We start from the raw sequence: 72089 nt of genomic DNA, 5'->3' as shown, positions 1-72089 counted from the left end.
GCTATCATTGTTACAAAAGTTTAATCGATATTTTACATACGTACCTTTGTCAGTTACAATGTCAATTCTATTTATAGACATTATTTAAACATCTGACATGTCTCAATCTACATCTTAAGTTGTCAGATATGAGAAAGTTTTGTGAATTTGAAGGGTTCAAAAAAGTGATTAACTGTATCCATAAAATTAGACTTCGGTCGGATCCAGAACTTTTATTTAAAATAGAACCCGATCTACTTAAAATTAGCATCCAGTCGGATTCGGACCTAAAAATTCATTATTCGGCTGGACCCGGTGAATCACTAATTCGAAACGCTACGGCCCGCAAAAGACTAATTTTTTCCGGATCCGGCCCGTTGATTTAAAAACGTTGCCCACCCCTACTTTAGATCATATTTTAACTTATACTAAATGCTTATATTCAATAATACTTAGGGCTTTTCTATTAAAAACTAGACATGACATGAGTTAACATGTTTTATATAAAGAACAATTGCAAACACTTATAAAAATATAATCAACATCATACTTTAGAAACTACTTTAAGTGTAGTCAAAACTTTACACACGATTCAATCTAACAGGAATACACTTTAACAATGTATAAAACAAAATAAGATCTAACTACTTAGAATGTAAGTTAGAAATACATAAAAAAATAACACTAATAAAAAAACACTTTATAAAACACAAGAAAACAATATAATAACTATTCTTTATTATCACGTTTACTGCAACAGGCTGTGGCTAGAATCCCCACCCTGCTTTCTTTGGCTGATTCATATAGCAACGTTCTTAACTTATTGCAACATTACATCAGTAATTTCTGGTCTGCACTTTATTTTCTCATTTCTTAAGTGTATTAAACTTGCATCAGTATAAAACTTGACCTAGCGAGCTTTCTCTTAACTGCTTGTATGAAATATAAATTAAATTACAAACAAGATTCATTCAAATTGCTTTAAGCACGTTTTTTGATAAAAATATACTAATCATTATTAATATAAAATTTTATTTCTACCTCAAATTAAACAAACTTCGGTGTGCTCCATAATCGAGTATCACAAAAAATATTTGAAATATAAATTAAATTAAAAACGAAATTCATTCAAATTGCTTTGAGCACATTTTCTTGATAAAAAAATGCTATTCATTATAAATATAAAATTTAATTTCTACCTCAACGTAAACGAATTACGACATGCTCCATAATCGAGTATCACAAAAAATACTTGAAATATAAATCTAATTACAAACGAGATTCATTCAAATTGGTTTAAGCACGTTTTTTGATAAAAATATACTAATCATTATAAATATAAAGTTTAATTCAAACCTCAAGTTAAACAAAATATGAGATACTTCATTATCAAGTATCACGAAAAAAAAAACTTTAAATTTAAATCAAATAACAAACGAGATTCATTAAAATTGGTTTAAGCACGTTTTTTGATAAAAATATACTAATCATTATAAATATAAAGTTTAATTTAGACCTCAAGTTAAACAAAATATGAGATACTTCATTATCAAGTATCACGAAAAAAAAATACTTTAAATTTAAATCAAATAACAAACGAGATTCATTAAAATTGGTTTGAGCACATTTTCTTGATAAAAATATACTAATCATTATTAATATAAAGTTTCATTTAGCTCAAATTAAACGAATTACGACATGCTCAGATAATCGAGTATCACAAAAAATACTTGAAATTTAAATCAAAATACAAACGAGATTCATTCAAATTGCTTTGAGCACATTTTCTTGATAAAAAAATGCTATTCATTATAAATATAAAATTTAATTTCTATCTCAACGTAAACGAATTACGACATGCTCCATAATCGAGTATCACAAAAAATACTTGAAATTTAAATCAAATAACAAACGAGACTCATTCAAATTGGTTTGAGCACATTTTTTTGATAAAAATATAATAACAATTATGAATATAAAGTTTCATTTAAACCTCAAATTAAACAAAATATGAGATACTTCATTATGAAGTATCACGAAAAAAAAAACTTAAAATTTAAATCAAATTACAAACGAGATTCATTCAAATTGTTTTGAGCACATTTTCTTGATAAAAAATATACTAATCATTATTAATATAAAATTTAATCTATACCTCAAATTAAACAAACTACGGGATGCTCCATAATCGAGTATCACAAAAAATATTTGAAATATAAATTAAATTACAAACGAGATTCATTCAAATTGCTTTAATCCCGTTTTTTGATAAAAATATACAAATCGTTATGAATATAAAGTTTAATTTAAACCTAAACGTAAACGAATTACGAGATGCTCAACAATCGAGTATCACAAAATATACCTGAAATTTTAAATTTAATTACAAACGAGATTCATTCAAATTGTTTTGAGCACATGTTTTTGTTAAAAGTATACTATTTATTATAAATATAAAGTTTAATTCAAACCTCAAGTTAAACGAATTACTAGATGCTCAACAATCAAGTATCACAAAAAATACTTGAAATATAAATCAAATTACAAACGAGATTCATTCAAATTGTTTTGAGCACATTTTTTTGATAAAAATATACTAATCATTATTAATATAAAATTTAATCTATACCTCAAATTAAACAAACTACGGGATGCTCCATAATCGAGTATCACAAAAATTATTTGAGATATAAATTAAATTACAAACGAGTTTCATTCAAATTGCTTTGAGCACATTTTCTTGATAAAAAAATGCTATTCATTATATTTATAAAATTTAATTTCTATCTCAACGTAAACGAATTACGACATGCTCCATAATCGAGTATCACAAAAAATATTTGAAATATAAATTAAATTACAAACGAGATTCATTCAAATTGCTTTGAGCACATTTTCTTGATAAAAAAATGCTATTCATTATAAATAAAAAGTTTAATTTATACCTCAACGTAAACGAATTACGACATGCTCCATAATCGAGTATCACAAAAAATACTTGAAATATAAATCAAATTACAAACGAGATTCATTAAAATTGCTTTAAGCACGTTTTTTGATAAAAATATACTAATCATTATAAATAAAAAGTTTAATTTAGACCTCAAGTTAAACAAAATATGAGATACTTCATTATCAAGTATCACGAAAAAAAAAAATAAGTAGTTTTTACTTAAAATTGTTTATAATTAAGAAGTTTGAATTTTTTAAACTAGTTTTTTTATAATCTTGGTTTCTTATAAATGTTTTAAAAAATAAGTTGAAATTTTGATTACCTCAAAAAAGAGTGTAGAAATAAAAATGCTGTTTTGCAATATTTCAAAATAAATGTTTAATTATGTAGTTCCATTCTTTTATTAAATATTTTCAGAGTAAACAGTTATATAAAGATTTGAAAAATATTGATAGAATGTTTTCTTCTAACATGCATTAATTGTTTTGTAAAAAAATATTTTTTTCAGAATATATAATTAAAAGTTTAGTAAAATAAAATTATGGTAGAAAGATTTAAAAAAACAATAATAAAACCTAGTTTTTAATTCATATAATCAGACCAAACTATATTTATGAATTAACCTTTTTTTTACAAGTTTTTGTTATTTGAAAAACATTTTAGTACTTATTCAAAAATAAACTGAATAGAAATTTGAAAAAAAGATATATTTATTGTAGTATGTTATGTCTTAGAATAAGTTGGTTTTAGTCTAACAAAAAAATATTTATTGAACAAAAAGTAAATCTTATATTGACTTAAATGTTACTGTGTGGTAACAAGGTAACCCTATAAAATATATATAATAAATTCATAAAACTTATGAAAAGTATATTGCATATGGAAATTTAAGTCAAAGTACAACAGTTAAAATATTTTTGATACCTGGTAAACCTTATGAGCACGCCTGGATCTGTTTCAACTGTTTGCTGTAGTCTAAAACAGGAAGATTAAAAATAAGAGGCTAAAATTATTAATTTCAATCACAACTTTTGCATATCTGATTAGTTTTGGTTATTGAATTTGTAAACTGGCATCAATATATTTGCTTGCTTATATAGTAGAGTTAATTAAAAGTTTTTTTTAGAAATACCAGGCTACAGTTTTACCACATTAAATTTAATAAATTGAATAGTTTCTTATTTTTAATATTCTTAAACCATTTAAAGACTTTAAAAGAATTATTAAACTGTTGCAGAACTGTTTTAGGTCTTATTACAGGCAGAGTATTGTCCAATTTCATTTAATCATTATTCCTAAACTAGATTTGCAAATCTGCATAATTTTTGTGAAGAAAGTTCTCTTTGTGGTTCTTCAATGTGATAAATGCATAGGTGCTATGTCTTTTTGGGGTAAATGTCTAAACTGCACGAGTGCACAAAATTGCTTGAAGATACTTTTGCACGAGGGGATAAAATTGCACAAAAATACTTTTGCACGAAGGGTCAGTTTTGCACGAAGACACTTTTGCACGAGCAGAAAATTTTGCATCGAGGAAATTTTGCACGAGTTAAATTTTTTTAATTATTTTTATTAATTCAATTATTATTTTTTATTATTTTTACTACCACTATAACTCCTAACCCTTACCCTTAATTACCTTTTTTTTTATTAGATAAATTTTTTTTTCTATATTTTTTTACTTTCGTGCAAAATTGACCCTTGGTATCGTTTTCGTTCAATTTTGTAACCTCGCGCAATTTTGTGCCCTTCAGCAAATTTGGCTTTGTGTAAGTTTGGCTTCTTCCAATTAGTACACTCATTTAATTTTGTTTTCGTACAGTTTAGTCCCCTTGTGCAATTTAGTAACCTCGTGGAATTTTGTCTTCGTGCCATTTAGTCTCGTTCCCGTCCTTTTGATATCAATTTTTATGTTATTTATACAGAATACAAGTTCTGCATCGGCGTTTATTGACAATTTCGGTTTTGACCTTTTTCTATTTTGAAATTAATTTATATAGTCATCAACGTTCATTGTATACAGGTTATCTGTTTTATCGGCTTTTAATATGACTGTTCCTTAAGCTTGATACCTTTTATGGATTTTTTAAAGTTACTTTGAAAAAATGAAATATGGATTTTTAATTTTACGTTTTTTCACAATTAAAACATGCCAATTTCAAAATTGGATATTTTATCAGTCAATGGTTTAGATCTTTTCGTTGGAAAAGTATTTTTAAATTTGTTTAAGTTGTTTTTTTGAAGTTTTTACACCATATTCATTTTCTTCGGTCATCTTTTTATACCAATAATATAATAAATAGATAAAGATTACATATACTTCTATTAAACTTTCATAATGGCTACTTCAAAAGTTTTACATTATTATTTTAATGGCTAAAGCAGATTAACTTTTATCTTCATGTAGAGTTTCAAATCTTGCTCTATAGTTTTATTTCATTTCGATATATCTATGAAACAACTAAAACAACAAAATATTACTGACCAGGAACTTAACTATGATTAAACGCAAGAAGCCTGAGTCTGACCTGACTCATCAAGATAGAAATTTACTTGCTAAAGTAAAAGTAGTAGAAAGTCAGAAGCAAATAAACAAAAGTGTGTCAAACATCAGTGAGGTACGAAGAATAATGACTGTTGGAAGTAATTGTTTTATACAAACCTGCAAAAATAATATACAAGTTAAAGTGAAATCTTTTCAACAAGGTTGGTTTATCTAATATAGTTTTTATTAATATTTACTCGTTTTGAACTATATTATTAAATGTTTTGCTGTCGCAGTTTTTTATTAATTTATTTATATTTAACCCTTTAGCAAAGCAGTTTCAAGAAAGTAAATAATAACTTTTTCAATATAAGTTACTTAAGAGTTTTAAGATTTGTTGTTGTTCTTAACATCTAATACCAATTGTTTAAAAGTCCTCTTACTATTTAACTACTATTAGATATTAGAATTTTCATTTTTAAATAAAAGCTCCAAAATTAGTAGATATTAATTAAAAGTGTAAATGATTTAATTAGTTAAATTAATTTTTGTTGTAATGGTCAAAGTTAATGGTCAGAATACTACTAATCAATGTTAAAAGTAGGGTAAAAGTGTTGTATAATTTTTTTTTTATGTAAACTAGTAAAGATTTTAAATTTCATACATCAATTTATCTAATTTACGACATAGGCAACTTTTTTTCTAAACAAAAAATTAGTTTATTTTTACTTATAATTTTTTGTTGAAATACAGAAAATTAAAATTATTAGTTTAGAATATATTTCAATAGTTTTTTATATATTTTTGACTTGCTTATGGTTTTTAAAATAGTTTAATTAATATTTTTTCACTGTTTTTAGTTTTATTTTTTAGTAAAGTATCTATAAAATATATTTACAATTTTTTTCTTCACATTGTAGTTTTTAATTATTAATTTAAGTTAGCAGTCTTCAATGTTTCATTTCAAAAATTGTATTTAAAGTTTTATATAATTGAAAGAAGGTTAAGAATCAGTCTGATTAAAAACATATAAGTTTTAATTGTTTCCAGTAGTAATAAATATAACCATCAACCTATTAATTACAGGTTCGACCGTTTGGAAAATGGAAGGTTTCATATCTAAAATGAAATCAAACAAACTTTTGCTAAACGAAGGTGGAACTAACAACACTTCTACAATCATTGAAAATAAAACTAATGCCCACAATTCTGCTTTACTTTATAACTTATCACAAATATTTTATCTTAAGAGTCTGTCAAAAGTTTCAATTTTGTGCATAGAACGTTGCTTCCAAAACATTGCTGAAACTAACAACTTTCAAGAGTTAGACTTCTTGTCTGTTAAGAAAATACTTTTGAGCGATTATTTGAATATCGATTCAGAACTTGAAGTGTTTTATGCCGCAAATTTATGGATTAGTTTCAATTTAAAAGATCGTAGCAAACATGCAAAAGATCTTTTATTGAAGGTTCGTTTTGCTTTGTTAACAAAACCAGTTTTAAACAAAATTTTGAAAGAAAATTCCTGTTTTTTCTCTAGTAATGCATGTGTTGATATTATTAGGAATTTCTTGGAAAAAAAGAATCATCATCTTTTAAACAACTTTAGCACAAAGATCAGACATTGTAAAGAAACTAATCGTAAAATATTTTTTTTTGAACAAGGAGGTCAAAATGCAGGTGATTTTATAGACTGTGTCGATACTAACAAACTTAATAAGAGAACGTTTTCATTTTCTTTGAAGAATAAAAAACTATGCTCGAGAATTCTATGTGTGAAAGGTGATTTTTACTTATTATGTGTTCATAGAAATAGGAACAAAGGTACGACTATTTATAATTATTCACGAACAACAAATTGTTGGGAAAGCATTTCTCGGTTGCTTAAGAGTCCTATTTGTTTCAGTGAATGTTCTTTTTTAAATATGATTTACATTATAGGAGGTGAATTTAAAAAAGAAACAAACTTATGTATTATTTTCAATACAAAAGATAGAAAAGGGAAAAAAATTACTGGAATGAATGAAGCAAGAGCGTTTCATGCAAGCTCGGTTTTTCAGGGACAAATTGTTGTTTCTGGAGGTAAGGGCGATGGAAGATTGAACACTGTTGAGACATATGATCATGTAGCTGATACATGGACGTACTTGCCAAGCATGATTGAACCAAGATTGTCCCACAAGTCTGTGGCTATCAAAAACAAATTGTTTGTGATTGGTGGTATTCAAAAAGGTTACGAAATTTATAATTCTACTTGTAGCAAGTTTGTTTTACTGAAACCTTCAAAGAGAATTCAAGTTTACATTCGTTTCCCGACTGAAGCTTTTTCAATTGGAACTAAAATTTTTGTTCTTCAAACTTTTGAAGCTGGAAAAAAACATTATTTGATTTATGATACGATTAAGGATAAATGGTTATGGTCATGGAAATTTCAGTATAATAATTCATGTTGTCATAAAATATAAGTTTTGTCCTAGGAGTTAAATACTTTTTTTATTTACAAAACCTTCAAACAGACCCAGAAGTTATAAAAATATAAGTTGTTTTTGTATAAATGCTTAAAGTTAACATGATAAGAATAGTTTCTTATTTATTTTTTAACTATATAAAATAAATGGAAAAGTTTACTTTTAATGTTTCTTTTTCTTGTCTTTAAACAATGATTTTAGAACTTAATTGCTATCCTAAAATATTTAATTTTTTCTCATGTAATAAGCTCATACTTTAATGTTTTTTATTTTGGATGAGTCATTTTACAGTGTCCGTGGTGTGGTAAGGTTTTTTCGTACATCTGGTCCGTAGACCAAAGTTGTTTTTTCTGTCGATTAATAAATCGTTTAAATTATTAAGTTTTGACTAAGTTCTGGGTTTTTATTTACCTAAATATTTTTCTCGTGTAATGTATTTTATTGATTGAACAGTAATCAGTAAAAACTAAGTTGAAATGTTTGAAGTTAGGGAAAAATAAATATAAGCACTTAAAGTGTATAAGTTTTATGAGAAGTAATAATATAAATGTTTAATTTTTAACTTTAGTATAAGTTTGCATTAAGATGTCCGTCAAAGTTATTTTATTTAAAATTAAACTCTTATCTACACAATAGGTTATATATCTAACATAAAAACAAGTGATCTACCAAATCAGAATATTTTTGATCCGGTCGGATCCTTCAAAATCTTATTTTTAATCCTTGATCCGGCTGCCTCCGACTCCTATTTTTAAATTTGGATCCGAATACTTACAAATTGGAATCTTCTAGGTTTAAGTTATTGTAATGTATATACAATACAAGTTTAAAAACAACAATTGTGTATATTGTTATTACTTATTTATTAAAAAAAATCAACACCTTTTTTTATGTTTATTGTATTAAAGATTTATTTTAACAGCGAATAAAAAAACGAACGTCCTGCTACAACGAACGAAAAATTCAAGCTACAAACACAAGAATTTCATAATAACACGATTTGGTGTATTGGCGGAATATTTGCTAACTAACTTCCAAAAAGATAATGTTTTGTAATAACATTCCAAAAAGCGGTAAAAAACGAAAAAAAGGTTAAGAACCGCTATCTAGAGTACATTTCTAAGGTAATATTTGACTCACTAAAAGTTGTCGTATCATCTGCAAATAATCTGATATCTATCATAATATCGATTTTTGAATTAATACCGTTTATGTTAGCTTAACAAATAAAGGGACCATTTACACCATCTTGTTGTACTCAACTGTATATTGTTAAAAGGTCTGATAGCTTATCATTGATGACCACTCTTTGTGATCTCCAATGTTGAACAATTAAAAATAATTGAACCACTTCACTAACGATTCATGCAGTCTATATTTACTCTATATTTTTAATAGTCGTTTGTGTGATACTGAATAAAAAACTTTTTCAGCATCAGGTTAAAAAGGTAAAAATAATAATAACAATTGTTTCAAGATTGAGTTGAGAAGTAAAAACTATATCTCTATATATTTATACACTAGATAAAAATTTTGGTATAAGTAACGTATTAAGCTTCTGCAAGCTTTTAAACTTTGGTGTAAATCTATTGTAGCATATCTGTAGAAAACAATTCAGCTGCAATTTTCCCGATCCCTAATCTACATAAAAAGCTATACTTAATATGAAAAATACTAAGATTTTATAATTATTCTTATAATTTTTAATATAATTCGGCCCGCGAAAAAATACGGACATATTTTTATACTAAGAACGTACTGTGACAAGACAAAAATAGAGTTTTTGGGGTAAAAACTTTTTATAAGGATGTTATTAAACAGTTACGAGTCGTTATTGCTTAGTTGTTTTTATTTTACACCATTATTGGTTTAAATTCGTATCATTTATTAACTCAACCATATAGTGTAAATGCGGCCCGCGGAAGGTTTTTCAAAAACAGTAAGGTTTTTTAGCCCAAATTGTTAAACTCCAGGTTTTCAGTGTTCCAGGTTTTGTGGAAAACTCATCAAAGAAATTTTTATGGAGGGACAAAATTAAAAAGTGAAAAGGATTATTTCATAAAACTATATGTTCTCTTATAATTCTTTACCAGTCTATAAGAACTTTTTTTAACTTAATCATCTCGACTGATTAAAAATAATTTCTATTGTAGATTTTTTTAGAGGAAAAATATTGTTTTACTTAAATAATTAAATAAAAACATTTATTAATCTCACTATAAAAATTTTCATTAATGCAAAGAACGTTTTCTGAAAATTTTAATTTTAAATGACTACACAATGAAGGAAAAGATAAATTTTTGATGAGCTTTTAACAGTTAAATGAAAGTTTTCAAACATACATTTCAATCCATAGGTTTGTATTGAAACCTTTACACAACTGTTGATAAGTAAATATATATATGATTTTTCATTCTTAGAAAATTATCTTACATTAAATAATTAAAGCTTTCAGTCCAGGGCTAACTTTAAATAAAAATGTTGTACCCCTTTCATGCCCATAATCAATTTTTGAAAAGAACTGAAAACCTTGTTTTGGCTAGGTTAATTTTTGTATTGTAAACTTAATTTGTTGATTACAAGTTTATGCAAAGTGTCCTCAATGGGTGTTAAAGTTTTCCCTCAAAAAATAATGTTGGAGTGGAAATAAGTTCTAATTTTTTTCATGTTTCCGAGTAAAATAGTCACCCTGATATTATGTGATTTTTTTAAGCTAGAATACTTCCTTAACAAAAAAAGTTTTAAGTTTCAAGATTGAAAATTAATAGCAAATAAAAGCCAACAAATATATTTTAAAAATTAGAATGTTATTTGCACATCTTATCAAAAAGAACAGGCACTAAATTTTATCACAACTTTTTTATGTTTAAAATGTGGCATAGGTGTCCTAATGGTGGTTTTGAAATTTCTTTGTTTTGTAAGATCAAAACCAATGGCCAACACATATCTAAAAAAACACCAGTCTAAATTTATCTCATTTTTATGCAATTTTTTGATAAAAAGATCTCGACGCTTTGACTGTAATAGTAATTGATAAAATAAAAAATATTGTAATAATATAAGTTCAATAAAAGTAATTAAAAATAACTAATATTCTGATACTTGAAATAAAAACTACACTAAACATTATGTCATTTTAAAAATTGTGATTTATGAGATTTAACTTTGCTGAATTTTTATTAGTCAAAAAAAAAGGCAGTTATTTGAAATGAAAAAAAGTACGAGCCATCTTTCAAACCTTAAGTTTTTAAACAAAATTTTTACATTTTCTTTTTGACAAAAATAGACATTTTACGGTCAAAGTTAAAGGACTAGTTATTTACATTCCCTTACGCCATACTCAAATTTTGGCGACAATTTTTTAAAAAGTTGTATATATATTTGTCAAAATAACAGCCACGATAGTCTTTACTCTTTACCGTATGATTTTATAAAAAAAAAATTAATAAACAACGGACAGTTGTTTAATTTTTTTAAGGGCTAAAAAGTTAAAAGTATAAAATTTTAACACTAACTGTATTGTTATAGAGTAGGGGTGGGCAACGTAAATATTTGACGGGCCGGATCCAGAAAAATATAGTCCTCAGCGGGCCAGATCATTTCAAGTTAGTGATCTTTTGGATTCAGCTGGATTGTTTTTTTAGATCCGGATCCCACTTTAAACATATTATCCGGCTCCGGCTAAATACTAATTTTAGACAAAGATCTAGATCCGAATGGAAGCTAATCTTAAAAAGATTTGGATCCGGTTAGATGCTTATTGATCGGGTATTTCAGAATTTTGAATCAATATATTAATTACCAAGGTTCTCAAGTATGAAATTTTATGTTAAATCTAGTTAAGTATTCATAATACTATATATATTATAACTCTGGACCGGATTAATACTAGTTAGTCCTAAAAAATTATAATTTGGTTACTAAAAGTAACTCAAGCCTAACATTTTAAGCTAAAACATAAAAAAATGCTAACTATTCGAAATTAATTAATTTTGGAAATCCTTATCTGGAGTTTATATTGATAGTATTTGTTCAAAAATTAACAAACAATACAATATTAAACTACTATTATTTAATTTGATTAAGCTAAAGAAGATTCATTACATTTTTTTGCATGTATAAAAGAAACAAAACAAAAAATAATTCTGATATAATAAACAGTTTTACCATAAAAAGTAAAAAAAAATAAATAAAAGATCTCCATGAAACACTTAAGGTTGATCATGTATTAGAGTTGTTTAAATCTAGTTGCATGACAGTTTTGGAAAATCTGCAAGTGCACTGAAACACCGATTAGGTTTGAAGTTAGCTTATCCTTGTTAATGTTTATGGTCGGAAATGTTTGTTTTCAAATGTATGAAGTATCGAACAACACAACTAGTTCCATGGTCATCTTTAGAAGTTGAGAAACTTTAGCTCGATCAATTATACATAAAATTTATCTAAAAATTTTATAAAAGCAATAAAAATTATTTGTTTGATTTCAAATTTTCTTATTAACTTATTTAAAAAACAGTTAAGCCTAGATAACAAATTACTTTGGCTTGAAATTTTAACACTTTTACTTTCAAAATATCAAATAGTTAAATTAACTTACGAAATTTAACCAAATTCTGTACTTTAAAAATATTATTATCAAACAGTGCACCTAAAATACTTTAATAAGTTTACTAACATAAAATAACGAAATATTTAAACAAAAAAGAAATTAATATGTATTTTTAGCATAACAAACCTTTAAGTTTAATAGACTTTAAGATTAAGATCAATTTCACTAGTGAAAATATTACTAACAAAAAACTAAAACATAAAACTGTCACATTATACTCTTAATGTCGTCAAGTTTAAAGAATTTAGCAAGAATAATTACGCTAAAAAGAAGTCAATGAGACATTTTTGGATCATTAAAGTTTTTAACAAGTTATTTAAAATCTAGAAGTTTATTTGAAGTAGATATTCTCAGTAATGACTGCAAATTGGTATCAGTAAGATTTGAACGCAGCTTACTTTTGTTTATATACATGGTTAAGAATGTTTGTTTGCAAAAATATGTAGACCAAAACAGAACAAATAACTTCATTGTCATCTTTTTTAAATTAACAAACTTCGACTTGTTAAGTAATTCATAAAATCTGTCAATTTTTCAGTTTTGAACTTTTCTTTTTGTGTACTGCCACATTAAAGTTCAACAGTTCTAACAATATTACTAAGTACATTTTCGGTGTCAAACGTCGACGGTGATGAAATAATGTCAAATTCTTCACTTAATTGTTAAAAGTCTGCAAAACGACGACCAAACTTATTATCAAGTGAAACTATTGTCATCAATTGGTCATCACTAAACTTAACCATATATTTAATCAAAAAGTCCTTAATGAAAAAACAATAGCAGAAAAAGTGCAAGTTTTAGTCTAAACTTAAAACATTTGAAAAAAATTTAAATTTGAGCAGTTTGACTTAGAAAATTTGTCGATGTTTAATAAGATATCTTTTTTTACTTTTAAACAACTCAATACTTATCTGGAAAAGACAACAACTTTTTACACGTCTATGTTTTATGAAATCATTATGGTAGGTAAGATCATCAAAGTTACTTTAGCAAACAATTGCTTTTGATAATTTGAGAAAGGATTACTTCAACTGACTTAAAACAGAACAAGATACTATAACAAAATAGTGTTTTATCACCACAAAATAATAAACCATTTTAACAAACGTTTTCAGGGTCAAAGTCTTACAGTTTTGTTTAATGAAATACTTCAAAAAAGGTTTTGTACAAGTTTTGTGATAATTAAATTGGCTGGCCGGATTTTATATAAATCTTGAAAATGCTTAGCGGGCCGGATCATCCACTTGCGGGCCGGATCAATGTTGTCCGCGGGCCGGATTCCATTTAAAATCAAAAAAGGTTTGGGGGCCGGTCATTTTCACTCTGCGGGCCGGATCCGGCCCGCGGGCCGTACGTTGCCCACCCCTATTATAGAGGGCTAATGGAAAAATTGAACTATGTACAAATACTCGATATGAACGATATTTATCAAAAACAAGTAAGCTTATACAAACTTAGTTAGTGCTTTATTTTTCATAAAATTTATGAAATCTTATTTTGTTATTCTTATAACCTTGAAGAAGCACAAGCAACAAATTTAAACTTATTATTTTTACTACTTGAATAATTAGAGAGCTACAAAAAAAGCTTGTTTTCCTTGATGATGACAAAGTTTCATAAATTTTCATAATAACATAAAGTATTAACCAACTTTATATAAGCTTACTTGTTTTTAATATGAATCGAATATATAAAATATTTATACATTGTTAAAACTTCCCCTTAATACTTTATAATATTACTTTAACTATAAAAATGTTATTCTTGTTACATATACATACGACCTCAAAAAAAGTAGAACAACTGTCCATTATTAGCATAATACTTTTTTTTTTAAGTCATACGGTAACGACTAGTGAGGCTGTTATTTTAACACCCACACACACACATATATATATCTAAATAATAGTTGCCAGAACTAGAGTATGGCGTAAAATTAGCGGTAGTAATATTTTATCATTTAATGTTGACTGTAAAGCGTCTGTTTTTGTCAAAAAAAAATCTGTTTTAGTATTTAAGGTTTAAACGATGACTTGTACTTTTTCTCATTTGAGAGATACTTATTTTCTTTTGACATAAAAAAATTCAGCAAAGTCAAAATCTTATAAATGCACATTGATTTCAAAAAACACCATAATGTTTAGTGCGGTTAAAATTCCAAATATCATCTTTTTGATTAACTGCTATTGTTCTCATATTACTACTAAACTTTTATTCTATTAAATACTATAACAGTCAAAGCATTGAGATCTTTTTATTAAAAGTATGCAGTAAGAAAGAGTTAGACTGGTGTTTTTTTGTATGGGTTGGCCATTGGTTTTGATCTTACAAAACAAAGAAATTTCAAAACCACCATTAGGTCACCTATGCCAAAAGGCCACTTTTTAATATAAAAAAAGTTGTGTTAAATTTTAGTGCCAGTTCTTTTTGATAAGATGAGCAAATAATAATCTGATTTTAGAAATATATTTGTTGGCTTTTATTTGCTAATCATTTAAACTTGTAACTTTAAAACAAAATTTCTTTCAGTCTTTAAGGAAGTTTTCTAGTTTAAAAAATTCCACAATATATTGGAGTGGCTATTTTACTTGGAAACATAAAATTTAATTCCATTCTAAAATTATTTTTAAGAGGATATTTTTAAAACCTATTTAGGACACTTTGCATAAATTTGTAACGAACAAATGAACTTAACAATACAAAAAGTAACTCTAACAAAAAAGCTTTTAGTTTATATCACAAACTATTTATAGGCAAAAGGGGGTAACCAATTTTTATTCATAAATTAACCCTAGAACTATATGAAAGCTTTAACTATATACTGTAAGATATTTTAATATTTGAGCTATCAACATTTGTGTAAAAGTTTTTAATGCAAACGTATGGAATAAAAAATATGTTTCCTAATTTACTTTTAACTTTTGAAAATTCAGCAAAAATTTATCTTCCCTACATTTTAGAGTCAATTAAACTAAAAACCTCAGAAAAAGTTCTTTGCTTTATCAAACAAAAATTTTATTGTGAAATTAATAATATTTTTTTTATTAATCATCTAATTAAAAAAAGAGTTCCTCAGAAAAAAAATTTAAACAGAAACCTTTATTATTTACTTAAGATGATTAGATTAAAAAAACCAGAGAGACTTCTAAAGAAGTGTAAAAGAAAATAAATAAATTTTAATGAAATAGTCGTTTATATTTTTTAATTTGGTTCTTCCATAAGAAACCTAATAAGAAGTTTTTCACAAAACCTGGAACATCAATAACCTGGAATTTGACAATTTAAACTAAAAAACCTGAAAATAAGTAAAATTTAAAAGTTTTGAGAAAAATTTGGGATTTTGATCAAAATCACTAACAAAAACTTAGAAATTTTAAACAAGTTTTACATTTTAAGTTATTAAACTTAATTGTCATCACCATTTTTTATCTAAAAACACATATAAACTAATCTTGCAGCATCTTTTAAATGTTGTTATGCTAATCAATTAACCTTTAACCCTAAATTTAACTTTCAACTATAAACAGACCAGATAACACTTTCAGAAACTTTGAAGAAATTTCTCAAATCCCAATCGCCTTCTTGTTATGAGCTGTCTGACTTTGTACCCTCATATTCTCTGATGACAGTAAAGTTTTTCAAACAAAAAAAAAAGCCCATCTACTACACTTAGAGGTTTAAAAATCCTACATGCACTATAAAAGACTCTAAAAACTATAAAGATACTTATACAAAGAGTTGTTTTTCGATAAATACCTAACAGTTTTCAAATTAATTGCAATCAGTTGTGAAATTTTTCCAGATGCTATTGATAACTTTTATTTCACTGTATCCCAAAATTCGAATAAATCAGTATAATATTTTAAATACCAATTAATTTTTTTCCCCCAATATTTAGATTTAGCCTAGAAACTTCCAAAGTTACAAACATGTTTATGATTAAGACTTGTATATTTAAGATTTTAAACCTTTATTATAAGTTCAAGCTAAGGACATATAGGGATTGGTATAATGCTGCTACGGCTAGTCTTGTAAAAATTATTAAAAAATTTGTTAGCTTTTGAGAACTGTTTATTCTGATCTATGTTATAATGTTTATTAAATCCATGTAAATTTAATTAATATATTTTTTTTGCTAATTGACACAACTTTTGTCCTAAAATAGCAATTAAAAATAAATTTATAGTTTAGATTAGACTTTAGATTCAAAATTAGTTTAAAATTTTATGAAAAGTACCCAGAGTACGAAAAGTAAAAAGTTTTAAGTGATAACTGAAAAAAAAGTTTGTCTTGATTTTAGACTTCATGATTAAATAGATGTATGACTATTACTATTTGTCATTTGAGCAAAAACTATTAAGCATAGTATCTTATAAATATTATGGTAATTAAGTATTCAGAACTCTTTTTTTCTGAACTCCTGATGATTGTGCTTTAAAACATCTTTAAAACTTAATTAAGCCCTGGTTGACAAAAACATAGCCTTAAAAAAAAACTGAATTTAAAACTGTAAAATGTATTTTAAGAGAAAATTTTGTGAAGTGTAAACTTTGATATTTAGTTTTATTAGATAAAAATAAGAATTAGTTTGAAATATTTCAACACTTAAAACTTAAATTTACGTATTTGTAAATTCATAGTTATTTTATATGTTGTATAGTTTTTAAGAATAAGTAAAGTTTCAAAGTAAAGTTTTCAAGTAAACTGGCAAAGTATTTACAGTTTTTACACTTTTCTTAACTTTAAAAAAGTTTATAGCTTTTGGTACTGGGTATTTCTATCAAACTTAATTTATTGATAAAAGTGTTAATTTATTTTATAAGTAGGTTGTCTAAAAATTATTTTACTACTTTTTTTTTCAAAATTTCTTAATATACAGTTATAAAATGATGAAAAGTTTTCAGTAATGGTGTTTAAAATTTTTAATTAACAATTAAGAACGTTTTTGACTTTTGTGAACCTTTAATTAAGAAATGTGGTCACAAGCTTTACTCACTTGAAAAAAAAAACTCAGAGTGAATACTATTTGATTTAATATAGTACAAGTGTTTTTCTTTATTCACTTACCCATGAAAATTAGCAACAAAACAACAATTATTTGTTTAATGAATAAGTTTTTATCAGGTAGATGAAAATACTAACTATATGTTATATTTGTTGTATTAAGTAAAAATACTGTTTCAGTTTTAATTTCAATGGTAGTAAGCAATTAAGTTTTTAATTGTAATATTTATTCATTTTAAAAAATGAATAAAAAAAGTTTTGTAGTAATGAAGCAAAAGTTTACACTTCAGAATTTTACCAGTTTTCTTTCTTATTAACTAAACTATCAAAATAAATATTATAAACAGTTATTATAAACTATTAAAGTTTATAGTTTGTATGTAATGAAAAAAAAAGAATTGACTAGTAAAAATTACTGTTAGTTTTTTACAAAAATTTTTTTTTTTTTGTAAACAAAGTTTGTGCTTTTTGGTAATTTATATTTAAGGTAGTGTTATTTTTTTAAATAATTTTTCTAAAAGATTTAAAAGGCTAGTTTTATTATATTTTTTAACCATTGCCAAGAATTAAAAAAATATTGTTATATTTTAAAGCTCAAAATATTAAGTACTAAAGTAGATTAAGTTTCAATTTTTGCTATTTTACAGAAAAGTTTCATAAAGAAATAAAGATAAAATGTATCTGTAAAAAAAAGTAATTAAAATCTTTTTTGATAAAAAAATGTTACAAGTTAATTGAATTACAAGTTATAGTTTTACTTATACTAAATTAACCTTTATATAAAGTATTGTTTAATTTACTTTAGTAATCATGTAGATTAAACTCTGGAGTCTGAATAAGCTAGCTAAAAAGTTTGTTTTAATTAAAAGGGAATTTTTGAAAATATGTTTTATTTTATATAATCAAAATCTTTTATACTGAAAGTAAAAAACTAAAATTTAAAAAATTGGTATAATGCATACCAGGGTTTCACAAACATTTTTCAAATGGGCCCCTTTAAACAAACTAAAAGAGCTCTTGCCCGCTTTCAATTAGATTACTCATAAAACTACCATTAAAAACAACTTAGACCTTTTTTTTGCTCTTAATCAACATCTCAGAGTATCTAGTGTAAATTTGAAATTATAACCTCATGGTACCTGTGGATTATTAATTGCACTTATGGCTCCTTTGCTGCTCATGGTACGCTGAGTATCTGTCATTGTCGCTCAAGGGGCCACTTAGCCCACTTTGGGAAACCCTGATGTATACTATAAAAATCAACATAGTTTAACTGTTTTAATTATTAAGTTAATTTAGAGTTGATTTTAAGTATTAAAATGTGGAATGCTAGAAAATAAGCCAACTATAAAGCAATGAGTGTCAAACATGATTCTAGTGCATTCAAGCATATTATTCAAGTAAAAATTTATAATCCAAATATTTTAGTATTTATTTTGTACTAGTAAGCTAAAGTAACCATTTTTAGAGTTTAGTGAAGTTTTATATATATAGTTAGATTTATATTTATAAGAATTTAATTTATTTTTTCATTGATTAATATAAAGATATGTAACTAAAATAATATTACTTTATTTGAGGTATAATGAAATAATATTCGAATAATTAAAATTCTTGTATTATCTTAAAATTTTAATATTATAAATCGAATTTTATTAACGTAACTTTACTTAAAGATTGAAAATGTGCTAAAATCTATCAAAATACTACAATTTAAGTAATGGGTAGTCTAAGAAATTTTTTTTCAAATATTCTTATACTCAAGTAAATTTTTGATGTACAACAATGTAAGTAGATGTATAATTCCAACATCTATTTGTTTTGATTTTTAAAACTAGGTTTAATAAAATATAAAAACATAGATACTATTCATAAAATAATGTTACGTAGTTATTCTACTAATACTTTCATAACTAATAACTTATGTCTATTTTTGAATTAATTAATTTTATTTCAGATTAGTAAAATAGAAATGAGTAAACTAAATTGTAAAGGGCACCAGCTTAAATCTGATGAAAATCATCTAGATGGCAATTTAAAAAACAAAAGAATGACAGATGAATATCAGCAGATGATAGGAAATGTGAGCTCAAATATCCCAGCTATTGGAAGTGATTGTTTTATCCAAAACTGCAAAAATAATACATCTGTTCGAGCAAAAATCTTTCCGCATGGTTAATTTTATTTAGTAGTAAAGTTTTTATTTATATGTTGTATAGAAAAAAAAAGTTTATTCTTTTCTTTTAATATTTGTAAACCCGTTTCATTAAATTTTATTGCCATGTACAGAAAATTTAAGTCATTTATTGAACCTCTTAAGTACGATATTTTTAAGTAGATTAAAAGCAAGAAATATATGCTTAAATACTGATAAATGACTTTTGTTAAAGAGTTTTAAGGTAAATTCATTGTTTTGTATACCTTTTAGTATATCTATCTATATATATATATATATATATATATATATACTTAATTATAAATATTCTTTGTCCATTAGTTTCAAGATAAATGGTATATGTTAAAGATCTCTATTAGATGTTAAATAAATTTTTTAATGTATGGATAAGTATTCCAGCTTTTTGAATTTATACTGATAATCAAAATTAAGGACTGACATTTTTTAATCTTAAAACGTACTAAAAACCAATCAGGTATATATAAATATATTAAAATAAAATTTGTGTGCAGATAGCATTGAAGATAACACTGTCATATCCTACATGAAGTCAATCAAAATTTTCTTGAAAGATTATTTAGAGAGTGAAGTATATGCATATGTAGAAGATAAATGCAATGTTAACAATGCAGTAATGATTTACTATTTATCGAACATTTTTAAACTTAAAAATTTCTCAAAGTTATCACTTAAATGTATAGAACGTTGTTTCCAAATCATTGCTGACACCAAAAACTTTCAAGAGTTAGACTTCTTGTCTGTTAAGAAAATACTTGCAAGTGATGGGTTGAATATTGATTCGGAACTTGAAGTATTTTCTGCAGTTGAATATTGGATGAGTTATCACATTAATGAACGTAGCAAACATGCTATGGATCTTTTATTGAAAATTCGTCTTCACTTATTATCAGATCATGCTGTTAGTAAAATAATGAGAGAAAATATTTATATTGATTATGAACCTGCTGATTATATAAAAAATACTTTAGAATGTAATTTTAAATCGAATACAAATCAGTTTAGTCCTAAAACTAGAAACTGCGCACAAAATAACTTTGACATAGTTGTTTGCGGATGTGTTTCTAAGGACAAGTTTTATAAAGGATTGTTCCGTATTGAAGGAAAAAGTATGGAAACAATAAAGATAATTTCTTCCGAAACAAAATATAAAAAGCCTGCTCAAAAAATATTTAACGTAAGAGGTGAAGTTTACAGTTTAAGTCGTTATTTTTCTAAAAACTGCACCAAACTTTATGTTGAAAAGTATTTACGAGCAGAAAATAAATGGGAAAAATTAACTGGTGTTGATCAAAATGGACCAAACTTTTACGCATGTTCTTTTATGAACGACATCTATGTGTTTGGAGGAGAATTTAGAAATCCAACTAGTTCTTGCGTCAAGTTTAACACAAAAGATAACAATTTTGAAAATATTGCTAACTTGAACGAAGACAGAGTATTCGCTGCCTGTACAGTATATGAAGGTAGAGTTGTTGTTTCTGGTGGTTACAAATTTTATCAACCATTAAACACTGTTGAGGCATATGATCATGTAGCTGATACATGGACATCAATGCCAAGTATGATTGAAAGAAGAAGTAGTCACAAAACAGTTGCTTTTAAAAACAAACTGTTTGTAATAGGAGGCGGTCAAAGAACATGTGAGGTTTTGGACTCTTTGTGTAAAAAGTTTGTTTTGTTAAACCTGCCAAAAGCATCTTATGTAAATCATATACACCTGCCTGACGGGGCTTTTCTAATGGGAAACAAAATTATTATTCTTCGAGGTGGACAAGAAAATTATTTAATCTATGATATTGCTAAAGAGCATTGGACATTAGAAAATTGTCAAGAAACAAAAAATCTTGCCGTATTTTGTTGTGCTAAATTTCCCGAGCTATAAGTAAGTACAGACAAAAACACAGAAAAAAATTAACTGAAAAAGGTAGTAACCAAATAGTGACTTTCCTAATTTTTAAAGGGCTTTTCATTTTAATGTTATAATTCAAAACTAATATTTTCATAGTTGTCTAACCTAAGTTTGTGTTATCCATATCGACAAATAAAGCTATAAAATGATATACGTGAACTACAATTGATGCTTTAGATTAATAAAACATTTTAGTTTAATTTCAAAAAGTTATATTTGACATAAAATAGCTATTTTATTTAAATTTGACAAAAAATTAATTTTACTTGATTAATTCACTTATTTTAATAAAAGATATAAAATAGACTTTGAATAAGAATTTGATTTTGTATTTATAATCTTTGTAAAAAATAGATTTGATTTTTTTCTGGTTACAAAACTTTTGATGTCTTTAAATACAATTATTTTTTTTATTTAGGTTTCTCTAAAAACTGTTAATTTTGAATATTGTTGATTTTGTTTTCATATTTTCTTCAATAAACTTATTTTATGGTGCTTTTGTTTTTCTTATGAGTAGTTTTTAGAGATAAGCAAGCTAAAGTATTTGCTGCAGTTCAATACTCAAGTTGGCAAGAATTGTCTGATTTACAGACTAAGTCACCTAAATGTATTTATCTACTGTAATTATGAAAATATCATTTGTTATTTTTATTAAGAACAATTGATGAAAAACCAATACTAGGTTTATAGTTTACTTTATTAATAATTACTAAGAGTATTAAAATGTTTAAAAGTAAACAGTTGTTCATTATTTGATGTAAAAAAAACATCAAAATTTAACATTTCAGTAAGAAAATTGAACCTAAAAAGTTCTTGTTTTTGTAAAGTTTACAATGAAATTAAGTCGTGTACTCATCTACATGAATTGGTTGTAAATTAATATAAAATAGATGAACAATAACTAAATAGATAGTATAATTTTTTTTGTATAAACTATGTTCTAAATCTATTAAACAAAGCTAAATTTGTAATACTTTAATGTGTATCTTGTAACTAAGTTTATTGCAGTATGATAAGTGTTCAAAATATTTCACTTTTTAAAATTTTGTTTATAAGAAATTTAGACAAACTGTCTATCATTAAGTATAATTCTCGACTAAAACATACGATTAGGTTTTTATTTCGACAAAAATATTTTAGAATCTAAAAGTTGTAAGAACTTAAATGTAGCGTAAATTTAGCGGTTGTAAATAATTGATCTTTTAACTTTGTCTTTTTAAAAAGTATCCAAACTTTAGGTCCAATTATTTTCCCTATCTTTAGAGCTAACTAAAATTATTTTTATTCTAGAAAACGCTCCTTTGCCTCCAAAAAACATCCTTTTGATTGGGGTTTGAGTTTTTAAGTGGGTCCCTTAAATTTTTTTTTGAATTCTACTCCAACCGATGTTTTAGACATAAAGTTTTTTTTTTTTTCATTTTGCTGTGCTTTAAAGGATCGGTATTTTTTTCTATAAGTTTATAATATTTACATAATATATACAATTTCGCCGATTGTAAATTTCAAAGACCCTTTATTTTCCAACGGTCACTGTAGCAAATAATAAATTACTTTTTTTATACACTTAACTATGACTGTTCTAAATGGTCCACTTTTTTTATCGTAACTGTTTTTATGGAAGACATGACTTATGCACGTTTTACTAAATTATTACTATTTAAACATGAAACTCCTCATAAAAGAAATATTAGGGATTTCATGTTCAAATAATTGATAGTTTACTTGTCCGGAACCAAACTTTGTCAATATAGTTAGATAAATTTATATGCATTTTCTTCAATTTAAGACAACAAATGTAACTGTATCCGTGAAGTATGACTCAATAACCCAAAGGTTTTTTCGTAGGGGCTTTAGAAAATTCCTAATTCTAATCTTATTGAGATTATTTTTGTAGTTTAAAATACCTTATTAGATTAGAATTTTTGTTAAATTTTGACTTTTTGTTAACCTAGTTGATTTTAACATGTCTAACATTATATTGTTTAAATGCTAAAGATACAAATTATTTAACTTAAACATTTTAAGCTTGAATTTAAAAATAAAAGTATATCTAATTTATTTGTGCACAAGATACAAAACTAAAAGCAGTAAAAATATAAAGCTTTGGTAGACTTTTTGAATGTTTTGTAAATATATGAAGGGATAAGTTTACACAATAAATTTGCTAAGTTTTCCGATTTCTGATTCACATAGAAGCTATACTTAACTCAAAAAATATTTAATATGTAAAGTCATTATTATTATTTTTAATAAAATTCGGCCCCTGACAAATGCAAACCCAAATATTTTTTTTCTAAGAGCATATTGGACAGGAAAAAATAGAGTATTTGTGGTGAAATTATTGTAAGGTTCTTATTTTAAGAAATACCAGTTGTCAGTGCATAGTTATTGTTTACTTTACACCATCATTGGTTTATTAATTGTATCAATTTTTTAAGTAAATGCGGCCTGCTAAGGGCATTTAAAAACAGGATATATTTCTTTTTTAAACAAATTAGCCATTGACTTTAACCCTATCTAGACAAAAGTTTTTTAGAATTGTTAACACTTTGTAATGATTTTTAATAAAATGTTTAATAAACTGTACTGAAAGGCTATCTTGTTATTGTAAAAAACAAATACATGCATATACTGGGCGAGACGTTAAAAGATATACAAAAAGTGTGCGACTCCATAACCGAAAGGTTATTTTGTGCACCAGGTCCTAGGATCAAATATTTTAACGGACTGTAAATTACAAGACAAAGAATAAACTTTTTTTTTTGTGATTAAATGATTTTAAAAAGCATTAAACATTTTATGTTTGTTTAATTACTGTTAAAACTTATTGGTGCTGTTGTGTAAAAAAGGTTTTAATTTTCTGCAACTAATCAAGTAATATTGAACATTGGAAAATTAACTTGGTTTTATTCGTCCATTTTAAATGAGAACAGTTTATATTAGTTAAATAAAGAAAATAAAACTTGATAACTTTTTCTAAACTTTAAAACAGCATGATACAGTCTGAATTCAACGTTATGATCAATGTTGTTTTTAATTTAGTTATTTTTTTAACACTTTAAAGCATGGATACTTTTTAAATCAATTTGAGTTTTCTGTTAAGAATAAACTTTTTTTAATTTGATTAAATAACCAAAAATTCACTAGAAAAAATTAAAATCTTTACATTGAGTAATAAAGTATATGCATGAAAAACGTTTTTAAAATCGCTTCACTGTACTTAAATTTATACGGTTAGTAAAATATACATTAAGCTACATAAATAACTGTGTAATGATGGACTAAACTTTATTTTTAATTTTTAACTTGATTAACTATTCTTAGTGTTATATTTGCTAAATGAATTATTTTATTCGCTTTACTAATCCAAAAGTAGATTCTCAATTTTCCAATGTGCGCCAAGTTGTTTTAAGATGTTTGCTGTGCGAAAGTTTTGAAAGTTAAAAACAACCATTTTTGTACAGACTTATAACTAAAAAATGTGTGAAAAGGAGATTTTTTTCCTTTGTCACTCATTTTCTTTCAGTTGCAAAGTAAAGGGAATTTTTTTGGCTAAAGTTTAGATTTTGCTTATTTTAAGTTTTACTTTATTTTTGAGGAATTTGGTTAGTGGTAAAGGTTTGAATTTAAATTTTTAGTAAAAAGAACTAATAGGTAAGGTTTTAATTGTTGTTAATTAGTGCTGTATTATTAATACTTATTTGTATAATAACATGATTTAAAAAAAAACTTGAAAATCTTCTTATTGCAGACAAACTTGTTTACTTTCCTTGTGATAAGCCTACCTATTTTTATTTTATATTCACTTTGTAAACCAGAAATAACAAAACTATTTTATAAAAACGTTGCCGCTTAGAAATTATTTTAAACTTAATAATTAAGTTTTCACTAACATATGCAGCACCCCTAAGACAGATTTTCTGATATTATGTGGCCTGCATACTTAAAATTATTCCCCGCCCCTACTGTAACTTAACACCTTGGAGACCATGACTAATAAACTTTCAACTTTTTATCATCATCTACAGAGGTCACTCAACTTTGCAAGTCTTATCACTAAATAAACAAAAACAGCGACTGTTGTATTTTGTTTGTTTAAAACTTGATGCTGGCTGTCTGTTTAATTAATAATTTTATTTTTTTTATAAACAATATACAAAAAACCTCAGTGGAAAAATTCAGGTACATAACATCAGAATTTTTTTTTCATCAGTGGATACATAGCAACAGTTAAAAGATAAACTTAATATTGTAGTATTAGTAGCAATCATCAAAAGTGCTTGTTTTTACAGCTACTTTTGATTTTCAGCGAGGAAAAGTTTTGTGCTTTGGAAATAACATAAACACTCTCTGTACTAAACTGTCGCACAAACACACTGTGAACAATTTAGAGAAAGGATTATGGTGAAATATCTTGTTTTTAGGAAAAAAAACAGGAATTCAATAAAAATTACAAAAAGCGATAAAAATTACATAAATCAAAAAGTTCTAAAAACAAGGGGGAGTAGTTTAAAAATTAAATTCAATTGAAAAAAGAACATAAATCATATTTTTTTACCTTAACTATTCATATAAAGTTTATTTTTATTTTCACAAAATCAGACGCTTTACAGTCATCATTAAATGATGAATTTTTTATTACCGCTTATTTAACGCCATACTCTAGTTCTGACAACTATTGTCTGAAAAGTTATAAACACATTTTTTTAGAAATAACAGCCTCATGGTAGTATGTTTTAAAAAAGTAAGTTTTTTTATAAAATTAAAAAAAAATATTTTTGTTTAATAAAAAATTTAAACGGTAAAAAATCTAACACCTGTTTCATTGCTACAAAATTAACTTTAAGATAACCATAAAAATATTATTAAGTTAGCATAATTTAACTAAATGTATAATATAAACTTATATATAACTAAGTAATTATTTATTTGGTTATTATTTATCTTTCATATACTGATTCAAGACCAATGCATAGGATATTGTAAATAACTAGGCGGCTCAATATAATTGTTAACTGTACAAAAACAATAACTTTTTAAGCTCATAAATATCTTGGTTATAAATTTACTGCTGAAATTTTTATTTACATAAAAAAAAAGTGTTTACTTTACAACGGCTCAATACTCTTACTCTTTATAAAGGACTAAAAAACTTTTATTATTTTTTATCATTTTATTCTTAATATAAAATAAAAATTGTGTTCTTATAAATACAGTGTTTATAAATCATTTTTTAACTTTTAAAATAGTTCTTGTCGTTTTGAAAAATGACCTAAACTAAATGTATTAGCAGACTTATTTATAAAAACTAATAAATAGACAGAAAAACACCATGAAATTAATTTATTTAAGAAATTTTGAGAATACAAATCAAAATTATTTGAATTAAACAGTTTTTAAAGAAAAATTAATAAATACAAAATGCTATAAACAACATTTGTATTTAGGCACATCAAATATTTTATAAAAGGAAACTATAAGATATTTTTCTAAGGATTTAGAAATACAACATCAAATTCGTAATATAAAGATATTATATTTTTATTTAAAGTTAATTAACAAAAAATCTTTTATTGCCAGACCTGTATAAATAAGTTAAGCATTTATCATTTTGCAAACAATTTGTTATTTCTAAAAATAAACTGAAAAGTTTCAATATTCTAAATCACTAATTGTAGTTAATGTTTATATTTCAATAGCTTAAATTAATTTTACGCAAAATGCAAACTTAGGTTAGACAATTATTAAAGTAGTTACTTCGAATTAATTTGTAACAGTAAAGTATAATAAGAATTTTTAATAACTCTTAGCTTCTGAAACAACATTTTTTTTGCTTATGTCCGTATTTACTTACAACTGGGAAACTTAGCACAACAAAACACATCTAAAAGTTTTGCTTCTTGATAATGTTCTACTATCAAATGCTCTTTCTCAATATCATACACTAAAATTCCTTCACTTCCATGCTTAAGTACGACTATTTTGTTTCCAATTACAAAAGCCCCGGCAGACATAAATGAATGTATTACATAAGAACTTTTTGGCAGTTCTAACAAAACAAACTTTTTATAAACAGAATCCAAAACCTCAATTGATTTTTTTAAGCCTCCTATTACAAACAGTTTATTTTTAAAAGCAACTGTCCTGTGATACCTTCTTCTTTTAATCATACTAGGCATGTTTGTCCATGTATCAGCTACATGATCATATGACTCAACAGTGTTAAATAACTGATTAGGAATATTGTATCCACCAGATACAACAATTCTACCTTCATATACTGTACAGGCAGCTAGTTTTCTATTTGATGTCATGTTAGCAATTTCTGTCAAACTGTTATCTTTTGTGTTAAACTTGATACATGAATTAGTTGGGGTTCTAAATTCTCCTCCAAACACATAGATGTCATTCATAAAAGAACATGCGCAAAAGTTTTTTCGATTTTTGAAAACTTGCTGACCCAAGCCAAATAGTTTTTCCCACTTATTTTCCGTTTTTAAATATTTATCAAAATTAAGAATAAATTTGTCTTCATAAACATACCAACTTAAAGTGTAAATTTCACCTCTTATACAAAATAAGTTTGCAGCATAATTTTCGTACTTAGGTTGAGAAAAAATTGTGTTTGTTTCTTTCATACTTTTTCCATCAATACTGTATAATCCTTTTAAAGATTTGTCCGTGTTTATACCAACACTTCCACAAACAACTATCTTAAAACCGTTTTGTGTGCAGTGTCTAGTTTCAGCTTTAAACTTGTTTGATATTAGGTTAGAGTTATTTTCTAAAAACTTTTCGATATAATCAACAGATTCATTATTGAAATAAATATTTTCGTTCACTATTTTATTAATAGCATGATCTGATAATAAGTGAAGACGAACCTTAAATAAAAGTTCCTTTGCATGTTTGCTACGTTCATTAATGTTGTAACTAAGCCAAGATTCTACTGCATAAAATACTTCAAGTTCCGAATCAATATATAATTCATCGCTTAAAAGTATTTTCTTAACTGACAAAAAGTTTAACTCTTGACCAGACATGTTAAAAAGCTCTGCTTTGTTTACTCAAGCGTGAAAATATTAACTTAAAACAAACCAAAAATAAAACACTTCATTGCTGAATTACCATAGTAACTGTTAGCATTTTAACATCTCTGCTCTTGACAGTTGTTAGTGTCAGCAATCATTTGAAAACAACGTTCTATGAACTTGAGCGATGGTTTTGAAAAGCTTTCAAAATTAAAAATTTCTGATGAGTAATAAATTATCACTGCATTGTTTACATTGCATTTATTTTGTACATTTGTAGACACCTCATTCTCTAAATCATTATTTAAAAGATACTTGTTTGCTTTCATGAAGGATATGACGCTGTTTTCTTCAACGCTAACTGCACCTAAATTTAATTTATATACACTTAGGTATGTCAATTTAGGTTTCAGTACGTTTTAAGTTTGAAAATATCAGAACTTAATTTCAATTATGAGTATATTTAAACAAAACTAGAATAGTTTTTTAATCTTGTAGAATATAATTTAAAACAACATAGCATTTATTAAAACACGGATTTCCTAATTTTAGCTGAGTGGCCCTTTTTGGGCCATTGCACAACTTAAAGGGCCATGAGCAGCAAAGGGGCCACACATTGGCGATGAGGTCATTATTTAAAACTTATTCTAGACATTCTTGAGTTGGTGATTGAGACATAATAGGTTTAGTTGTGCTTTAAAGTTTAAAAGTGTCAGGCTTTGAATTAAATTATGTTTATAAATTAACAAATCTAAGATTCTTAGAATAAACTCTGATAATTATATTTTATTTCAAACGTTTCACAGGTTTTTATTATTTTACTATTCAAGTTTGTATCGTTTTAAAACTTTTGTGTTTATACTTTACCGTAATATCCTTTTACCAACTTAAATTTTCTATTTACTTACTAATGCTTAAAAGTGCAGTGTATTTAATTTTTACCAAAATATTATCTATACAGTATTTAACCTACATTTTTAATTAAACTCATTGTAACGTATATATTATCTAGCTTTTATACATGTTACTAATAACTTTATCGCTTAGTCAAACGCAAAAGTGTGTTGACAAAAATTTTCGACTTAATAAAAAAGTTCATTGTATTTTACGACGTTTTGATTTAATCTAGAATACTTTAAAAAATACGTAGAAATTAATGCAACACAGCATGTTATTTACTAAAATACTAGTATAAATATTTAAATTTAAGTTAATATAAACATCTAAAAGTTGTATAAAACATTTAACTTATCTTAAAACGTTTAAATAAAGGTGTTTTCTTAGTTTTTAAGCCTTTCTGTTTTTACTTTTAAATTTCGTAAGTTATAATATTTAAAAGATTTTATCAAATTGATTTGAAAATATTGATTAAATGTAGATAAACGGGTTTACAAATACCTTTTAATAAAAATAAATAAACTATTTTATAAAACATATAAATAAGTATCAAAGACCTCACGAGTAAATAAACTAACTAAGCTGAAAGTTCTTCTCTTCAACAGATGTATTATTTTTGCAGTTTTGAACAAAACTATTACTTTCAACAGCTATCATATTTGAGCCAATATTTACTTTCTTCTGCCGACATTCATCATTCATTTCTTTATTTTTTAAATTGCCATATTGATGATCAACATCAGATTTAAGCTTATTTGTTTTACCGTTTAGTGGACTCATAATTATTTTTCTAACTTGAAAAACATTGATGTAATTAACTTAGAGACAGTCTTAAGTTAAAAAATACGAAAGTTTTATATAATTTACTACTTATTGTTTTTTTTTTTTTGTAAAGATTATCTATACTATTTTATTCTTATTAAACATCCTTATAAATTCTAAACAAATAGATATCTGAATAAAACTTCAATTAATAACTTCTAAATTATAGTAAAATAATTTTAGTAATAATATTTATAAGGTCTCCTGTTTTTTTTCCAAGTTTTTTTGAAAAAATGTAAAATTAAAGTTAAAAACTCAATTCAACAGAATAAAATTACTAAAAAATACTGTAGTGCTACTTAAAATATGGTTTTTTTTTAATAAGTTTTATAATGTTAATGTAATTTTTGTTTTTATATATATACGTCTTGACTAACTAAAGTTTATATTTTTTTCATATAAAAAAATGTTGTCTAGGACTCTAGGTGGCTTCTACTAAGTATCATATTCTAGAATATACTATTTACCATAGTGTAGTTACAGTGTAATTAAATTGTCTTTTTATATGACAGGGTTGCGAAAAGTCTTTGAAAGAATTTTTCCAGGTGTTCTGAAATACTTATAGGTTAATCAAAGCAAACGTTTTAGCTCCATTTTTAGATTAAAGCCTGGTTTAAAAGTTGAAATATGTTTTAAGTAGTACAACCACAACGAAAAGATACAGCTAGGCTAATTTAAATGTGTTATTGAAAAGAAGTTATTGAAAAGAAGTTATTGAAAAGATGTAAAATTTTAATGATGACAGATTTTTTAAATGGTATACATATCGTATTAAATTAAAATTTTAGTCCTGTATGTGTAAATTTGTTTCAAAATCCAGACTATTCTAAATTTTTAAGTGATTTTTGTTCTAAACTCCAGGTTTTTTTTTACAATTGTAAAATTTCAGTTTTCAAGGGTTTTCTTTTTTTTTTTGCCTAAATTGTCAAATTCATGTTTTTTTCGGGAATCCAGGTCTTTTAGCAACTTTTCTTATGATTACTAAAGAGATTAACTTGAGCTTTAGTTTTGAAAAATAAAAGTTATCTTTTTAATGTATAAAAGTTTTTTAAACCAAATGGGCAATAACTTTGGCAGTTGTTGAGTATTTAGCTTAAAATTAAAAACTGACAATTTATTCGTATTGATAAATAATCATTTTGATAAAATTCTTGATGAATTTTAACTTTTGTTTCTATTTTAAATACTGGTCAGAACAACTTGAACTTTGCAAAATGTAAAATAAAGGTTATAAATAGTATCTATAACATGATTTCCCAAAGTGGGCCAAGTGGCACAATTGGAGACTACTAAAAATTTAGGGGGCCATAAGCAGCAAATGGGGAAGAGGCATGAGGTCACTTACACTAGATATTCTGGAGTTGATGAGTAAAACTAAATAATAAAAGGTCATAGGCATTTTGAATGGTAGTTTTTAAATTTAACTAGATATTATGAAAAATTATTAAGAATTTAGAGTTCATAGGCTGTAAAAAGGTCGTATTTTAAAATTTAAACTAGATATTCTGGAGTTGATGATTAAAATAAAAAAAAAGGTCTTGGCATTTTTGGTGGTATTTTTTGAGAAATATTGTTCGAAGGGGCAATAAGTTTTATAATTTTTATAAAAGAGGCCTTTTGAATAAGAAATTTAAAAACCTGATCTATAGTAATTTTGATAACAATATATGCACAGGGGGAACGGGTCTAAATTGCACGAGGTTACAAAGTTGCACGAGGTTACAAAATTGCACGAGGTTACAAAATTGCACGAGGGAATTAAATTCCACGGAGATGATTTAACACCAAAGGTAATTTTCGCACGAGAGTAAAAAATTACAGAAAAGAAATAAAAATAAAATATAGCAGAAAAAAATTATTAGAAAAAAAAAGTTACTAACCGAGGGTAAGGGTTATAGCAAACAGTGATAATAAAAATAAACAAACTAATAAAAATTCTAATGAAAAAAAAAATAGTAAAAAAAAATGCTACTGAGTTCTGGCCAAGGGTTAGGGGTTACAGTGATAGTAAAAGAAAAAATTAAAAGAAAAAGATTAATAAATTAAATAAAAAAAAGAAAAAAGAAAATTACTGACCAACGGTAAGGGTTTGGGGTAACAGTGATAGTAAAAAAAAAACTAAATTAGATACTAATAATAAATCGAACTAATAAATAAAAATAAAAAAATTAAAAACAAATTTAAAAAAAATTAACCTATCTCAAAGTCTGATAAATTTTTACCAAATAGTTATAATAATGATAAATTATTAATCTTATGATTGGTTCTCTCATTCTGAAGAAATCGAAAATATTTTATTCTTTTTTTTAACTTCATCATAAAAACCTTTAATTTATATTTTAGCCACAAACTAATACTATGTAGTTGTTTATTTAGAAAACTCAGGCTACTAATTTACAACTCAAGTTTGTGGACAAAGCATGCCTAAAACAAAACTTATTTAAATGTATTATAAATAAGACAATGAAGTACTTCTCTAATAATGCTACTTCTAACTTTTATTAATTTGAATAAAAATGTTAAAACATTTCAGTTTTTTTAAAATTTCTTGTATATGTCCTCTAAAACATATTTGTGCAGTAGAGTTAAACTTTATTATTTTCTTTGATTTCAAGTGAATTGGCCACCATGAAATTATTATTGTTTTGTTAACTTAAACTTGAAAAATTCCATAGAGAATGAAGTGATTTTGAAGTTACAAAATAAAAATTGTTTAGCAAATGAAAAGCAAACAAATGTATTTTAAACATCAAAATATAACCTGACTTTCTTATCAAACAGCACAGGCCCAAGGTTCTATCACAATTTTTTTTCAGGTAAAAAAGTTGCCATTTTATTCATATACCTTGTCAAGTAAATATATTGGTTTTTTCAAAAGTTCTTGTTCATATATAACATTCAGCTTTTCTGAAATTTTCAACAAAACAAGGGTAAGTTATTTATAAATTAAATTAAATTGAAAACAAGAATACAATTTATTTTTTTATCTTAAATATTAGAATAAAACTAAAAGGTTTGTGTTAAAAAATAGACGCTTTACAGTCAAAGTTAATGGTTAATTATTTACAACCGCTTAATTTACGCCACACTCAAAATCTGGCAACTATTATCTGGAAAATTATGATTACAGTTTTGTCGATATAATGATTTTATCTTCGTATATTAAAAATAAATTACCAAATATTTGACGGTTGTTCTAACTTTTTAAGGATCCTTAGCATAAACAAAATCAAAACCTAAATTTTTATTTTGAAACTATAAAAATTGTTTTAAGATATTCATTAAAATATTACAAAGTTAGTTTTATTTAAATAAATACGTAGCAAATGTATATCTTAAAAAATTGATTTGTTATTTATATAATTTTAGGCTTTGATAAGTTTATTTCCTACCAATATATTTGGTATTGTGAATAAATAAATGGCTCAATTTTATTACAAAATATAGAAAAACAACAACCTTTCAGGTACATTACCTTGGTAAAAATTTTACTAACATGTCTTTTAGTCTCATCATTCAAAAAACTATGGGTTTAAAAAACTATTTACAATGGGTTATTTTAAAAAACTTTAGACCGGCATAAAAGTTTTTACCCTATATATATAATGTAAACTAAATAGGTTTAAAACATTTTTTTTCAACTGTCTTAATAAAAAGTACGAATGATGTTCTCAAATTTACAGTAGATGTTTTTATAGATCAGGTTTACTTAAATAATGAACTATTTATTTAAGATACATAAGCTTACTTATTCATAAAAATTAAGTATTAGTAACAAAAACAACAGCACCATGAAATTTATTTATTGAAAAAGGTAATTTTAAAAATAAACAATATTTGTGTTAAAAAAACTTAGAATCAAATTAATAAGTATAAAGTTATAGTAACAAGTTTGTATTTAAAGACATCATTTTTTTATAAGAGGACAATTATAAGATCAATTAATTACAAGGCAGTCTAACTACAACATCAAAATGACATTCAAAAAATGTAGAGGTTTTATTTAAATGAGTTTATTAAATAAAACTATTTATTGTTAAATAAATATTTACATACTTAAATAAATAATACTTAAATAAATAAATATTTATATATATATAATAATAATAATGTTTTGCATATAAAAACTTTAATTTTTAGAAAAAAACTAAGATTAATAAAGTTAACTTTGTTGATTTTTGAGTAATTTATTTCAAAAGTATAACACATTGCTTATTCATTTAACCGGACATGTTTGGCAAGATATTTCTGTAAACATGTCCGGATAAGCATTTTTCCGAATAAATAAAACAAGCAATTTTTCGTACAATAACATAACTGCAGTAATGCATAATAAATAATAAAATCGTTATAGTAGAATAAATAGTAATTGTGAGTAACAGATAATAAAGTTTTAATAAGTAAAAGCTAAATTTTAGGATATTCTATTTAATTCAAGGTAGAAAAACATACTTACTATACCTCTGCAACGATATTCGTTTTTTAAGAGTCAAGTAAGTAAAGTTCATCATTTTTAATTCAACCTGCCCCAATTTTTAATTTACAAAAATAGATTATTAAATGTTTAAGAGAAAATACAACTTTAGTTCATCTTTAGTAACAAAAAAAATAATAATCAAAATCTAAAATATTAAACATACAAACAATATAAATGAAGAAAATAAAGTTAAATTCATATGAAAAAAAAAGTAATAACCAAAAATAAAAGTATATAAACCAATCTCTCTAAATAAAAGAAATAAAAAATTAAAAAAGCAAAAAATAAAGCAGACATAAAGAAAAACGAAAAACTTTGACTAGGTTTACATTCAATTTGAAGAAAACATATTATACCTAACATATTTGTTTTTATTGGAAGCTTTACAAAAATAAAAAAAGAACATACGTTATTTTAGAGTTTTTTTCACGTTTTTTAACCGAACACCCGAGTAGTTTAGTAGGTTGTGAAACTTTTTCTGGCGTGGCTTCTGGCTTACACCGATGACAAGCTGCAAATCATTTATTTTCCGGATTGATTTACAGTGAGTGAACAGGCATTTTGGTGTATTTTGGATTATCGTCTTCAACCTCCTCATCAGTTTGTTTTTCATAATCAACTGAAATTAATGAAACAATACCTTGATCGACCAAGTTTTTGTAAAAGTGCCTATACTGAAACCCAGTGCTTGCTAAAATGACCCAGAGTATAACCGTAAACTTGATAAACTATAAAAGAATTTACAAAATCACTTTAAATTTTCTTACAACATGAAAACTTAAATATTTGTATTACACAAAAATATTTCTGTTAAACATTTAAACATTTTTGAACTCTTTTCTTGATTGAAACTGTCCGGATAAGTGAATGAGCACTGTAATGATAAATATACATAGTTAAACCTATAAAAATATAAAAAATAAAGTCCTTTGTTACACAAGTGTTAAAATAGCTCAAGTTATTTTCGGCTAAATACTTAAGTACAGTGAAGCGATTGCAACTATTCTTTTCATTTATACAATTTATTACTCAGTAAGAATATTTTAATTATCAAGTATGGTAAATATTAGAGAGTTATGTAGTTGAATCAAGTTAAACTTGAAATCAATTTTTTAAATAGTTTACTGTTTGTCTTGTATTGACAGTTAATTTTAAATGCATGTACTCTTTTCTATGATAACAAGTTGATCTTTTTGTACATTTTATTTAACATTTTGGAAAAAAAAAAATACACAATTTTGATAGTTCTAGAATATTTTTGTCTAGATATGGTGTCGGCATTCTTTAAAAATTCAAAGGCTAACTCTTGTCTAAATGCACTTTGCAAGCCGTACTGTATTTTTAAATGCGATCAAAGGGCCGCATTTATATAAAACAATTGATATCATTAATAAATCGTACAATTTTATACTACGATTGTGTAAATAAAACAACAATTAAGCAATAACATTTTATATTTATCAGAACAACAACCTAATAAAAAGTTTTTACAACAAAAACTTTTATTGTTTTGTCACAGTACGTTCTTAGCAGAAAAATATTTTTAGCTTCGCATTTGTTAGCGGGCTGAATTTTATTAGAACTTTTAAAAACATTATAAATATCAACTATATTTCTCTATTAATTTACTACGTAAATTAGGGATCGGATAATAGCAGCTAAATTATTTTGTACAAATATCCTATGATAGATTTACATCAAAGTTTAAAATTTTTTATTTTTTTACTGCAACTATAGTTTGTATGTAGTGCACAAATATTTAAAAATATATTTTTTACTTCTCAATTCATCTAGAAACAATAAAATGAAGTTATTTTTACCTTTTAAACAAGAAAATACTAGACCTTTTAAAACAACTAGGCTAATAAAAATTCAAAATTTAAATAAAATTCAGAACAAATACAGTTTATTGAACGACAAGAAATTGTTCTTAAAATCTGGTCTAAGGACCTGGTGTACGAAAAATCCTTTCGGTTATCAAGTCAAACTTCACGAATACGGTTATATTTTTTGTCCATGATATATAAAATGCACATATTTAAAGTTCACTATACTGACCAAAATTATAAGACTGCTATTTTATTTTAAATTACTGTTATACTACTTTCAATTAAAACTGTTGAAAAAGTACACTTTTTTGTTGTTGAAAAAATTCAAAGCCATAAACTAAATAAAACTTTTTTGTGTTTACTTTAATAATTGAAAGTTAATCTTTTATACCACTAGCATAAGTAATGATATTTTTCATATCGAATTCCACTAAATTGTTTTTGGAATTTCCGTAACATAGACCATTCATTTATTTCTTTATCATAACTAAATAGTGTCTATTTTCATATTAAAGTACAAATATTTTGCTTCCAATTGAAAAGGCTTTCGAGGGAAAACGAAAACACACTACACTGAAATTTAAACTTGTCTTTAGCAGAGCAACGTTTTGGAACTAACATAAAAAAAAACTCTGTAAGAAATTGTCACACAAACACACTGTGAACAATATAAAAAAAAAGTTTTATGGTGGAAAATGATATTGGAAAATGGAAATGGAGTTTCTTGTTTTTAGAAAAAAAACAGAAATTTAATAAAAGTTACAAAAATTGATAAAAGTTACATAAAATCAAAAAATTCAACCATAAACCTTTTCTTATTTCCTTTTAAATTGTTCACAGTGTGTTTGTGTGACAATTAGCCACATGTAAAAAAAATAAGCTAAAAACTCCAAGGTCGCAATTTTTGGGTCCCATACATTTTCAATTTGGGGGATTCTAGAAAATTGGTCGGTGCTAAAGTGAAAGTTTCTTTAAACCATCTAAAATTTTGTACAGTTTTTTTATGTTATTTCCAAAACATTTTTTTTCATTTGGAAATTCAAAAGTAGCTGTAAAAATAAGCACCCTAATCATCATAAACAAATACCAGGCTTTAGTGAAATATATTTGGATTTTTGCACTGAGTGTCTTCTGTATATTGTTTACAATTAATTTTGCATTCAAACGTTTGTAGTGTTTAAGATGTTTCAGTAAAAATTAGAGCGACTGTCGATATCCCAAGTCTGACTTAACTTGACATTTCAATTTATTTGCCTTAACTTTACACCACAAAAACTAAACAGGTCTTGGGATACACAATTCGAGATAAATGTTGTTTGAGACAAAAATGTTTAATGCTTTTTGGAATGGCAAACTGTAAAGTTGATATTAGTTCAACACTTATTTCTAACTTATTGCAGTTCTAGCTTTAAAGATAAGTATATTTAAATAACATACTAATTATAAAATAACTGAGGTTAAATATTAAAAAAAAACAAGTTTTTCATGATCTCTAAAGTTTATTATACGAAATAATAAGAAAAAAACGAATTGTTGCAATGTACAACAGTCTTATTTATTAAAACAGTTTCTTTAATCAACAAACTTATACAAAATTGCAACTAAAAAATAAATAATTCTGATGTAGTATTTTTTTTACATAAGAACAAGTAAAAAAAATAATATATTTTATTAACTGTTATAACTTTTAAATAAAACTAAAGTGCTAATGATAGTCTTATTATTTCAAATTTCTCTGAATTAAGTTGTAAAGTTAACCTCATGACAGTACAAAAAATTTCAATTATTTGATCAAGGATACTTTTTCTTTGAAGTTGTGCAAAAACAAATTTTGAGTGGAACTTATTACTATTCAGATAGAACTCAATTTTAAAAAAATTCAATTAGTATTTGTATTCAGTAATCTGATATAACAATAATGTTAATGAAATTTATAACGTTTAAAAACAAAAAATATATCTCTCATTCTAATATGCTTCTTGTTCAAGCTTTTATATCGAACTAAAAGTACTAACTTAAATAAAGTGCATAAAAATAAGTTAATCAAAAATAAATATACATAAATTTTAGTGCATAAAACATACAAGTAGATACAAAAAACATTAAACAAAAAGTTAATTCAAGAAAATAAATGCAGCTTTTATGATTCTTTTAGTTTTTTTCACATGCTCTAATGTGTATAGATTTGTTGGTTGGCCCTTATATTATTTTAGAATATTTTTTCTAAATTAGAAAAATCAAACAAAAAACTTTAAACAATCACATACATTTTTATAAAACAACATCCTAAATAAATATATGTTCTCATGTATATCCTACTTTGAAATATGTTCCAACTATAAAGCTGTTGAAAAAAGTTTTTGGAACAATAGTTTTTCAAATTTCATGTTTATTAAAGTATCTTTTAAATAATTATTAAATGATATTTAAATGTTTTCTACCATACAAAAATTCAAAATCTTATTTACACTTCAGATAACACTCACAAGATAGTGAAATAAATATTTAGTAATAGAAAAATAAACTATTACCAAATCAAAGCTACACAACTCTTAATACACTGAAATGCAAGTATCTTACTTTGCAAATACCCCTACACAATTGTATTATTCCCTATACTAAAGTGCATTTTATCTTTTTGTTATGAGAATTAGCTAGCTTTTTATAGAAACCAATCAAAGTATTTGTGCTAGAAATTGAACTTTTAACTTAACTTAACAACAACAAACAGCAGTTTAAAAACCGTTAGATTTCACAACTTACAACTGGAACAATTTTTATGGCAAAAATGCAAACACAACCCGTTTAAAAACTTTGTTCATTTCATTCGAACATTCAAACAATTATATGATTAATGTTAATAAGCAGTTTAATTAATGAGATAATAACCCGTTGTCTCTCAAATAATTTGCAATATTCTTCTTGTGGTTCTTGTTCAAACTCTGTTTCGATTTCATTTTGATTCTGAGATCCTCTTTTTTCATTGCAGTGTCCTGAAAGATATTGGTTACAAATCTTTACTTCAATTTAATTAGTATTACTATTGAGAATAAAATTTTATTTTTAGGAGTGTACTTTTTTTACTGTTAATGATCTTTGACAAACTCAAAAAAATTAATGTCAACTTTGATACTAAGTTGAACTTTGAAACAGTCTAAAAAAAATTTATAAAACTTTAATTACTAAATATATTCCATAAAACAAAGAAAAAAATAACAATAAATAAGAATTTATAAAGTATTTTATGCTTCATACATCGACTTAAAGTATTCTTTACGTCTATTATTCGAGTATAAGTTCTTAAATACAAAAAGTTTGGGCCAGTTGCTCTTAAACTAAATATACCGATTATGCTTGAGAAGAAGGGATTTAAATCAAGTTGGTATAATTGATATATAAATTTTAAATTGATTGTGTATACATAAGAGACAGCCTTAATAAAATATTTTATCAAACATTTAAATGAAGTATTTTATAGTTAATACAATTAAAATAAACTTAAATTTCATATTAAATTAAAAAATACTGGTTACATTCAATACTAAGTTTAGATTAGGTAAAAAACATGCATCCTTGCACGAATGCATTCTAATTAGCAAACCTGAGAAATTATGTTGTTATTTAAATTATGGTGTTATTTCAAGTTGTTAAATAAATTAAACATATGAACTACCTGATATATAAAAGCTTTATATCCAGTATATTTGCTAGGTGTTATTTTAAGTTGCACAAACAAAATTTAAAATAATTAATTATATTAACCTGGTAAATAAATGCTTTGTACCCAGTATACTTGCTAGGAGTAATTTTGAGTTGTGAGCAAAGTTGCTTCTCCCCACTACTCAACAATTTGTAACATACGTCACTTTTTATTTTTATTGTTATTTGTTGAGGCGTGGCGTGTTGCATTGAGATTTGTTCCTCATTTTCTGTTTAAATATATTTGAATTTGAATGATTAAGTAATTTTTATTGTTTTTTACTAACTGTTAACTTTTTGAAGACAAATAGTAAGCTCAAACAAAGAAAAATAAAACTAAAAATATACAACATACCAGAATAAAAAAATTAAATCTCCTTTTTACATACTTCTTACAAAATATTTTCATATCTAAATAGTATGTTTAGCCCACACACAAAGAGTATAAAAAAATTACTAAAATTGATGCTAAACAAACAATGTTTTTAGGTTGGCCCACGCAGAATGTATATTTTACCATTGAATTTACCACTAAATTGCATGAAAACAACATATAACTGCCAAAAACATTATTTTATTATTAAAAAATTGTTTATACTAAAGTTAGTTCAATGTAAATGACATTATAAAAAGTTAATGCAATTAATAAAAAAAAAAAGCTAGATTATTTTAATAAGCTTACAGTTAACATACAGAAATAATATCAAAGTTGTATTATAAATTCAGTTGAATAACATTTTAAAATAAATACTTATAGTAATAACATACGAGATTTATTACTTTAGAATTTATTGTGAAACCAGTTTTAACCCAAAAGTATCATTGTTTCGAAAAATTTCTTAATTAAATAAAAAAACAGCACATAATTGATTATTTTCTATACAAATAATTAATTGATTATATATACTAACTGTAAATTAAGTAAAAGAAGTTTATCAAGATGGTGATTTAAAATTTGTGCAAGGTTTATTAAAAACAAGCTAGAAAAGTTAACATAAGATTTTACTGATGTTACAGGTAGACATCAAAAAAAACTTATTGAATTTTAATGTTACAATTAATTATTAGTTAAATTAAAGTAACATAGTTATAATATATATAGCATAATACAAACAGTTTTCTTTTATAATTACAAAGACAAAAAAAAACACTTTAGCTACTTACTTACTTTATATAAAAAACGAGAATTATTTAAAATAGACAAAATATTTCAATACAGGCTTTTAAAGCACTTTGTACTTTAAGCTGAACTCAAGTTATTAACTTAACATATTAAATTTAACTAAACAAACAAAAGTTTAAAGATTTATCAAATCTCAATTCAAATTTAAACAAAACACAGTGAGTTATAATGCAATAACCTTCATAAATTTAGCTCGAGTAGCCACTTATAACGATTCAAAAGTTTATTCTAGTACTTTATAGTATTATTGTACTGCAGAAAGTTATAGTAGTTATAAAATAATTATAATTATTTTTTAAAAGCTTATTTTATTTAAAAAAAATTGCACTTATAAGTAAAACAGTTGTTTATTTTTATTTAACTTAAGCAAAGTTTAAAACGATAATACTTTCAAGTTTTACAATAATACTGTAAAGTTTATTGTATTAAACATATAAGTGAGTGTATTAAAACTTGTTTTGGTGTCACTAAAACCTCATACAAACACAATTCATATTAACCAGCAAATACTAAATGTTTTCAAACTCAAGCATTTTTCACACACAAAATTATACACACATGTTGACAGATGATAAAGTTCATTCTAGTGCATCAACACTTTAGTCGATAGGTGCCGCTAGTAATTCGAGTTTACTTGAGTTTATATGCAAAAGTTTGTAAATCTATAAGTTTGAACTTAGTTGTTTTAATTAAGAGTATGACAAGTCATTGATAAGTACACAAGTAGTAGAAATTTGTTAATCTAGTATAGTGTTCAACTAAAACATTACTAGTGAAATAGCTAAAACATAAAACCCTGTGTATCTTAAATATTTGAGAATTAATTTTTCAAATTAGCGACGATTTAGATTAGACCTTACTTAAATGAAACTTACTAAATAGTAATAATAGATTATGATATAATAATAGATTATTATATACCTTACTTAAATGTTTTATAGAATAATTTATAGAATGTTTTATACTTGATAGAAATGTCAATTCTTCAGAGAAACTGTACAAAAATTATGTTTTTTTAATTTTAAAATGATAAAAAACAAACCGTTTTGAGTGTAGGAAAGTCTGTCTTGTTGTTTTTTGTTCAAGTTATTTGCATTCTGTTCTTTTTGGGCTTTTCTTTTGAAAATCATCGCATCAAATTTGTTACAATCTGTATAAAATTTTTGTTAAGAGCAAAGGTTACTTTTAAATAAGCAACAAAATATCTAGTTTTTCTAGAAAATTTATAGTCGAATCAAAACTTTTGTTACAAAAATTATTTACTCAACAAAGCAGAAATTAAATGAATATTAAACAATATGTGAAACTGAAATGTTTTTTATTTCTTTGTACAAAATAAAATAAATAGCACATAACCAAATACGTATGATATGCTAAAAATAATATTCTAGATAGATTATAATCGATGTTTACTAAGTAGTAGTTTTCCTTATACCATAAAGATTAATACTTTTAGACAAATAACTTTTAAAGTTTTGAAACTGTCAGACTAAATGTCGCAAGTATTGCAAACAGGCATTTACTTGTATAAAATTAAGAACACAATTCTAGTTATTCTTTAATTAAACTATATTCTGCTAAATATTTTAAATAATCTCTCATTACTGGTATTTTATTGATATGTAAAAAGAAAAACTTTTTAGTAATTTTTTAGAAACTTGCATAAATATATTTTTATTAGATGTATTGAATAACTTACTAAGCATTTGAAGTATAGGGCTTTTGTTTTTTATAATAAGGATAGTTAGTTTTTGGATTAAAAGAGTTCCTTTATTAATTGAAAGAACATTAAATGTTAGTTTCCAACAGAAAACAATTAAATTAATTGCGAGCATTGCTCAAAGGCGTTTTACTCGTACAAATTGAAGAGGGTAAGCCAAAAGATTGAATTTATGAAGATTTGATTTGAATAAGTACTTTTTTACATTTCTTTCATTACTGGTATTTTATAGATGACGTCACAAGTTACTTTTAGAAATCTGAATGATTTTTTAATCTATTAAATATATATAACAGAATACATTTCATTTTCTTTAAATTTATTTTAGTACTTTCGAAGTAAGGCTCATCAGAAATAGTTTCTTACTGAATTGGAATGAATAGAAATTGAAATAAAATCATACTGAAGTTTAAAGTTTTAACTTAAAGAAAATGAATGGTATTATGTTATATATTTTTAATAAGGTATGCACCGGAAAAAAGCGGTTCAAATTTTTTTATTGAATAACTAGGAATGCTTTTGCATAGTATTTGATTTCAAAATAGAAAAAAATAGTCGTTGCACTTCAAATACTTTAAGTGCTTAATTATTGTTTAGACAAAAATTAGCAAGTTAATTTTTAAAACAGACTCAAATCATTTTTTAAATTAATATAAATTATTATTAACTTTTTGTGACTTAATTATTGTTATTATGAACACTTTTTGTTTGATTACATCAGTATGAATTTTAGCATGTATATGTCGCTGATGACAATAAAAACATCCTTACAAAATGTATTTAGTTATTTATAAATAGTTTACAAACGATATGATGTGATACGAAGTGATGTAATGACAAAACATTAAAAACTAATTAAAAAGATAGCGAAAAAAAAAATCGATAGAAACTTATTCTATGGTAAATTTAACTAATTTTGTAAAATACCTAAATCTAAGTGTTTATATGACTTATGTTATTGTGACAATTTTGGAAAATAGAGTGTTATCTGCATACATATTTGGCAATAGAAATAAAAAATTCAAAGTTACATAAGTTTGAACAATATTACTAAGAAGCTTATGTCACAAAACACTAATGATGAAAATGTTTAAAATGCAATTTAAAATGCTTTAATTTATTTATCAAATAAGTTTTGTTAAGAATCACATTTAGTTTTAAATAAAGCTTTTTTTCACGACTATCGTTTTTACTTTAGCTTAGAATAACGTATTCAACTAAAGAAATTCAGTATTAAATCCTTGAAAAGGGTAAAACTTAAAGACTGTACTTTATAAAAATTTTACCATTTAATTACTTATAAACGTTTACAAACGACATTGAAATGTAATAACAAAAATAAATTTAAAAGGTAGCGAAAAAAAAGATATTGATAGCAACCTATTATGTGTTAAAAGTAAACTAATTGTGTTATGTAACAATTTTGGAAAGTAGTATGATATTTACATATATCTTTGGTGAAAACTTTGTAAAATTCAAAATTACATAACTTTGAACAATATTCTAAAAATGTTATGTAAAAAACAATAGTGATAAAACAATTTAAAATTACATTTAAAATGTTTCACTGTATTTATTAAACTAGCTTTGTTAAGCATGACATTTAGTTGTAAATAAAACATTTTTTAACAGTATCTTTTTTTCTTTAAATTGAAATAGCATATTATACTGAAGAAATTCAGTATTAGATCCTTGATAAGGGTAAAATTTAAAGACTGTAACTTATTGAAATTCTAAAATTTTCATTTTAAATGCATAAGTAAAACTGAAATTGATGTTTAATTTAATTCAAACCTCAGCCTATAGTTATAAAAAAAAATGAAACTTTTTTTTAGTATTTTTCTTTAAGTCTATAGAAATAACAACCTTTTTTTTCTTAAACAGTCTAGCTTAGATTGTTGGTGTAAAATAAAATAAAAAATACAATAAAACATTTAAATGACATTTAAACAAATAAAACATTTAAATGCAATAAAGTATATAGTATAACAACTAAATATGTACTGTACTTTTTTATATAGTATTTTTATTTCAGATAACTTAGTCTTTGTGTTTCTCATTTTATAAAATCTATTTAAAAGTTTGTTAGAATACCGGTTTCACAAAAGATACAATTTAACAGAAATTTGTATTATAAGCACAACTTATTACTTAAATTTTATAGTACCTATATATTCAATTATAAGAAAAATATGTTTGTATTAATTTTTTGACTAAACATTAAAGTTATTACTTCTAAATATAAAAGTTCTCATGACTATATTTTTGAAAATACTTCTTTTAAAATATTTACTGCATTATGTATTGTAAAACATGCTACTTTTAGCTAAATGACGGCATTTATATTAACAGAAAATTCTTTTTCAATACTCAATCAAGTTCTGAATTTCAAACGTTTCTTTTTTAAATAAAGTTAAACTAATATGATTATATGTACAACCAATAGATTTTGATAGCTCAACATCTAAAAATTCTAAGTTTATTTAAAAACAGGTTACTTATCCCATTATATAATGCTTCAACTATTGAATTATTAAAATGTTATATTAAAAACGTTGAACTTCTAATTCCATAAGTTTAAACTTATTTAGTTATTTTATCAAGTTACTAAACTTTTGAATAAATGAAACCGTTATTTTTGTAATGTTTCATTTGTGGTATTATAGAAATCATGTTTAAATTTTAACCTTTTAACTTAACTACCAAATCATTGCTGTAGTATATCAAATGTTTAATTATATTTACATTTAAAATACAAGTTTTCTAATTAAGTCATCCCATTTACTTTACAATGTCTCAATTGTTGTATTGTAAAATATCATGTTGAAAATATTAATTTTAAAATTCTAAAATATCTTAGTTGATGTACTTATGCTAACCTTCTAATTTAGTTATTCCATTCATTCTGTAGTGTTTCAACTGCTGTATTCTTCTTTTCAACTGTCTAGCTTTCATTAGATTTCCCACAAGTACTTCGAATTGCTGTTTCTTCATAAATTGAGAACAAAATCTCAATCTGTTTGATTAAAAAATTAGTCTATTCACTGGTTTAATAAACTAACTATACATTGAATACTAAATTTAAGGCTGGTAATTTAAATTTGCTTGGTTTTCTAAACGTAAAAATTTATTGCAAATAAAAAAGGTGTTCATAAAAAATTTTACGTCAGATGTAGTTATGTTTAAAAAATAAGTTTAAAACATTCATTACTAAACATATATTTATACTTATATCTTTCATAGCAAATTTAAAAGATTTGCAAACCATTAATGTATTTTATTAATTTAAAGCTTAGTTCCAACAAACACTTATTGCAAATAGTTTTCAAACTATCGGTAGTCAAGGTTTATGTTTACTTCCATATAAAGTAGACTCAAAACTGTTAACCTGCTTTATAAATTTCAAAACTTTATGGCGTTCACATAAAAAGTAATCTTTTTAACTATAAAAAAAACTAGTTGATACTCTGCGCAAATAACCTTAACTCTTAAAAAAATTATCTACTAAACAAACTTCTCTTGTATTTTATTATTTTCTGTTGTTGGATGAAAGAACTTGCCAACTAATTGGTATTCTCTGCAAATGTCCTTCACTCTTCTTCTTTCTTTCAATCTGCTCAGGTAAATTTTCATCAGAGCTGAGATGCAATCTGTTGAAAAAGATAAAATAATATTAAAATTAAATAAAAACTTTTTTTTTTTGTTCAGCAAAGCTCGATGCTGTGATAAACAAATCAAAATGTATTTCTTAATGTTTACTTTTTATAATTCTAAACTGATTTTATTTATTCTCTGTTGGAAAGAAGAAAATAAAGTAATAAGAAACTTGTATTATTTAAAAAATTAAACTTAGTATATCTCATAACATATCTTGGTGTTGAACGATTAAAAAATGTATTTAGTTTTTATACTCTAAAACGATTTTATTTATAATATGTTTACTTTTTAAAATGAGACAACAAATATAGGTGTAAACAAAAAATCATGTAAAACAAACACTTAAAAAAAATTAACAACTTTTTTAGTTGTATAAAGTTTAAAATCATACTTAAACACAACACAAACCTTTCAATAGTAGTAAACAAAACTTTTTAAGTTTTATTTAATTGTAAACTATCTTTACATTTTCCAAAAGTATCAGATATGGCATGTAAACAAACAACTTAGTTATGAACTACGAACTTACTTAAAATTGTAATTTACAAAAAAAATTCCTAAAATTGCTTTAATGTAAGTAATTTATAAGTTTTGACAAATAATTTCATAAAAAATGTGTCAGAAGTGGGATTCGAACCCACGCCCACAGTTGTGGACCAGAACGCTCGGCATCGCATGGCGATGAAGCATTTTGCTTGAGTCTGGCGCCTTAGACCGCTCGGCCATCCTGACTTGCCATCAAAATGATGAAATAGAGTTTATATAATGTGACGTAACAATACAACGTTTGAAATAGTTTGTATTCGCTTGTACTGAACTGTCTAGTAATTTAAATGCTTGGCATACCAAAGTTATTAGTCAATATAGCTGCTATTTTTAATCTTTATAAACTGTTTTAAATTTCTTTTCTCTGAAGTTCTATGACAATATAACTTTAGCTCAGATTAACTTGAAATATGTTTGTATTAAGTGAAAATTTGAACTTATAATCAGATTGAAAATGATAAATAATAACAAATGTATGTTTAATAATTTATAATAAGTTAAGGCTTTTATTTCAAAATTTTTAAAACTTTATAGATACAACATTTCACTATTGTAAAAAAAACTTATTGTTTTCAATAAACTTGAAAAATTTCATATATATCATAAAATCTATATATATATATAAATATTTTAGCTTTCATTTATTAACAATATTTTGATATGAAAAGTAAAACTGTTTAGTTAAATTTAATATAATTTAAAAAAACTTAAATTTCTTTAATTTGTATAATACCTTTAAAGCTAATATAAACTAGCTGGTGATTATTTATCTGATTTGAAAACTTATTTATAGTTCTTGTATTTTTTAAGTGCCGTTAAGAGCAAAGATAGTTATAATTCTTTTTGTTGTACTTATGTATGTTAGATTTTATTTTTAGCTAAAAACTAAGTATTTTTAGCAGATTAACATTGTACATATTTATACCCAATGAATTTTTTTCAAATATAAATATTTTGTCATTCTTTTTTTGCTTTAAGTTTGATAAACAAAAAGGTATTTTTATCTTACTAGACTATAGGTTAAAAAAAAAAAATAAGTAGCCATGTAAAGTTTTCTTTTTTTCATGTGACATTTATAACAACTGCCTTTGTATTTGTTCATCACTATCAAAATATCATTATTATAAATCAAAACCAATCAGCAATAAAAAATAACTTTTTTGTTAAAACACATACATTAATGAAATTTAAAAAAAATATTTTTATTATTTTTTAATACTTACTTCTAATCATTGGGATTGTCTATTTAATTCATATAAAAATGCTTTGAAACAGTTTTTAATGTTCTAATAAGATAGTAAAGTTCATTGAAATATTTTTATATAAAATACTACACAAACAAACTAAAATTACGTAAAAGTTTAAGATAAAGTACACAAATATGTTTTGTAATAATATTAAAAACTCCAACTTAAAACAATTTGGTAATATGAATTATAATAATTCTAAAGTGTTGTATTTGTAAATCTTTAAAAAAAATTATAAACCGAAAAACTATGATTCATAACATAAACCACAACTTGTTTTTAAAAGCTAGACAAACAAATTCAGTATTATTCATACTTATTACTAATTTGCTTACGTATTTCAACGTCTCATATAACAACTTTTTTTTGCTTAAAAATGTAAAAACTTAAGCTTTACATTTAGCTGAATTTATTTTAAGCACTGAAATTCTATTTTAAAGTACTGATTTTTTAATAATTGTAATCTAAAAAAAAATAGTTTGCGTTATTTAAGAATTTTAACATTGGTCTTAAAGCTTAAAATTAATTTATTAATTTGTATTGAATTTTTATCAATTATTAACATATGGAAGTACTTATATGTAAATTATAAATATTTCTTTTGATATATAGTGCGTAGAGAAAACATATTTTAAAATTAAGTTCCATAAATTCATCACGTTTTTAATCAATATTGAAAGAAAACGTTTTTTGGTCTAAAAAGTAATTATAAATATAATACTTAAATGTGTTTTAAAGTAGTAATTTTTTACTAACTGTAATCTAAAACAAAAAGTTTTTTATACCATTGTTACATACATTTTTTACATACTAATGTATAACTTAAATGTTAATATTAAAACTTATTTACAGTCATTTTTTACTCTAAAAAGCGTTTTCCTTCAATATTAATTAAAAACGTGATGAATTAATGGAATTTGGTTTGATATTTTCCCTACGCACATTATATCAAATAAATATTAAGAATTTATAATTTACATATAAGTACTTCCAGATGTTAATAATTGAAAGAAATTAGTTAACAAACTAGTTTAAAAACTTTAATCTATAAGTTTATAGTTTTCAGCCTAATTTTTAAGACCAATGTTCAAATTCTTAAATAAAACAAACTTACGGGATTTATTAGTTTTTTTTAACACTCATTATAAAGCAAAATATTTGTTTATTACTTCTAAACTTTATTTATTTTATTTGCGTAGTAAGTAAAGAATATAAAGCTTTCACTGGTAAAATTACTTTGGAAAAAGAAAATATTTAAACTTAATAATTATTACTTAATTCAAAGATTATAAAATCAAATGTATTTTTTAGTTTTTATTCAGCATTAAGAGTTTTGTTGAAAATTTACTTTTAATTTTTTATCTTAATAAGTGAATAAAAATATTATAAAAATTTCATAAATCTATATAAAATGATGGAAAAGTTTTAGATTTTATAAGATTGTGCGATTTAAGTACTCTCTAAATATCTAAACTCTTTTTTTTTAATTTAGTTTTAACCAAAGAAGATTTTTTTAGTTACTTACTTTTATCTAAATAAAAAGTTATGTTTTTTATGACGCCCAAATAATCTTAAATTTCAAAAAAGTCTGAGTGTGTGATGTAACACAACACTAATTATTACGTCACATCATGACGAGAGTATTTAGTAAAGTTAATTATGACGTCACAAACCTTTCTCGTCCTGGTCTGCGTCCGGGTGTGATTCCAAATTACAGATGAGCTTTTCGGCTTCGTTGTCAACGTCGAATTCGAAATCGTCTCTGCAGGGCATGTAAGCAAGTTTCTGCACTTCTGATTTGCTACACTTCGATATTGTGGGTGGCTTGACTGATAATACCGATTCTGTTGAATAAAAAGTGTATGATTATTTTCGGAATTATATAATGTATCAAAATGTGTAAACTTTTAGCCGGTAGAAACAGAAGCAATCATTTTCCCAGAAGTTAAAATCCATTACAAAAACTCTGCCAGTTGATGCACATATTTTCCCAGATTTTAATTTAAAACTAAAAATTTATCTAGGGGTTTCAAAGGGTACATAATATTTAAATTCGAAATCGTCCCTGAAAGGCAAGTTTCTGCAACTCTGATTTACTGCCTTTTTATATTGTGGGTGGTTTTACTGACAGTACTGATTCTGTGAAGAGATGTGTAGAATTATTTTTAAAATTTATTTGTCAATGGATAGAACTTCTTTTACAAGAGTTTTAATATCTTATAGGTAAAAAATAGTTTTTAAGAAGGTTTATTTTTTAAATTATCTCTAAAAGGCATGTAAGCAAACTTTTTCACTTCTGGTTTGCTACACTTACTGGTGGTAGGTGTTTTTACTGATAAGACTAACTCTTGAAAGAAAAACTTTTGTTGTCTAAAATTTTTTTTTTAATTCTTTGCGAACGGATGCACTTCTTTTCCTAGAGTTCAAAGTAAAGAAAAACTATGACAGTTTTGTAAAAACAAGTGACTTTCTTTTTAAACTTTATCTAATCGTTTACCTAGTAAAATATATTTTTTTAGCGAAAACCATTTATTAATTATTCGTTGTTAAAGTTGAGAAAAATAAATAATTTGAATCAGATTCCACCATTCAAAGTGTGTGAAGTTTACAACATTTATAATCCAACTAGGTTGCTTGTAAGAAATTAAGTGTAACGTTCAGTTTCATGTAATAATACTTTTTCAGTTGCAAGTCTAATTTACACTTTAACTTTTTTTTGAAAAAAATTGCAACTGTTATACAGATAATATTTAACTTGAAAAATAGATTGCTTTTTTACAGAACCTGTTAAAATTTTTTTAAAGCTTTTAAAAGGATTTGTCTTGACCACGCATAACACAAAAGTAATTATTATCACACATGTGTATAAGAAGTTAATACAACTTATAAGCTACCCTTAAATACAAAATTCAATTATTATACTGCCTCATTAAAATAAATGGGTTAAAGCAAAAAACGCATCATCAACTTTTGCTTTACTAAAAACTTTTTACTTTATACTCTACCTTACTGTTGAAAGCTGAGAAAATGAATAATATTAATAAAATAACAATACAGCATAGTAAGTTCAACACTGTTACGTTATGTATTTTTAAACCTATTAACAAAAAACTAATTTGTTATATGTTTAAAATTTCAATTACACTTCACAAATAGTATATAAAATATGTTAACATTTTTTTAACATCGATAAGAAAATAACATTTTTACTTATACATTAAACTTTACAAACAGTTTATTTATGAACTGAAAAAACCTTTTAATGGACACTGCTTGTTTTTTATTTATTTTTCAAAAGCAAACAATATAGTAAACAACTTATAAATTTATTGTAAAAGTATCTAAGAATTATCATAAAGTTACAAACTGTTTATTTAGCCTTGAACAGTTAAATAACTTGTAAGTTAAAATAACAATTAAATAACTGATATTTTTTTACTTGAAAGCTTTAAACATAACTTAAACTTAAATTAAAAATATTCAATATACACAACCTAATAGTTTATTGATGAATTTTTAGTGGTATTGAATTGTGGTGTTGAAAAATTATGGTAATACACTGTTCGAATATGTACAAACTCTTACAACCAATGTACATATATATGAATGAAACATACAATGAACATTACATATAAAATAAGGTAGCCACTATGTAGATTAAATATTTCTGAAATGAGTAACAAACCCATTTTTGAACTGAACTTGAGTATAAATAAAAACAAAATTAAAACTAAACTAAATACTAATAAAAACCTACAGTTTTCTAAAAATATACAAAAGCAGTTTTTTCAAAAGTAAAAATTAAAGCCTTAAAAATTTTTAAAGTAGTAAAACTTATTTTTGAATACAAATTTTACTTTTAATGCTTTTTAATTTTAATAAAAACTGTTGTCAAATGTCGGAATTATAAAACTTTTTTTTTCCTGAATTAGTTGAATAATGTTAAACTTTATAAATTTTAACTCATAAACACCTCAATGTAAATTCATATCTAATTCCTTTCACAATAACTAATAAAATAATAATAAACTCTAAACAACATTTAAAAATACAAACTGTAATAAAAGGAAATATCTTTTCTAGTGTGGACTTTGACAAGAAAAGTTGAGAAACAATTTTGATACATAAGACAATTAAAAAAAAAAACAAGAAAATATATTAAAACTCCACAAAAAAAATATAAAGTAAAAATATAAGCAAAACAATAGAACATTAACTCATATTTTTACTTTTTGTAAACATTTATAGTAAACACAAAAATAAAGAAGTATAAACTACTAAGTTTAAACCAGTATAAACTCTTTGTGTTATTTCTTCCTCTTAAATCAATCATTATTAAATAACAAGTAAAAATCATGTGCATTATAAAGGTTTATATTTAGTAACAGAAAGAGCAAATAATGGTTGATTTTTCTTTATAAATGCGAAAAAAGAGGTTATCCAGTAAAATAATTTAAATCAATTTTTGATTGTAAGTATCATTTAACTTAATCTGAAAGCATTAAAAATTAAAAAAATAAAAATAAAAACGAGCATGTATAACTGTAAACACAAATTTAGGCTATATCACCATGAATAACCAAAAGTTTTCTTTATATATCAATTAAGGCTAATCTAATTTATGAAATTAATACAAATTGAATTACATAATATTTTATACAACCTAAGTTATATAAACATTAATAAAAAACTAATAAGACAAATTGTGCCATTAATAAATACATATTGCTGATAAATGAACCAGGTGAAATGTATTAAAAGGTTGAGAATTTGAATTTTTCAGAACTTAGTCTGGGAAGTTCGTTCATTAGTAGAAAGTTTTTATAGTAATGAGGAGAAATAACTAAGTTATAGCAAGATATAATAAAAACTTGAGTTGTAAAAAGTGCAGGTAGCTTAGTTGCTATATTGGTAAAACAAAGTTCATTTATTGACAAAATATTTTAGGTATAAAAATGTAATAAACTGTGAAAAAACGACATATAAAAAGGTTTTACTCACTATAGTAAGCAGAAATATATTTTTATCATTACGACAAAACCATTTATAAAAAGTTGTTGTGTATAGAATATCTTTAGTAGTTAGAACATTTCCAACTACAAATTAAACTTTGTATGATACCGTTCATTCTTACTAGTAACTTTCCCATCAAAGCAAAATAAGAAGAAAAACCATGTGCACTTATTAAAAACTAAGAAAGTAAGTGGTGCTTGCGTTGAAAAAGAAAAAATTCAAAAATCAAATGAAAAAAAACAAATAGGAAAAAAAAATTGCTACAATAATTAAAGTAAATCAAAATAACTAAAACGCACCATGTTAAAAGATGTACAGTATTTATCCTATTAGGATTCTTATTTAGTATCAAAACATTACCAATAATAGAGTGAACGTAAAACTTAATACAATGTTATTAATTCTCTCTAGTACTTTTATATTGCAGAAACTATGTTAAAATCTGGGAAAACAAGTTCATCTGTTAGCAGAAGGATTAAAAAATCAAACACCCTTCAAAAGAAAAATATTACAATAATTTACAGGCCAAAAAACAGGATCTAGTCAATAAAATAAACTAAATATTCTAAAACCTTAAGAAAATGGATGCAAACATTTTCTGAAAGTGAACTGTCTTTTTTTTTTTTGGAATCTCTTTTGGACTATCTCAATTTCACTAGTACTGTTGCCACATCAAAATAATTACTAAAATCTTAAACAAATGGATGCAAATATGTTTCCATATTCTTAAAAATCAAAAACCACATAAAGACCTAAACTCTGAAACTGTGGATCTACTGACTAAATATAGTCAAATAAAACTAATTTCAAGTAAATTTTAAACTTAACAAACCGTGTATTGGTGGCGTGTGGTCTGTCATCCTATTGGGAATCTCTTTCGGAATCAACACGTTCCCAATGACAGAATGAACGTAGTACTTCATGTAGTGGTGCTCGATCTCGGAATTGGATTTATCTTGCAGGTTGCACGCCACGTTCTTCCAGTTGCCCAGCCCGTACGTTTCTATCGATTCCAGGAGGACTTGCTCCTCGTCTGCAGTCCATTTCGGATCGAATAAAGAGTATGATCCCGTTTGCTGAAAAAAAAACATCAAGTTAAAAGTTTATATCGAAACAAAACAATTAATTAGTATTTTTTTATACAGTAGTTACATTTACTCATGTGTATTACATTTCGGAGCAAATAAGAGTATGATCCCGTTTGCTGTGAATTGAAAAATAATCAATTACTGCTTGGTCATTCAACAACATTGATAGTATGATAAACAACATTGTAAGTATGTTTCAATAGTTAAAATTACAAGTTACTAGTTATATAAGAAAATATTAATTTGGATAAAACAAAGAGTACTATCCCGTTTGCTAGAGGATCAAAACTTATCTCTTTATTTTTTTTTAACAGTTTTTAATTAAATACACCAAGTTTCAGTTTATTTTATAAAACAATACAGGAAAATGTATATTTTGATCAAATAAAATATTTGATAATATCCTAAAATATTTGATAATATCCAAAATAAACAATTACTGCTTGGTAAAACTTTAGGTGGATATTAGACCTTATTTTTACAAACATATATTTGCATTTTTAATAAATACCTGAAATACTTTAGATTAAAACTTTTTTTTTATTTACGCAAATAAAACAAAATAAAAGAAAAATAAAACTTTTTATGTTTTCAAAATGTTTCTGGTTCAAAGTTTAACAAATGTTATGAGTATTTCTGTCAATTAACATTTACTCAAAACTTAAATTAAAGCTTTTTTAACACACAAAATAAATATTTTTAATTTCCTTAGTTTATGAAAATGGGTGGGTGTCTTTTAAACTTGTTTTATAACATAAGACTTTATTTCTGAGCAGATTAGTAGTCAATACATTCAACCAACTTCGATTTTTGAAATTACTTATAATTCATTTAATCTAATTTATTAATAATTAAAGAGTTTATTTTTAATTACAAATGTTAACTAGTAATAAAAAAATCTCAAAACTCAAATATAGTATAAAACAACTGTTTTAAATTAATCATAATATATTTATAATAGTTAACTTTAGTTTGAAATATATTCTAATTTTAATGTTTTTAAAGATAACAATTTGTAAATACAACACACGGTTTGAAATAAAATTACAGTACAACATTTCAATAACAAATAAATAAATTCTACAAACTTTGTTTTAACTAACCAAAATAGTTAGGGAATGAAAACTTCAATACTACCATAATTTACAAACTTTATAAAAGTATAAACAAAATCAAGCTAAACTACTTAAGTTTTTATTCTACAATATACAACTAAAAACTGTAGAATTTAAGTTATAAAACTTTCGATAAGAAACTTACTTAAATAGGTAGAACAAGTAAGTATGTTCATTTTTTTATGTTTTTGTTATTTCAAAACCTTAAAATCAATTAAGGGCATGGGGGGGATCCACCTTGATTTTTACAAGTTGATATTATTTTATAGAGTTTCATCCGAGCTATCAGATATTTAAACCGTTTGAAAACAATCAAAGTATTTTTTGAGATATAAGCATTCAAAGTCGGTGACCTCGATAGGTTCCTAATGGAAGGCGCAAATTAAAAACGCGAAAAAAGACCATTTCAATAAAAATCTATCTCCTCCTTCATTTTTTAAGCAATCTTCTTCAGATTTTCACAGAAAGTGTACTATTAAATTGTAAAAAAATTAGATGCAGGATTTTTTTTAATTTAAAAGAATAAAATTTTTATAAAAAAAAAACCATCTATTTTTTCGGTTTTTTTTATCAAATTTATTTTATTTTTAAAATTTTTTTAATTCCAACATTCAAGGTCTTTTAAACTATAAAAGGAATGTTTCCTTAAAATTTGACGTCTCTATCTCAAAAAATGAATGAAAAGATAAGTTTTTGGTGATTTTTTAATTCTGAGAAAATTGACCCCAAAAAACTTGCGGTCCATACGTTTGTACCAGAAACTTTTTATAAAAATTACAATATCTCAAAATTTAAATAATATTTTCTAATTCTATAAAAACTGGCTTGTAGTTTGTACTTTAAGCTTTTATATAAGATCCAATGTTATTTTTAGTAAAAAAAAATGTTAGACCTCCCCTATGCCCTTAAATTATAAATATTTTATACCATTAAATTCACCATACATTAATTCCGTAAAAGCTTCAAAAAACAAATTGTTGTCTTCATAGTAATGTCATATTTATTCAGGTATGTAATTTAGAACAAAGATATTAAAGTTAAGCATTTTTATATATTTAACTTACCTTCACATGGTAGGCATGGGTTTTAAGATGGCTTCCAAATTCAACTCCATCAGAAAAACACTGAAAATAAAAAATCTATTGTAAAAAAATACTTTTCAGTTTAAAATGTTAACAACATTTGTATTCAATTAATATTACTTGCATTAAAACGTTTTAAAAAAATCAGGCATGTTCAAAAAATGATATTTGAAAAAAACAACCAGAACATGTTTAATCATTTTGTTAAACCCAAAGTTAGTTGTAACTTTAAAATAAAAACTAAAATAACACTTATTGTTGACAAAAAACACAAAAATAAAATTAAAGCTATGGTTAGATACAGAATATGATGTTGTTTGGTGTAAGAAATAAAAATAATAGTTTTTTTTTTGTTATTCTGCCAACATACTTTTTGCATTGAGATTTAAGTTAATAAGATTCGTATTAAGTTTAAAACTTTTACTATATATAAATTGAGATTTTTTATGATACCATTAAAACAATGCAACAATTTTAAACAAACAATTGTTCTTAAAATACCCATTACTAAACAAATAATGTTAAATTGGTTATTATTGAAAATCTTAGTGAATTTGTAAAGATTTTATTACTAAATACTAAAAAAGCACAAATGCTAAAACCTTAGAAAAAATCAAAAATATACTTCATTTAACAACTATGAATCACTATTTAACAAAACTAAATACAAGTGTCTCAAAAAAAAAAAGTAATAAAATAATAAGAATCTAATAAAGTTTTAAAATAGTCACCATAAGTTCTTTACAAAACAAACAAATTAAAACATTAAAACATACCTCCTTCTACAGTTTTAGCAAACTTTTTAAACTTTATCAGCCAATTTTTTTTTAATTAAGTAATTGTGTATTCAAAAAATTTATTTTTTGTTTAAGTTATAAACTCTACTTTAAAATGCCATGAGAAATTGTTTTAATTATGCCAGGAATTTATTTTATAAAACTTATGCTACTTTTTAAAAATGTACAAGCAAACAAACTTTTTATCACTTTTTTTTAATTTTTGAGAAAAGAATCAATAAAAAGTTAGCCTTCTTGTATTGAAATCTTTTTATAAGGCTGACCTCATGTACTTAATAAGCTTTTTTTTATTTTTAAGCACACTATATGCAGCACTTTAAATGTGAGTAAACAATAATTTAATTTAATTCTAGAAAATACTCAAATAATACTTAATAAAAAAACAATACTCAAACAAAACTAAATAATTAAAAACTAACAGGTACATACAAGAAAAACATTGGTGCACTCGGCACATTCAATGTGGTTGTCAGGCAATCACTTTTTAAATAACAATTTACAAGTAAAAACTTGCAAATAATAAAACAAACTAACTGGGACACACAGAAACACATTGGTGCACTCAGCGCATTCAATGTGGGTGTCAGGAAGCTCATTCTTGCACTTGCTGCAGATCTTGCCACTCTGATAATGCGATGGTTGGTAGTGGTGGTCTCTGCTACTGTAACGAGACGGTTTGTCCATATTTGATTAATTTATAGCTGCATTAAAGTTTCTAAAGTTAAAAAAATCACAACCTATCTTCTATCTCTAAACAGAAGAAAAATTATTAAAAAAATTTGTTTGTCCATATCTAATTAGTTACTTGCTGACTAAAACCAAATATTTGATAATACAAATTTAATTTAGATTTAAAATCAATATTCATTATAAGTATAGATAAAAATTCTTATTTAGAGTATTTCTTGTACAACACAAAATTGTGCTATTTAGTTGAGGGCGTAGGGGGGTCCACTTTGAATTTCAAAAGTTGATGCTATTTTGTATAGCTTTATCTGAGCTATCAGACATTTTTTACCTCTTACAAAAATTCAAAACATCTTTTGAGATATAAGCGGTCAAAGTCAGAGAGATCAATAGCTTCCTTATGGAAGGAAGCTACTAAAATTGTAAAAACAAGGACTATTTCATTAAAAATCCATTTTCTGCTTTATTTTTAAATAAATCTTAATCAAGTTTTCACAGAAAGTCCATTAATAATATCTTAAACATGGTTTTGTAATACATTGATATGCTTTTTTTCATAGTACACCAATGATAAACACAAAAATAAATAAGCTAAATTATTAAAAATATTTTTTTAGAATGCAAACAACAGTTTTCAGAATGTTTAATGAGGTATTCTTTTTTATTTGCAATTGGTATATCTTTCATTTTCAGCTACTTCTTCAACAACTATAGTTTTCAGATAGTTATTAGCTGTTTAAACTGTATTTAAAATCACTTGATTTACTAAAGATGAAAATTTATTAAAATATATTATAGCATACCATTTTGTATTATTGCATTATTTATATTATTATAACTATAAGTTAAAAACTACTATTTTAAGTTTGTATTTAGAATAATAAATTAAAGTATAAAATTTTAGTGTTACACAATGTGTCATTGTTTTTCTAACAAAACTGATAGAACTCAAAAGTACTAAAAGATTTGTATCAGAATTTGTTTTTAAATTCTAAAACTAGAGTCATTTACTTTTTAACTTTTTTTTCAAAACTATTGCTTATTCTATTATCACAACTTGAAAAAAATCCTGTAAGTTTAAAGCTTCTATATCAAAAAGTAAAAAAAAATAAGTTAAATTTATATAAAATTTCAAGGAAAATGACAATGAACGAACTGCAGCCCATAGGTTTGTATCAGAAATTTTAAACCAAACAGACTATACATCTAAAGCTGACTTTTTTTTTTAATTTTCTTCTTTTTTTACCATCCAAACCCAATGCTACTTTTGTTTTGTTAGGTTGTCTTTCCAGACTAACTTAAAGTTTAAAAGCTGTACAATTAAAAGGGGATAGGTCAAATACGCACAAAGACACTTTTGCACAAAGGGTCATTTTTGCACCAAAGTGAACAAAATAATTAAAAATATATATACTGATAATAATAAACAAAAAAATCATAAAAAACATGGATCAATTTTGTCACCCCTGGGGTCATTATTTTTACTCGTCAAAAGCTGGGTCATTTTTTTTTTACTTGATCTTAAAAAACAAACCAAGGGTGAAGGTTAGGGGTAACAGTGGTAGTAAAAAAAATATAAAATAATTAAAAAACAACAAAGTAAAAAATTAAAATTAAGTACAAAGAAAAAAATGTTTGTAAAAAATAGAATTACCAACCAAGAGTAAGGGTTAGGGGTAACAGTGATAAAAAAAAATTTAATCAAAAAAAAAGTAACCAAATGTAAAGGTAAGGGTTAGGGTGACAGTGATAACTAAATAAAATGAAAACAAAAAAATAATTAATTAATTTAAACACAAGTTACTGACTAAGGGCAAAAGGTTAGAGGTAAAGGTGATAGTAAAAAGAAAAATATATACAAAAATCAAACCATGCAAAATTGTCTTTGTGCAAAAGTGTCTTTGAGTAAAAGTATCCATATGTGCAAATTTGACACCTTCCCAATTGAGAGTTTTATATTGTAACTAGTTGTTGAAAGGATTTTAGTTATACAGTAAACTCATAAGGTGGTTTTAACAATTTTATCTCATGTCACAGACTTTCATTTACCAGAAGTATTTCACACCATAACAAATTACCGTTGTAAGACTAAAGAGATTGAAATTTAATGCCATATCAGTTTAAGGCATTTTTCACAAAAAATAATGTTGACTCTTAATTGAAATGAAAGCACAAAGTATAACATACAAGTCAGTTTAAACAATTAAAACTTATAATTGTCTATTGACACAAAGTTATTTTTTCAAAAGTACTTATAAGTTACTTATACCTGTAAGTTTACTCTTTTAACTTTTTTTTACATTTTTAGCATCTCAAACTATCAGAAAAAACACCTTAAATAGTTAAAGGTATTTGTATTCCTGGAAACTTAAAAATTAAAAAAAAAGTTTTTTGATATAAAAATGAGCTGTTTGTTGAAAATGTGTCGTTGATAAATAAACATTTGTTAATTTTCATAACTGATCTGGTCAAAGAGCAAAGGGTAACCACTGGAAAAAAAATTAAGATCTAGTGTTAAAATACTAAATTCACTGGAAAATTGTTTCTAAATAAAAAGTTTAAATGATATGCTAGAAGACATAATAGGTGGATAAAAACTCATAAATTTGTAATTTAAGTACTTCAGCTAGTTTATGTCTTGTGGCTTAAGGTTTCTTAAATGTGAACAATATTTTCTAGAACGACTTTTTTTTCTGTGCACAAAAACCTAAAAGACCCATTAACTTTTTTTACATATTTTTTCTGAAAATAATTTTAAACACATTTAATTTACATATTTTTATAAAACAACTTTTTACCTATTTAATCAATAAAATTGATACCAAACTTTACAATAAATTTAAAAAATTTAAATGTTCTTCAAAAGAAAAAAAAACATTTATGCAGACATTTAGGCCATAGGGTGTCAAACTACTTATATTTTACATAAAAAACTACGCCTCTGGTTGTTTTTAACTGTATTGAGAAATTCTAAGTGACTTATGAGCTATAACCAATCAAAGCTAGATAGTTCTTTATAGGAGTCAAATCAAAAAGGATGTAAATTTAAAATCTCAAAATAAATATATAATTTCAGCAATTGTTTAATACAACTTACTCATTTATCAAATAGTAACTTTTAATACCTCATTCATTTTGAACAACTAGTAAAAAACAGATTTTAAATCTAAACATGTTTTATTTAACTAAATAAACATAATTGTATAATTATTTTTAGTATGAGTCTACTTATAATTGAATATATATTATTAAATGTAATAAACAACTTGTTTTATTCAAATCCGTAAACGCTTATAAACGTTTATTTATTACATTTTTAAGTAGTATTTTCATACAGTTATAAATTTTTGTATAAAAAATGTTTGCAAATTTTAGCATACATACCTTTACTTTAGAAAATCTTGTTTAATTGTTCACAAATTATTAGTTTCAAAATAAAACTCACTTGGTATTATTTGTCTTGATCATTATATCATAATAAGCTAGACCTAAATACTTGATACTAAATCGTTATGGTTTTTTAAAATTCAGAAAAAAAACATAAGTATTACTATATTAAGTCAACTTCATTACACATTCATACCTTAATATTATTAATATTATAAATAAAAACAAAAAAAAATTGTAAATCTTAAGTCATAAAACATTTTAAATGTTCTTTTTTTTCTAAATGGCTTCCTACAAGTTGTCTGTAAAGTTGAAAATAATGTTTCATGAAAACTTAAACAAATTTGTTAGAAAATGAAGGCACCAAAAATTTAATGAATTTTTTCAAAATTCTGAGAAAACCAACTTGAAGAATTTTTATTTCATATTTGATTATAGATTTATTTCTAAATCTAATAATGTTTTAATTTAAAACTTTTTAAATAGACGTTTTTCCTTTTCTAAAACTTTTTTTTAGATTTATTGTAAATTAAGGTTCTGTTTTCTACTAAAATCAGAAGTGCCTCAGTAAAACTTTCTTAAAACCAAACTTGGAAAACTTTTTAAACTTCTAACTTTTTTGTGATAACTGCTACATTTAGAACAGTTGCAAGCTAAAAACTTAAAAATCATATTTTTCAGCTTCCATACAGTTTAAATTGAGCTTATTCAAAAGAATCTGGGCAGCAACCTAAGCAAATTTTTACTGTGACATTTAAACACATTTTAGGTGTTATTTTAAGAGGTAACAGCAAATGTAGTCAAGAAAATCCAAACAAACATATATCCTTTCAGAACCAATAAAATAACTAATACTTATACATTTACGTTTTCAAATACTTTTACAGGGAGGATTGCTATACCCTACTGGTGAACGGGTCAAAATTGCTCAAGAGGACTAAATTGCACAAAGACAATTTTAAACCAAGGGTCAGTTTTGCACAAGTTACAATTTGGCACGGAGGGTCATTTTTGCATGAGAGTAAAAAAAACAGAAAATATATACATATATATTTAAAAAAATTAAAAGATATATTAATAAAAAAACAAAAACAAAAAAAGTTACTGACCGAGGGTTGTAAGGGTTAGGGGTAACATTGATAAGACAAATCAAAAAAATACAAAAAATTAAAAAAATTAACTAATATTACAAACAAACAAGCTACCAACCAAGGGTAAGGGTAGTAGTTGATAGTTAAGTAAAATAAATAAGTAAACTAAAATGACATTAAAAAAAAAAAATTCAACCCGTGCAAAATATTCAAAAGTAATCCTTTGTGCAATTTTGTCATTGTGCAACTTAGTCTTTGGGCAATTTTGTCCATTTGTGCAAAAGTGTCTTTGTGCAATTTAGTCCCTTTTGAAATTTAGTCCTCTTGTGCAAATTTGACAGCTACCCATCCTACTGAAATAAGCCGCAATCTGATTAAATAAAGAAAATTATCAATTAATGGTGAAATTTTTAACAGTTAAAAAAACATTTTATCTCTTATTTAAAGTAATTTAACTAATTATAAAAAATAACATTTAAGATTAATATTTTAACATCAGTATCAAACTTTACCTTTTGCAACAGCTAATGTTTTATGGAAAATTAAGTTTAGTTTTCTAAAGTAGGCATTATAGCTCTGATGATATCCATGATATTAAGATGATTTTTGCTCTTTAGCTAAAAGAGCAAAATAAGATATAAACTAATATAAGAGCTGTTATTTTATTTAGGGCATAGGAAGGTTTTCACTTTTTTACAATTTGATCTTATTTTATAGAGTTTTAACTAAGCTACAAGATGCTTTCTACAGATTTTAAAAATTAAAATAATTTTTGAGATACAGCAAGTCAAGGTCAGAGGCAACAACAGGTTTCTTATGGGAGGCGCAAACTAAAGCAGCAAAAAAATACTTTCACTAAAATTCTGTCTTCTCCTACGTTTATTGAGACAAATACCTCAAACTTTAAGGAAGTGTTTGTTGCAATATATATAGAATTCTGTTGAAAGCTATTTAAAAAAATAAAAATGAATGAAAAATTTATAAAAAAAAATTAAAAAAAAAAATTTTTTTTGAAATAAAACTTTTAATTTTTTAATTTTTATAAATTTTCTTCGGACAGATTTTTTTAAATATTGCAAACAATATTTCCTGAATGGTTGAGGTAGTTATAAGAAAAACCTAGGAGAAGATAGATTTTTAGTGATTACTAGTTATTAGTTGTTTTAGCTAATCCTTTCCATAAGGAACCAATTGTAGTTCTCTGACTTCAACCGGCTATATCTCAAATATAATTTTAAGTTTATAAATCTGTAAATTGCAACTTTTAGTTTAGTTATACACTCAATAAAATAAGACTAGGTTGTAAAAAAGGTAATTTCACCCCCTATGCTATGCTATGCTAAGGTAGTAATTACAAAATTAAGTTTGGGAAAAACATCCTGAAAGTCCAAGAAAAGATTTATTGTTGCAATATGGCATATTACTGATGTTTTTTATAAAAAAGAGACCCAGTTTATTGAAATAAAACCTTTTTTTATTTTAAAAACATCAGTCTTACTCCTCCCTCTACAACCAAAAAATATTAAACAACAAATCTTTGGTGGAAATTTGAAAAAACATATATTGCTACAAGTAAGTTAAAATCAATTATTTTTTATTTTTAGATTACTCTTTAATAAACTCTTATATTGTATAAATAATAGCTTTGTTTTAATATAACCTCTATAATCATTTGTAGCTAAAATTAGATTACTATACTTTAAGTAATAAATCATATAATTATCAAAAATAGAGTCGTTTTAAAACTTATAAACTAATTTGAGCAATACTTTTGAGTTATATCAATAAAATGATAAAATTTTAACATAACTTAGTTCAAATCCTTGTTAGACAATTACTATGTAAGCTAAAGCAGTGTTTGTTTTTTAGCATTTGCTGCTAAAATTTGAGCCAATCAAATGCCTTTAAACCTCTTTCATAAAACCTGATAAAATGGTTTAATTATAACACTAAGCAAAGAATTTTCGAAAGCTTAAAGTTTTTGTTGTATTTTAAATAACAATTTACACATAATATTAACCTAAAAACACTTAGTTACTAATTTATTCAATAACACTAATTCCATTAATTATTTTATTGTTTTTAATAACTTTAATAATTTTCCCTGCTTTTCCAAAGACAATTATCGTTGCAAGGGGTAGAAAAAAGAGATTGAGTTAAGTGAGACTGATGTTTTTTTCACCACAAAATTTTTTTTTAAGTTGCTTTAAAAAAGTTAAAAAATATATTATGTAAAGACTTAATATTATAAAGTTATACGTAAAAAACAAAAAACATAACAAATAGTTTTGAATACATGTATTTTCAACTACACACATACATTAAAAAATATATACGTTAAAAAAAAATTATTAAAGTTATTAAAAACAATAAAATAATTAATGGAATTAGTGTTATTAAATAAATTAGTAACTAAGTGGTTTTAGGTTAATATTATGTGTAAATTGGGGCTGAATATTCTACACATGTGTCGCTGATTGGCTGATCTATATTCATAGAGATAAAACTATCCAACCGTAAATTTTGATGCTATTCATCATATTTTGGAGCCACAAGTTGTTACAAGTTAGCAAAAGACTCAGTTTGAAATTTAAAAGTCTGTTCTCAAATATTAAACCTTACTAGTTTCAGAAATTTGTATACAATTTAACTGTAATGCATCTGTAGGATGAGAAAAAAATATTATATAATAATTTAAATTAGGATTATTTATTTTTACTGCTAATATAAGGTTATGAGTGGTGGGGTTCATTAATTTGGTTTTTAAATTCACTGTAATTACCTAGTATGAAGTTGCACCAATGTCAAGCTGAAATTATATTGAATTTAATGTCTTTCTAACCATTATTTTAGGCTAAAAATTAATGTTTTATGCTAACTATGTTTAGCCTGAAATATACTTTGTATTAAACAAGATTTAAATACATAGCGAGAATAAAATTTATTTATGACAAACTAAAGTATTCGATTGATTATGTTTTACAATTTCATAATCATTATAAAAAATTAAAAAGATTTAAGTTCTTTATATTGTTTAATAAAAGCAATTATATATTTAAGTTTTATTAATTTATTATATATAACTCAATTTATGTACTTATAAATATAAATTTTTAGCCAAAAATTATAGTTAAGAATGCATCAAATACAATATAATATCAGTTAGATATTGGTGCAACATCATACTAGATAATTATCAAATTCACATTGGCTCTTATTTAATAAAATATATATAGGATTGCCACACACTAATGAGCTCAGAGAAATTTCAAATAATAGAAAATCTCAGGGAAACTCACGAAATTTTTAATTTTTTTAAACTCTGGGAAACTCAAAGTAGTTTTAAGATTTTTAAGAAAACCTCAGGAAAATTTTTTAAATAGTTTATTAAAAGTATTTAAGGATTTGAAAAGGTTTACTCACAGAAGATTTTATGATTCAAAGAGTGGCAAACAAATATATATTAGGATTTAAGTTATACTATTTCTTGAAGTATTAGCTTATAATATTTACAGTTATAGTTAGTTTTAATTAATTTCAGGTTAAATGTATAAAATAAAGTTCACTGGGTAACCTAGGCCTCTGATTGTTGTTATAACTTTGTTTTGGATCTAAAACATTGTTTGAACAACAGATATCTAATTTGCCACAAGAACTTTTTTTAAGGGTATAGGGGGTTAAAGCCAATCACTTCCATGTTTTTGTTTATTTATATAACTATGATTCTTCCATTAAATAAGCATAAGGTAATTACAGTTGAGGCCAGGGGGTTACATCCATGTAAGATACTCACTAAGTTTTTAAAACATATATGTTTTATATTTTAAGGGTATCTTTAAGAAGTACGCATCCGTGTAAGGTAAGAATAAACTTAGGGGCATAGGGGGGTTAAAACACTTTTTTTAGAGTAAATATTAGTTTAAATTTAGTTAAAGGCCAGTTATTCATTCAGAAAAAGTGTAACCCCCCTGTAAAATTAAATCTAAGGGCATAGGGGGATTAAAACTCTCTTTTTTCGTAATGTGATCTTGTTTTGTATAGTTTTTAATAAGCTACAAGTTGCTTTTTACAGACTTTTAAGATTCAAAATAACTTTTGAAATATAGCCGGTCAAAGACGGAGGCAACAATAGGTTCCATATGGGAGGCACAACTAAAACAGCAAATAACTAGAGTTCACTAAAGATATATCTCCTAGCATTTTTGAAATTACTATCACAAATTTTTAGGAAATGTTCCTTGCAATATTTAAAGGAATTATTAAAATTATTAAAAAAAATATATATAAAAAATAAAACAATTTTTTTTTGTTTTTTTGTTATAAAATTTTTATTTTATTTTTTGCAAAATACTTTTCTAAACATTGCAAGGAACATTTCCTAAAAATGTGAGGTAGTTATCTCACACAAAACCTAGGAGAAGATATATTCTTAGTGATTTCTAGTTATTTGCTGTTTTAGTTGTGCCTCCCATAAAGAACCTATTGTTGCTTCCGACTTTGACCGGCTATTTCTCAAAGATTGTTTTAAATATTTTAAATCTGTAAATAGCATCTTGTAGCTCAGTAAAAACTATATAAAATAAGATCACATTCTAAAAAAGTGTTTTAACCCCCCTATGCCCTTAAACTTATTCTTATCTTACACGGATGCGTACTTCTTAAAGATATTCTTTGAATGTAATAGATAAATAATAATTGGCTTTTATTTATTCTTTATAATTCTATGTGGTTACTTACATAATTATATAAATAAATAAAAATATGGAAGTTTGGGCTTTGAACCCTAACACAGGTGTTTCTGAGCAAAAATACACTACCTTAACCACTCGTCCATGTTGCCTGTGGTGTATCAGCACATTTTGTGTTTATTCATTTAGAAATTTTAACAATTTTTCAAAAGCATTGAAATTTATTAATAAATACTGATTCAATAAAATATGATAACATAATTAATTATGTACCTATTTTGTTAACATAACAAAACAACTAAATTAATATTTAAATTAATTTCATCATTATATTTAATCAAGTATAATACTTGCGATTAAAAAAATACAAAACAACAAAACAAAAACTATACGTAATACACACAACAAGTTAATACATAAAACAAACAAGATAATTGACTTACTTAAACTAAAAAAAAGTAATAGTTACCTTAATTTAAACTGTTATGCCTAAGTATAAGCTTAATATTTATACTTACATTTAATAAACTTTTTTGAATCCTACGCCTACCCCTTACACTCATTTTATTTCTAAACTATATGGATCTCATAAAATTTACTCCTTTATTAAACTAACTCTTAATTATTTTTAGAGTTTTGTTTATCAATAATTTTAAAACTTTTTCAACTATATTCTTTATGTTTATTTTCGCCAAAAAAAAAAACTATTTTTAAGTTTATATTAAAAACTTGCTTAAATATTTTTTTACTATATTTTGTTTATATGTGATAAAAATCTCGAATCAAGATGTTTTGTAAGCATTTTGTGTTATTTTTTATTTAAAATTTTGTTTTCTCTGAGTGTTTTCAATGAAAACAGCTTAAATACAAATGAAAAATATTGTTTTAAAGAACAAAGAATTAATAAAATTCATTACTAAACGGTTATCAACCAATGAATATTTAAAATAAAGTTTTTGATTGTACGAACCTTGATTTAATTCCTTTGGTAAACCTGTTTTGATCATATATTTAATATTCTGTCATTTATGTATTAAAGGGTTATAAGTAGAATTCAAAATGTTTTTAAAGTGTATTCTTGTCTCTTAAAACGTGTAATTTTATTTATACTTAATTTTTTTATAAACTTCTCAACAAACCATCTTTTAATAATATTTTGATATTTACATACAAAAAATTGATCTTTATATGAAGTTTAAACGACGTTTTATTGTTTATTTTATATAGAAAATGTACTAAATACCATTGTTTTTATTGAAACTGATTAAGTTAAAACGTTTTTAGGTTTTCTTATTTTTTTCTGAGTTTTAACATAAAAATTTAATCACTATTGATTATTTTATATTTTTTTACCCCAAAGTACGTTTTTTTGTAATTGTTTATTTTAAAATTTACGTAAATTTGGTTTTTTATAGGTATTTATTAAAAAGATTATTAATACTTAGTGGTTTATAAAAACACTAATTAAATTATTAAAAACTAACTGTTTTATGTTATATTACTTAAATTAGTTATTTTTCAAGTTAACTTAATACATCTAAGTTTAAAACATTATAGTTGTTTTAGATTTTTTATTAACAATATGTTTGCGTTTTTAAAGATATCGCATCATTTTGTCCCTGGTTTCGTAATAATTTGATTAATTTAAAACTTTTTTATGCTCTTTAGCGCTTTAAATTTTAAACAAATCAGCGACGCATTGGTGGAATATTCAGCAGGGAAAAGCAAGTGTATTGCATCAGGATCAGGACCTCAGGGGTAATTTTACCTCATCCATTTATACTTAACTTTTGTTAGCACAAATAATTACAACATTTAAAAAGATTTTTGAATTATTTTTTTGATAAGAACAATTCGTGTATCAAAAATAATTAAAAAAATACATCATCGTTATAAAATATTTTACGAACGATCTAGTCAGGTTCAATAGTTCAAAACATAAAAAAAGATTCTAGTGATAGATAAAACATTATATGTTTTTTCAACAATTGTATCTTTAATTCAGAAACCGACACGGCAAACTTTCAAGAGTAAGAGAATATTTTGGTAGTCAACATTTTTACCAAAATATTTTGCTTGTCTGCCGTTTGCCGACCTTAATGTTGTATTTGTCTTAACGTATATCAAAACACTACACAAAAAATTGATAAGTAAATCAGTTTTCAGTGTTCTATAAATTATCTAAATGGAAATAAATAAAAAACTAAAAAAATCATATATTTAGCTTATTTTAAAAACATTCAATAGACGTCCAGCATAAAAATAGCCTGTTTTTTTTTGTTTAAAAAAATTCTTACACGTTTAATTGATAATATAACATTGCTTGTTGTATAAACTTATTTTTATTTTTAAAGTAAAAACAAACTGTCTATAAACATATTTTTCAATATTAAAACTGGAAAATATTAATAACGATTGTTATGATTTCAAATATCATATTCAAGTTCTAAGCTTAATCAGTTAATATCAGAAATTCTAAAAAGTCATTTTGTTACAGTAAATATGTTGTAACGGTTATTGTTTTGATAAAAAAGTAATGTTTTATAGTCTTTTTTCAATTTTGTTTTCTGTAAAAGTTTTCTTTAACATAAAATTACTATTAAAACGGATTGCAACATAACTTTTTTGCGCATACTCTTTATTTTAATACTAGCTGATTTTTTTTATACTTACGATATTTACTTTAGTTATAAACTTGTTTAGATGCTGAGTTAAACTTTTTTATGTACTATTTTAGTTAAAATCATCGACTTCTCAACAAACTTATTACATGGTTATTATGTACAATGACTTTTAATTAACTGTATTTTTTATTTAATGTTAGTTTGCTGGTGTTTAACTAATTGTGAAACTGTTAAACTGTGATTATTTTGAAGCTTACAACAGAAGAAGAATTTAAAATGAAAAAATTCGCATATTTTGCTTAGTTCTTTTTGGAACTACGTAGATTTAACATTAATTACTAGTAACTAGCAAATAAACATTTTGCTAATATAAAGTAAATTTATTATACAACTACATTCTTACATTGAAAACATTTCTGGAACGTTTTTTTTTTCAAAAAAAGAAAAACTACAAAACAGTAAGTATTTAAACCTTAGCATCACTGCAAGATTATTTTTTTTTACAATTATGTTATTTTTTAAGATTTGTACAAATTTAACTATAATTATGTTTTTAACAGCTACGGTTATATATTTTGAAGTATTTTAAAGAAATATTTGAAAAAAATTTGGTTGCTTTGCAACTTATAGCTAAGTTTTGTTCGTTTATATTAATTATATAGTTTCTGTCTTAACATTTTTGTTCTTATTTAATTATATCCCTGGTAATTATTTTAAATACTATAAATTATTCATTATAGCTTTAATATAAGATTTAGATTAGGGGTCAACTTTTAAGCTCGAAAAACTGCTATTGCAGGAGAAACAAGTTTAAAAACTTTTGTAACAAAAGTTTAAAAGCTATCCATTCTTCACGTTTATGTTTTATGTTTGTTTCATTATGCAACATATTATAATGTACTGATATATAATTAAAAAAAAAAACCAACACACTGTAGCCCATTAACGTTTGTTATCCTTTTAAGTCTGCAAATCATTTTTTTAGATATGTAGTTTTTGGGTCGAATGTTTGCAAAAAATTTTCTATATTTATACTTGTAAGATAATTTTTTATTCTTTTAATAAACTGGTTTTAGTGTTTTTTTTAAATAAAAGTTAATACCTTTTTTTAATAAAAATATTTTGATTGCTTTAAGATACATAGTTGTTTCCAACCTTTTTAAGAAATAATATAGATAAACATATTGTTGTGTGGGCAATATGTATGTAATATGGTTTAATTTAAGTTTTATTGCTTGAAAAATACATACTAGTTTTACTAACCGTTTGAAAACAACTTAAATTATACTACTAACTTAAACCGCAATAGTCTAAATCAAAAGTGCTTTTAATTCTAAGTAATCAAACAATGAGCATTAAGTTATTCAAGAAAAGTTTGATGCACACTAATTTAGATATTTAGTATATATATATATGGAAAAAATTCTAATACAGTTTAGTTTTATTCGGTGCCACACATTGTGTAAAAACAAATTAAAAATAGTAAATTAGTATATATTTAGTGTAAAAAAGTATACAAGTAATAAAAATGCATAAAACATTCAGAAAAATCATTATTACATTTTATAAAACTGGTCAAATAAGTTTTCAAGCTTAACAAATGAACAAAACATAAGATGACATATCGAAAAACATTTGCACTTTTTACGAGTAAAGACTATTGCTAAATACATAAATTTCTCTTATTAGCTTACTGAAACTTTTTAATTTTTTTAGTGTATGTTACATGCGCTGCTTGTTAATTATACAAAATATTTGAATAAAATGAACTTTTTTTAATTTTTAAACTGTTTTTTGAACTTTTA

The 72089-nt window shown here is 24.6% G+C and overlaps 1 protein-coding gene and 1 non-coding gene across 2 annotated transcripts; both read right to left on the bottom strand.

Annotated features, from left to right (window-relative positions):
* Window positions 1–38163: 38163 nt before the first annotated feature.
* On the bottom strand, window positions 38164–58502 carry LOC145838159 (transcriptional adapter 2-beta-like). Its single transcript, XM_082945713.1, has 9 exons — window positions 58342–58502; window positions 56993–57052; window positions 54558–54801; window positions 50386–50556; window positions 46777–46912; window positions 46142–46278; window positions 42585–42692; window positions 40423–40589; window positions 38164–39653 (listed from the first exon to the last, which is right to left on the bottom strand). The coding sequence occupies exons 1-9, from the start codon at window positions 58489–58491 to the stop codon at window positions 39534–39536; spliced, it is 1293 nt and encodes a 430-aa protein (XP_082801839.1). The 5' UTR covers window positions 58492–58502; the 3' UTR covers window positions 38164–39533.
* On the bottom strand, window positions 47536–47651 carry Trnal-caa (transfer RNA leucine (anticodon CAA)). Its single transcript has 2 exons — window positions 47614–47651; window positions 47536–47581 (listed from the first exon to the last, which is right to left on the bottom strand). It is a non-coding gene; the product is annotated as a tRNA-Leu (tRNA).
* Window positions 58503–72089: the final 13587 nt, after the last annotated feature.

This window comes from Thalia democratica, chromosome 6 (genome assembly GCF_965202585.1).
Source record: "Thalia democratica chromosome 6, ktThaDemo2.hap1.1, whole genome shotgun sequence".
NCBI lineage: Eukaryota > Metazoa > Chordata > Thaliacea > Salpida > Salpidae > Thalia > Thalia democratica.
The sequence above is the reverse complement of the archived record's forward strand: the minus strand, read 5'-3'. Positions and strand labels throughout refer to the sequence as shown.

Bases quoted from the DNA above. Each gene is read 5' to 3' on its own strand.
- LOC145838159 (XM_082945713.1), bottom strand. From the start codon at position 58,491: ATGGACAAACCGTCTCGTTACAGTAGCAGAGACCACCACTACCAACCA. The intron at 50,557-54,557 runs GTTTGTTAAGTT...TTTATTCAACAG, and splicing joins CCACACGCCACCAATACACG to AATCGGTATTATCAGTCAAG. The intron at 46,913-50,385 runs GTTTGTGACGTC...CTTTTTCAACAG, and splicing joins CGCAGACCAGGACGAGAAAG to ATTGCATCTCAGCTCTGATG.